Source organism: Nelumbo lutea, chromosome 7 (genome assembly GCF_056320005.1).
Source record: "Nelumbo lutea isolate HS-2025 chromosome 7, American lotus-T2T, whole genome shotgun sequence".
NCBI lineage: Eukaryota > Viridiplantae > Streptophyta > Magnoliopsida > Proteales > Nelumbonaceae > Nelumbo > Nelumbo lutea.
Window position 1 is genome coordinate 18,493,690 of NC_142690.1, and position 72,089 is coordinate 18,565,778.

The 72,089-nt window shown below is 36.9% G+C and overlaps 4 protein-coding genes and 3 long non-coding RNA genes across 8 annotated transcripts in view; 3 read left to right on the plus strand and 4 right to left on the minus strand.

Annotated features, from left to right (window-relative positions):
- Positions 1-5,170: 5,170 nt before the first annotated feature.
- On the minus strand, positions 5,171-6,827 carry LOC148845441 (uncharacterized). Its single transcript, XR_016101670.1, has 2 exons — positions 5,813-6,827; positions 5,171-5,693 (listed from the first exon to the last, which is right to left on the minus strand). It is a non-coding gene; the product is annotated as an uncharacterized LOC148845441 (long non-coding RNA).
- Positions 6,828-11,843: 5,016 nt separating this feature from the next.
- LOC148845442 (uncharacterized) lies at positions 11,844-12,714 on the minus strand. The gene is made up of 2 exons (XR_016102488.1): positions 12,268-12,714; positions 11,844-12,186 (listed from the first exon to the last, which is right to left on the minus strand). It is a non-coding gene; the product is annotated as an uncharacterized LOC148845442 (long non-coding RNA).
- A 5,511-nt stretch (positions 12,715-18,225) lies between these two features.
- On the minus strand, positions 18,226-19,461 carry LOC148845443 (uncharacterized). Its single transcript, XR_016102129.1, has 2 exons — positions 18,690-19,461; positions 18,226-18,604 (listed from the first exon to the last, which is right to left on the minus strand). It is a non-coding gene; the product is annotated as an uncharacterized LOC148845443 (long non-coding RNA).
- Positions 19,462-21,567: 2,106 nt separating this feature from the next.
- Positions 21,568-26,155, minus strand: PPD6 (thylakoid lumenal protein (Mog1/PsbP/DUF1795-like photosystem II reaction center PsbP family protein)). Its single transcript, XM_088953273.1, has 3 exons — positions 25,769-26,155; positions 23,650-23,966; positions 21,568-21,929 (listed from the first exon to the last, which is right to left on the minus strand). The coding sequence occupies exons 1-3, from the start codon at positions 26,097-26,099 to the stop codon at positions 21,759-21,761; spliced, it is 819 nt and encodes a 272-aa protein (XP_088809399.1). The 5' UTR covers positions 26,100-26,155; the 3' UTR covers positions 21,568-21,758.
- An 18,624-nt stretch (positions 26,156-44,779) lies between these two features.
- Positions 44,780-47,440, plus strand: LOC148845445 (Galactose oxidase/kelch repeat superfamily protein). Its single transcript, XM_088956192.1, has one exon. It carries the CDS (start codon positions 45,642-45,644, stop codon positions 46,917-46,919), a length of 1,278 nt encoding a protein of 425 aa, XP_088812318.1. The 5' UTR covers positions 44,780-45,641; the 3' UTR covers positions 46,920-47,440.
- A 42-nt stretch (positions 47,441-47,482) lies between these two features.
- On the plus strand, positions 47,483-53,299 carry SEC15A (exocyst complex component sec15A). 2 transcript variants are annotated; one of them, XM_088956191.1, is made up of 2 exons: positions 47,483-47,670; positions 50,690-53,299. In XM_088956191.1, exon 2 carries the CDS (start codon positions 50,694-50,696, stop codon positions 53,058-53,060), a length of 2,367 nt encoding a protein of 788 aa, XP_088812317.1. In that variant the 5' UTR covers positions 47,483-47,670; positions 50,690-50,693; the 3' UTR covers positions 53,061-53,299. The 2 variants fall into 2 exon arrangements, with proteins under 2 accessions (XP_088812317.1, XP_088812316.1); XM_088956190.1 differs by lacking the exon at positions 47,483-47,670 and adding an exon at positions 48,702-49,102.
- Positions 53,300-69,669: 16,370 nt separating this feature from the next.
- The window catches only part of LOC148845447 (protein NRT1/ PTR FAMILY 3.1-like), a 3,159-nt gene continuing 739 nt past the window's right edge, over positions 69,670-72,089 (plus strand). Inside the window, exons 1-4 of the mRNA XM_088955055.1 lie at positions 69,670-69,860; positions 70,175-70,392; positions 71,106-71,665; positions 71,745-72,089. The exon at positions 71,745-72,089 is cut by the window's right edge and continues 739 nt beyond it. Coding sequence (XP_088811181.1) covers positions 69,770-69,860; positions 70,175-70,392; positions 71,106-71,665; positions 71,745-72,089 — 1,214 coding nt within the window. The 5' untranslated portion in view covers positions 69,670-69,769. The remainder of the gene's footprint in view (positions 69,861-70,174; positions 70,393-71,105; positions 71,666-71,744) is intronic.

Below are 72,089 nucleotides of genomic sequence, written 5' to 3' on the forward strand. Positions count from 1 at the left end.
TATAAATTTAGAGTCAACAATTAACATTTAAATTACATAATTTATTTTATAAATAAAAATTAAGGTTTAACATCACATCCGAATCACTATTATAGACAAAAAAACTAAGGTGACAAACCATAGAGAATTTGCTTTTCTTGGTAGATATTTGAATGCTTGATGCCTTGACATCTAAAAATTGTGTATTTTACAAATTTATCTCTAAAAATTGTTATTTAAATAATAATAATGAAAATGATTAAATTTTATAAGATTATAAAAATATTATAAAATAATAAAAAATTAAGTATTCAGAAATAATCAAATTCAAAAACTAAAAAATAATAAATAAGATTAGTAAGATTAATGAAAAATATTAAAATTATAAAAATAACATTAATTCAACAAATATTTTAATATCTTATAAAATATTATAAAATAATATTAATTAAATAAGAATCTGTCTTTAACTTCTTGCATCACCACCAAACCAAAGTAGAGCCGATAGGTCTTCCCCCCCGCCCCCCTCTCTCTCTCTCTCTCTCTCTCTTAGTTCTCTCCTCTTATCTCTCTTATCTCTCTCACACTTTCTTTCTTTTTTTTCTTCCTTTCCTCCCCTTGTTACAATCTATATCTATATGTTAAAATTGAATGTCTTAAGCTGACGCTTCCCTGCTTTGTTGTTTATTCTCAAAGTCAATTATGTTTTTTCTGGTTTCTTCTGAAAGATGCCTAGATTTTTTTCTGTTTTTTTTTTTATTTTCTAATTTTAAAATTGAACAAAATAACTCAAGTGACCAATCACCTTTAAGACTTTTAACACTCCTCGTTAAAAACGTCATTAGCTCTCACTCACTCACTCTCTTTCCACACACACACACCAAGGAAAAGGAGGTACTTGCACTTTTTCTTTTCAAAACTACAGGGAATGCCTTTTTTAGGGTCAAAACACAAAGTTGGTTTATAGAATTGTTATAATAGGAATTTTTTTTTTATAATTTATCTAAAAATAATAATAACCCAATAAAATTAATAAAAAAATATTTTAAAAAAATTAATAAATCTAGAAGTGAGATATAAAAAACATATAAATTTATCTAGAGATAGGAAATTGGCCACTCTCACTAAAGTGCAACTTAGATTGTGATGGGATAAACTAGACATAACCCAAAAAAATAATACTTGAATTGAATTTAGATGAACACCATTTAATTGGAAATGCTATAGATTTTGGTTATAAATAAAGCTTGTGCGTTGCACACATCCTCACTAGTTGCAACTAAATTAGAAACAGAGCCATCATACCATTTGTCATTCTATTTTCTGTTTTTCCATTCCATTGCTATAAGAACCACCAAAATTGTCATTGAGCCCTTGTCTAGTGTTGACTCTTTAGGTTAATCCAAGGTGCCTTTTACAAATTAACTTGAACCAATATCTCCATTGTCAATTCTCCATCACCGCTGGCAACTCCATCAAACATGTTGCTTCCCGTCATTGAATACCACACCTTTTCTGAATGTTGCAGCCATCATTTTGACTAGAGCATCAAACCAATTGCAACAGGAAGACAATGAATAGTGTTGGGTAGTTTTGGGTTTTTCAACTTAATAAAGGGGCATTGGTGGGAGTGCACTCAGAAGTAACTTGATTGCTAAAACGTTTGGAGGTTTTTAGCTTTCAAAGGTGCAACCAAACAATCACCAATCATTGAAAAAAAATGACATTTTCAAAGTTTATATATTTATCGCAATTCATACACATTTCCTCTATCCTACAATCAATTTGTCTATTAGAACTTTGTTCTTATCCTTCTATTACATCTAGTAGTAAATTCAGTAAGTCAGCATGATCCCCAAGTCCATATTTGTTTTGACATATTGAGTGCAAAAATATCTTGACATGCATTTAAATATTAAATCCTTAACTTTGATAGTATACCTATATAATAAAATTATAGAAATAAATAAATAGAATGATAGAAGTGCAATACTTACTAGTTTTATGAAGGGAGGTGTTAAAGTTATTTTATCCATACATCATTTATGATCTTTTAGTACCCTTGATAAGATCTTAGAGTAACAACTCTACTAGATTCATTCATAAGTTTTATGTCCTTAGACTTTGATCCCATGGTTGGTCATGTATTATCACTAGCTATTCTCAAAACCTTATTGATGGTGCGCAATTCAGTCACTCCTAGTTGGCACTCGCGTGGCTCCTGAGAGGTACCTAAAACGAGGAGGAAGAAGAAGAATTCCCGGGGAGTTTGCCTGGCGGGAATGCTCCAACGATCAAGTCAGTATTCTGTGTGAGAAGCGAAGGGAAGACGAAGGCTAAGAGTGCAGATTGCGCAAGTGGTTCAAAAGATACCTTGTTCCTTGAGAATAAGCCCTTTATAACAGAATTCCGTTGCATCAGGCCCTCTGGCTTTTGACAGGACAGGTATAATCGCCACTGTCAGTTTGTCACAGTCGTTACAAGCAAGGCTGAGGTGGCACGCGCGGGGCCGTCGTTGTAGGGTATGTGTCTATCAGGTTTAAGGCACCTTCTAAAGGTGGCAGGTGCGATGATGTCTGACGAGGGACATGGCTATTGTCCTCAAGTTTGTCGGGTACGGTGGTCAGGCAGGAGATCTTTCGATGGTACACCAAACTACCCTTTTGCGAGTTACCCTATGACGGACTATCCCATAGGCTGTGAGCTGCCTGTGGCAAGCTATGCCAAACTGTCTGGCCCGAAGTCCATTGGGAGGAGCTCGGGTATCGAGAAAGGTCAAGGTACCCCGACCTCGGGACACCCTAAAGTGCCTTAACCCCGGGGAGGAGATGCAAGCAAGACGACTTCTAGCGAGTTTATTCGCCCAGTTGCCAAACTCAACTCGGTGAGACCCTCCCCCTGAGTTGCGGTTATGTCAGTTGCGCTGTCATGCCGAGTCACTGTTTTAGCAAGGTCACGCCCACGTGTACCCATGCTGCGAGGTTGGGCCAAATCACCCTCCATCAATTGCCCCCCACTCCCTGCGCTAGCGGTGATGACCCAACACGGGGAGTTCATGACGCGCCGGGTGGATTTGGTGTCGGTATTTATGCCGCTTTGTCGCGAGCTCCGTCCAGTTGGACTGGTCTAGTGCCCGGTTCGATAAAAAAAATACTTGACTCGCATCCAGATCATGCACAGACTTCACGCGACTTGGACTTCGCGGACGTCAAAAATGCGCTAAAACATTTTCGCCTCGATGAACCCCGTAGCTGTGGCTATAAATAGGGGGACCCTTGGCCATTTTCTTCGCCACAAAGCTTTCGTCGTTAGCGTTTGAGCTCGTGCTAAAGGTCTCTTAGCTCGAGTCTTCCAGTTTGTCCTGTTCTCCCAATCCGGTTGCGTTCCCTTGGTGAGTCCTCTCGAGCTTCATTTTCCCTTCTAGTTTGTTTCTTTCCCTTCGGTCTGCTATGTCATCTAGCGTAGGCAACCTCATCGACGAGCCCGAGGTGGGTACCTCAGCTTGGGGTGTCTCTTCTGCCACCCAGCCATTCGATGTAGTTGTGGCTTCGGGTCATCTGGCATCCACTTCCCACTGAGGTCGGGTGCCAGATCAGTTTGGCCCTTCCACCATGACTGTGGAGAGATTCCAGGACCTCATACAGAAGTTCCATCTTCCTGGGGAGTACTCTTACAGTCTTCCTACCAGTAGTTTCCCATGGGAGCACGGTCCTGATGAGATCGTGGTCTTCAGGGAACAATTAGTAGACGGGCTCCGATTTCCTCTCCACCACTTAATTTCTGAGGTACTGGTGCAGTTCAACATAACCTTGGACCAACTTCACCCGAATTCCATATGGAATATAGTTGGGACCATTTCTCTTTGCTTCGACCGCTCTCTTCCTATTGACCTGGACATCCTTAGCACCATTTTGGCCATAAAGAAGAGTGCTTCGGGCACTCTCCCCGGGCACAGATGGTCTTACTACCTGTTTCCCCACCCGGGGTTCAAGCTTATGCACAGACTCCCGAGTAAAGTCCCGGTCTGGAAGTGGGACTACTTTGTAGTTCAGAGCAGCACGGGGTGGCCATTCCCTACTGACTAGAGGGTGGCTGTTCAAGACCCCGGTGTCATCTTAGATGGGAAGACCAAGAAGGCACTCCAGATGCTGGCTCAACTCGGGTTAAATTATAAAGACTTCACATCCGAAGAGAAGCTCGTCTAGGCCGGCTTGAGCTCAAGTAGGTTTTGCTTTACTTCGGCCTTTTGCACGTATGCTTGCTTTGGATTGCTAATGCCATGTCTTGCTGTAGGTCCCATGGAGGTGCAGAGAATAGATAACCAAAAACACTTCCGCCAGATGAAGAGAAAGAAATGCATAGCTAAGAAGGCGTGCGTTGAGTCCCCGCAAGCCTCAACTGAGGCCTAACCTCCGTAGACTTCAACTCCGGGGCCTGAGGTGGTAGCGGAGCCTGTCATCAACTTGGAAGGAGGGGAGGTGCCTCAGGGGCCCGAGGTGGCAGCGGAGCCTGCCGTTAGGCCCACCGAACCTGCTGCTAAGCCCACTGAACCTGCTACTGAGAGCATTGTCGAGGCTTGTGCTGTAGGGGCTGCTGCCGGGGCTCATCATGCCGAAGCTGCCGCCGAGGCCTCTGAGAGTTCCACTCGTGATGTAGAGATGACGACGTCTAGCTCGAAGGGTTAGGGCAGTCAAACCGTCCTGAACCCCCAGTGCATCCTGAAAAAGAGCATGCTAGCTGCATACCCGGGGGAGGTCAGCGAGTGGGCTGATCTCACTTCTGGTCAGCTTGGTTCCCTGAGCTGCCACCCATACTATGGTGGTGAGTCTCTTTTTTTGACCCGTTAATAGATGGGTTGTTGGACCCGATCTACTTCCTTTATTAGTACCAGACTGACCACTTCGTCGCTCGCTGAGAGGTACAGTTCCAAAACATCGCCCTCCTCGGGCCGGGTTAAGATCGGTACACTAGCAAGGTATTTTTTGAGCTCGTCAAACGTAAGCGGCTATGCGGCCATTCAACCTCTGAACCTCCTTCAACTTCCGGGGTGGTCTCATATCTATGATGGCTTCAATCTTATCCGGGTTGGCCTCGATGCCACGTCGGTTAACGATGTATCCTTGGAACTTGCCCGAGGTCACACCGAATACACACTTGTTTGGGTTCAGTCTCATATTAAACTTACGCAAAATTTCAAAAACAGAATGCAAGTCTTGTATTAATTCATGTGAAAAATGAGTTTTGATGACCATGTCGTCTACATAGCATTCTACTTTTCTGCCAATTAATGGCACAAACAACTTGTTTACAAGTCTTTGAAAGGTTGCCCCTGCGTTTTTCAACCCGAAGGGCATAACCTTGTAACAGTACAGACCGAACTCCGTGATGAAGGCAGTCTTTTCTTCGTCTGCCGGGTCCATCTTGACTTGGTTATAGCCCGAATAGGCATCCAAGAAACTTAGCAGCTCGTGCCCCGAGGTCGCGTCCACCAAGCGGTCAATTCTGGGGAGCAGGAAGCAGTCTTTTGGGCAGGCCCGGTTTAGGTCGGTGTAGTCGATGCATATGCGCCACTTGCCGTTGGCCTTTTTACCAGGACGAGGTTGGCTACCCAGCTCGGGTAATGGACTTCTCTTATGAAGTCAATTGCGAGGAGCTTCTCGACCTCCTCATCGACTGCTTTCCACCGCTCTGGGGCTAGGTTGCGTTTCTTCTGTCTAACGGGCCTATTTATAGGATTAGTAATCACCTTGAGAGTTATAAGGTCGGGGTCTATACCGGACATCTCTACCGCGGACCATGCAAAAATATGCAAATTTTAAAGTAAGAAACTTACCAGTTCGGATCGTAGAGGTTCCTGGACAGAAGCGCCGATCTAAAGCGTCCGAGTTGGGTTTGCTGCCAAGGTCGGGATTGTGACTGTTTCTTCCATGGGCGCAGCTTGTTCTTCGCCTTGCTCCGTAGGCCACTCCAGTTCGAGGTCGTCGGCCACCTTGGTCTTTCTCTTCAGGGCGGCGACATAGCACTTGCGGGACTCGAGCTGGTCGCCCCATGCTACCCCCACATCAAAGTCTATAGGGAACTTCTTTGCCAATTGGTAAGTGGAGACCACTGCCCGCAGGATATGGATGATCGGCCGACCTATTATGCCATTGTATGGGGAGGGGGTCACGACCACCAGGAAGTCATGACTGAGTCTGACTGCGCAGGGCCATGTGCCAATTTCCACATTTACTGTTATTTTTCCATGGGGCCGGACTTCTTCTCCGCTAAAGCCCACCAAAGGAGTGTCTGCAGGTTTCAAGTCACTTTTCTGCAACTGAAACCGGTTGAACGCAGCTTTGAAGAGAATATTTGCCGAGCTGCCCGGGTCAACGAGTACGCGCCTGACCTCGAAGTCATTGATCCTCAACTTTATCACAAGTGCGTCATCGTGGGGGTAGTGGACTCCTCGCACATCATCTTTTGTGAAGAAAATTGGCTCTTCTGTTCTCGGTCGCTTAAGAGGATTCCGTTCTTCCTGTGCGGCTTCACGAACTAACGTCCGAGCTGTTGCTGAAGTGCAATCCGCGATGATCGAACCTCCCACTATAACGTGGATGGTGCCCCGGACTGGCCTCTCTTCTGGAGGCTGCCTCTATGACTGCTTGGCCGGCCTGCTACTAGACTTGGGAGCATCCTTACCGTGCTCCCTTGCCAACATGCTTTATTATTATTATTGTTGTTTTGTACAAAGTTCCTTAAATATCCGCGATGGATGAGTTCTTCAATCTCGTCGCGGAGATTTTTTCAATTTTCGGTACTATGACCATGATCTTTGTGAAAGCTACAATATAGATTCTTATTTCTCTCATTGGGATTTCCCCTCAAACGGGGTGGCCATTTCACATATGGAGCGTCCTTGATTGCCATCAAGATTTCGGCCCGCTTCATGTTCAATGGGGTGTAATCAGTTCGGTCCGCTGCAGGAGCTTGGAACGACTGACCTGTCTTTTCCCCCCAGCTCCATCCTTTTTCTTTCGGCTGTCCCCTTCGCTGAAAGGCTCTCATTCCCTCTTCCTCTTTTCGAGCGTGCTCTTGCCCTTTTGGTTGATCTCCTCTTCGGTGGCTATGAACTTGTCCGCGAGCTTAAGAAATTCAGTTATGGTCACTGGTTGGTTGACGACCATGTGCCATTTGAACTTTTTGTGTGTCACGCCTTTCTTAGCTGCTGCGAGGCGCACAATGGGGTCCAGGCGCGATATCTGCATGCAAGCATCATTGAACCGCTTGACGTCGCCTCGGATGGACTCTCCTTCTCTCTGTACTATGTTGAGGAGGCTTTCTTCAGTTAGTGGGCACCGCTTACTGGTAACAAAGTGGGACGTGAAAGCCCGCGCGAACTGCGCCCAACTTCTTATTGATCTGGGCGCCAGGTTTCGGTACCATGTGCGGGCTACTCCTCTGAAAGTGGTGGAGAAAGCCACACACATGCACGACTCACTTGCTCTTGCTAGGTGCATCTGCGACTGGAAGGCATCTATACGATCATTTGGGTCGAACAACCCGTCATACTTATCAAGAGGGGGGAGCTTGAAATCTTTAGGCATTGGGACTGCCAGGAGCTCGAGAGATAGGGGGATTGAACTGAAAGGATGGGTGCCTTGACCTTGCCCGAGCTTACCTCTTCTTTGCCTCCGAGCTCGGGTAGTTTGTGAGTGGTAGACCGGCGAGGATAGAGGGCTCCTGCTTGGAAGTAGCTCAGGCTGCTGGTGATGGCTATGGATAGAGGGCTCCTGCTTGGAGCCTACGGCCAGGATTTAGAATTGGTTTTCTAGGAATGGGGTACCAGGCCTTGAGGGTTGAGGCAACGTGGTCCTGGCGAGCTGAGGTCCTCCCGACCTGCCCGTGGCGAGGTCGGAGCGGCCGGTCTTTCTTGTCTGCCACGGGAGGAGGCCTGGCTCTTGGAGGGTTATGGGGGGTCTTTCCTTGGCGAGATGGGTGCTCCTCCTAATGGTGAGACCTAGCTCGCTGTGAGACTGGGTGCCGAGGGGGAAGCTGCGATTGCTGAAGCTGAGGTTGAGGTAACTGGGGAAACTGCTACTGCTACTGATACTGGGAGACCTGGTGCAGCACATGTTGTTGATAGAGCTGAAATTGTTGGAACTGTTGCATTTGGGCCTGCATGCATTGCATCAAGTCCTTCTGTTGGTTCGGGCTGGCCGCTGGGGGCACGACCGAAGGTTCGGTGAAGGTCGCTTTGACTGTAACAGGGAGCGGCGCAACGACGGGTGCCACTGCAAGAGGCACATTCAAGCTGGGGATTCCGTCCGCCAAGAGGGGGACGGTGAACTGTTCAATGCAGACAGTAGGAAGCTGGGGTTGTTCCTTGGAGTTATTCATCCCCATGCTTCGTCCGATGTTGCTAGAGGAAGCCATGAGTGTTGAGTTTCTGGAGAGTAAAGAGACTTGAAAGTTTGGAGAAAGGCTTTTCGAAGCATTTCCCACAGACGGCGCCCAATGATGGTGCGCAATCCAGTCACTCCTAGTTGGCACTCACGTGGCTCCTGAGAGGTACCTGAAACAAGGAGGAAGAAGAAGAATTCCTGGGGGGTTTGCCCAGCGGGAACGCTCCGACGATCAAGTTAGTATTCTGTGTGAGAAGCGAAGGGAAGACGAAGGCTAAGAGTGCAGATTGCGCAAGTGGTTCAAAAGATACCTTGTTCCTTGAGAAGAAGCCCCTTATAACAGAATTCCGTTGCATCAGGCCCTCTGGCTTCTGATAGTGAAGGTATAACCGCCACTGTCAGTCTACCATAGCTGTTATAGACAAGGCTGAGGTGGCACGTGCAGGGCCATCATTGCAGGGTACGTGCTTGTTCGGTGTAAGGCACCTTCTAAAGGAGGCAGGTGCGGTGATGTCTAACAAGGGACATGGCTGTTGTCCCCAGGTTTGTCGGGTATGGTGGTCGGGCAGGAGATCTTTTGGCGGTACGCCGAACTATCCTTTCGCGAGTTACCCTGTGTCGGGCTATCCCATAGGCGTCGAGTTGCTTGTGGCAAGCTATGCCGAGCTGTCTGGCCCGAAGTCCATCGGGAGGAGCTCGAGTATCGAGAAAGGTCAGGGTACCCCGACCTCGGGACACCCCGAAGTGCCTTAACCCCGGGGAGGAGATGCAGGCAAGACGGCTTATGGCGAGTAGTTTATCCGCCTAGTTGCCGAGCTCAACTCGGTGAGACCCTCCCCCGAGTTGCGGTTATGTCAGTTGCGTTGTTACATTGAGTCACTATTTGAGCAAGATCATGCCCACGTGTACCCATGCTGCGAGGTCTAGCCAAATCACCCTCCATCACTTATACATACATAGGTTCAAAGATATTAAACATAGTATGTATAGAATCCCCAAATGGGTTACTATAAATTATTTCAACTCTTCTACCTTCAAGTTTTCTATTGACGTTACATTCTTCCATTCTTTAGAGTTAAATAAAACTTTCATACCTTGTCTCTTTTTTTAAATGGTGAAAATCTATGATACTAGAAAGACATGATATTGAAAGAGCTTTGACCAATCAAAGCACCCAGTGAAATTTGATAAATACCACCTGATTTGTCATCTCTTTTATGACACCAATTGATTGGTTGTAAGTTTTTCCGATATCATGTCTTTATGATATCATAGTTGAACCCTTTTAAATGGTCTCAAGAGCCATGAGATTGTAGCAAATAGCATAATCCTTACTTGAACAATGTCTCCTTACATTGTTCTCTCATCATAACAAGAAGCATATTATAGTTGTAGATAAAGTTTATTATCTTTCTTGCATTATTAATGGTGGTTTTCATTATCTTAATCTTTTCAATATCTTTTGTCATTAAGGTGTGTTTGGTTTGAAAGAAAAGGTAGGAAAACTTGTACGAACCTTGCATATGTTTCCCTACCTTTTCCATTCTTTCCCTACATTTCCTTAAAATAAACACAATATGAGTCAATTCAATGTGAAGCACATAAAGTCCAAAATATCTTATACTTATCCATCATTCTTTTTCTTACTTTCAAAATAGTTATTTTCATTATTTGTCAAAATTTTCACCACATTTTTAAGTCTTATCTCATTGGCAACACGTACCATCAATTTAAGAATATATAGTGCACTTTTTTTCTTGATATAACAATATCTGTATGAAACGCCATCTTACCCTTGCAATACACCATAAAGTTGATAATAGACAATTTTATAGGACCTACCCAAACATTGAATATGATTCTTACTCCATATTTAGACCAATTTAGCTTGAGAATTTTTATAAACATTTTTATTTCATTATATTCTATATCTAAATAAAAACCCATTATTTCATAAGGGGTAGGTGGTTCTACACCTAGGCCACATTGTGCTGCCACATCATACATTATTTTTCCCATTTTTCTTAAATATTTGCCATGCCAATAGATATTAATTTCAGCTTTTCCTTACTTGCATCTTCATATTGATAAAGGTGAGTATGGGTACTTTTGCATTTTGTACATTGTGTGAATGATGCATACTTTGTCCTTCCTTACTACTACCGCCAATAACACGAAAACCCTAATTATTTGCATTTGATTTACTTGAATAGATCCTTCCTAATTGATCAATGTTCCATGAGACTTCTTAACAACATTTCTGTATATCATTTTATCATTGTATGTCACAAAATTATCAAGGCATACTATATCATCTTCATTATCATCATCCTTATTGTATTGGATTTATTAGTCATGATCACATGATGGTCTGGAGAGTGCAACATGGGGCTCCTTTAACTTCAATGTCTCTTAACAAAACTTGTGCATCGTACGAGTCTCGATTAGTACTATAGATTTAGGGAGCATTGTACAATGAGAATTGATTTTCTTCTTCTTAGTTTCAAAAGCAAATTAAAACTATCCAGTTTAAAAACAAATTATTTCTTAAAACAAAAATATAGAAACTGTGTTTTTATTTGAAATCATACAATATATCTGATTATCTTTCATAATTGATAAATCATACAAGTTTGTCTTAATGTAAAATAGCTTTAATATATAGGATTATTATCAAAAACTCATTTTCACTTTTCCCCATTTTTCTTAACTTACCGTGGGTTTTCATAATCTCTAGAAACCCTTATAAGAGAATTTCTATTATCTTAAACTTACCTTCTGTTAGGTCAAAGTTAGTAACCATTAACAGAAGTCCAACTAGGCTATTGATTGTTTTTAATTACCAAATTAACCCTGATTGTTGTGTTACATAATTGCTTAAAATATAGCTAAACCAAAAGTCCCAAACCCATTTGGAGAGAGATGAATCCCCAAATCTATGGAGGGGTTATAATAACTTTCATCATTGCACATTTTTTGTTCATAAGGGTCAGTTTGGAAGGAGTACAAAGAATGCAAAACTTATAATTTGTATTATTTTATATGTATTTATACTGTACATATTTGTATTTCTAGTCCTTCCAAATTGGGGTTCTGAACACGTATGCATCCCATATACTGTCTTTCAGCTCATCCGAATCCATAATAACCATAAAAGATATTATAAAATTATTTTTATTTTTTTTTAATTTTTTTCGCAAATTTATTTGAATGAACCGAATGCTTTAACTGGATGGTTGAGCCCTTGGACCCATGACTCGGTCACCGAAATGGTTGTGGTCTAACTGACTAAGTCTGACAACATTGCTTAGAGATGGAAGTAAGACAAATAACTTGGTGAATTGAATTCCCATTCTCCATTGTAAAATGAAAGACGCAGATCCCATTTTGTACCCACACTCTCACTGAGATATTTGAGTTGTTGTTCCAGTATTTGGATGCACAGCTAAAAGTGAAACATTCTACGCCTATATTTCAGAATTAGAAGCACAACTGAAACTCCATTGCTATTCGTATTATATTTCAGAATTACTTACAGAAACACCAACGAAAAAAAGCCAAAGAACATCCTAATTCATCCAAGAAACAGAAGATAATGGACTTTCCTTAGTGAGACGTCAGTGTTTCAAAGCAATGCAACCCATCGAACTCCAGCGCAAATTGAATCTGGCTTGGCTTTGATTTGCTCTCTTTCGTCGATGGGGTCGCATTTTTCTCTTTTTCCTTCCTCCCCATCACTGTTGTGTTCTTCAGCTTGCTTCGTTTTGCTAGCATTCTTGTTGGTCTGATAATCAGTTGCAGAGACTGAGACATCACGCCTTCCCTGCAAATTAATTAGAAATCAGTCAACTCAAACTAACCAACGAACGGAAAATGAATCAACCCAGAATTCAGAAGCTAGTACCTCTTCAGAATAGATTTCCATGGCAGCTAAATCGGTAGAAGTAGTCATTTTTGAGCTATCTTGAGCAGAAACTCTTAACATAAGTTGAGTTCAACAAACTGATGATGCTGAGAAAATGGGTTAACTGGAGGAAGCTTTATAGAGATAGGCCATGGCCATCAGTAGCAGATGGGCCTTGTTTGCTTAGACCAAGCATGCAAGCTTGATTCACGAGCAGAGAGGGTAAATGCAGTCACAGGTGGGACGTAAGCATGCTTTGAGTGGAGCACATGAAAGGGAAAAGACAGAGGTCTCTGTTCCTTTTGGATAAGAACTCAGACGGAGAGAATACTCTGATTGGATGGAAGATGAATCGCCAAGCGGTTTTAATTCGTAAAATCATTTGGCTTCTCATTCCACTTGGGTCTCATAGCCTCATAGGCATAGCAACTGTGGTCTGATTTCATCAGCTTGATCACAAAATTAGACGTAACCTCTTCCTGGCACAGTGGTTGAGATCAGAACCTAAATAACACAGTTTAGTGCCACGTGTCTTCATCATCCACATGTCGAGAACAGGTGGCAAAAACTATGAAATATATTGTCAAAATGTTGGTCGGCAGCAGGTCTTGGCTTATCCGATCAAATTACTATGGACGTAAGGGTGTGTTTGGTAGGAGGAAACAGTTTTCTGTTTCTTGCTTTTTTATTTTTATCACATTAGCAGATTTGTTCAAACTTCAAAAAAAAAGAAAAAAAAAAAAAAGAAAAAACCAAACCATGTATTCGTAAGAAAATGGTAATTCTCCATTTTTGTGCTTAGGAAGATACTGCAAGTTGCAAAATGTATTATAGTTTTCTAAAACAACAAGAGGGTGATTCTCAAAGTGGTTTTTCTTTCCAAATGCTCAAAATTGTTGATTTGCATTAAGCCTCTTGCCAAACGCCCCTTAATTTGATTGTCCTTTATAACAATGTTTTCAACTCACGGTTGAATTGGCTGGTCACTGGTTGATCCACATCACTCGGCCATATATTTGGCTTCATATATAACTTCATTTCACTCGTAAACCATTCATTTGCAAAGGAACTGTTGAGTCAATCAGGGGGTGTTCCACAACATGGTTAATTCAAAAACAATATAATTTTGCTGATGTAGCATTTGTTTATGTTTTCAAAAACAAAACAAAATACTTGTCAAACACCCCCTTAATAATCTGGTATCTGTCTACTAAACCATTTGACCCAATTAGTTGGTTATACGTCATATATATATATATATATATAATTTTCTGTTTTTCTTGTATTTTTAATCTACTTTCATCATTGGTCCAATGGTTCTCATTTATTATGTATTTATTTTTATTTAATAAGATGAATATATAATATTAGAGAAATGCCTTTTTGACAACTTTATGTGCTTTTTTATATTTTATTTATTTTTATATTTTATTATTTAATTTAAGGAAAATTCTTGATTAGTATCCTATACTTTGGGTCTAGTGCCACTTTGGTCCCCAAACTTTAAAATACAATAATTCAATACCTGAACTTTCAAAACATGATAATCCAGACTATCCAGTACATGCCATTAACTAGCTATTGACCAGTCGTTAAGTGGCATTTGAAAAAGACAAAAAATGAGTGTCATCTAAGTTTTTTTTATCAACCATCCAAACATTGACAGTCCCAAATCCTTGCCTATTTTATTCAAGAAAGTTGGGATCAACAAATGCCCACTCAAACGTGACCCCAACTTTCTTGAATGGAAGAGGCAAGGATTTGGGACTGTTAATTTTTTGTTAACATTTAGATGGTTGATAAAGAAAATTAAGTGACACTTGAAGGGCATTTGTATCTTTTTCAAATGCCACTTAACGGCTAGTTAACAGCTAGTTAACAACTAGTCAATTGTAGGTACTGATTGTCATGTTTTGAAAGTTCAAGTATTGAATTATCGCATTTTAAAGTTTGGGGACCGAAGTGGCATTAGGTCCAAAATTACATGCTTACAGGGTACTAATCAGGAATTTTCCCATTAATTTAGGGAAAATTTCTGATCAGTACCCTGTATCTAATGCCACTTTGATCCCCAAACTTTAAAATGTGACAATTCAGTACCCAAACTTTCAAAACATGACAACCTAGTACATGGTGTTAAATAGTTGTTAATAAATCATAAAGTGACATTTTAAAAAGATACAAATGCCCTTCGAGTGTCACCTAATTTTCTTTATCAACTATGCAAACATTAACAAAAAAAATTAACAGTCTCAGATCCTTGCTTCTTCTATTCAAGAAAGTTGGGGTCACCAAAATGCCCGCTCAAAACGTAACCCAACTTTCTTGAATGGGAGAAGCAAGGATTTGGGTTTTTAATTTTTTGTTAATGCTTAGATGATTGATAAAGAAAATTAAATGAGGTAACTCCATCAGGTTAACTCTGTCCTCTATTGAGAGTGCAAAATATTCTTTCTCAATTCCTCAGTCATATCAGATATGATGTGTGTGATGGTAACTCCATCCTCTTTTGGGAGGACATTTGGGTTGGAGATGTTCCCCTGGAAACCCTTTTACCTTCCTTGTTCTTAGTTTCTTGATACAAAAAAGAGGTTGTTTCCAAATTTTGCTCATCCTTGTAAACCCCTTGGGCTCCTACTTGGGATTTTGGGTTCCGTAGAGGCTTAAGGGATGAGGAGATTGGGTGCTTAGTCAGTTTACTTTGCCTTCTTGAGCAAGTTTGTTTGAACCCCTTTGAACTTGACAAAAGAATTCGGACACCTAGATCGGAAGGATCTTTCTCTGTGCTTCTTTTTTCAAATTCCTTTGTTGTTCTAACCCTTAACATGTTTTCCCTGTTAAGGAAGTCTGGTGCAGACATGTTCCCCCTTAGATCTTAGCATTCTATTGGGAAGTGTACTATGGGAAAATAAATACCTTGGATAATTTATAAAAGAGAAGACCTTTTCTTTGTATTTCCCCCAACTGGTGCATTCTATGCAGATCTCAGAGTGATGACTATTATCATTTGTTAATTTTTTGTTCCTTTATTGCAGAGTTATGGGATTGGCTTCTCTCTTTGTTTGGGAGCAGATGGAACTTGCTAGCAGATTTAATAATGCTTTTTGATCCCTCTACTTTTGTTTGACAATAGAAAATGGGTAAAATCACGTGGAGGTGTGCAAGAGCTACATTGATATGGACAATCTGGGAAGAAAGGAATGCTGGAACTTTTTTGAAAAATGAAAGAAACCCTCAAGAGATAAAGGACTGCATCTTGGTTAGGTGATTCATTGGCTGAAATCTTTGGACTTGTTTCACCAATTCTCCTTCAATGACATCTGGAAGAATTGGGTGGCAGTGACAAGCTGTTCCTCTTCCAAGATTAAAGTGAGAATAAGCTGGTCATTACCTCCTGCAAGCTTCTTAAAGTTGAATTTTGATGGAAGCAGTCTAGGAAACCCAAGTCCTTCTGGAGTAGATGGGGTGTTGAGGAATGGAGTCAGAAATGCGACATTTATCTTTTCAGGTCCGTTAGGAGTGGGAGGCTCTACTAGAGCAGAAATATTTATTGCCCTGCAAGGTGCACAGTTTGCAGCTCAATTAGGGTTGAAACAGCTAATAGTTGAAGGTGACTCAAAGGTTGTAATAAACTGGTTGCAAGACCTAAAGTCAGTAAGTTAGTGTTTCAGGAATGAAATTCAAAAGTTTAAGGTGCTGACAAGAAACATGGACCTAAGAATACAATGGGTGGGAAGATCAGCAAATGTTTTGGCATACTGTCAATCCAAGGGACTAATTGGGAATTTTGCCTGCATCATACGTTTGGGAATTTTGCCTTTAATTTGTGATGCATCATACGTTTTCTTGACCCAAATGATTTAATTGCCACTTAGAAAATAAAAAATAAAAAACATTAAAATATTACTATTTTTTATAAACTATCCAATCTAAAAATAAGCTTAAAAGGTAAAAGGTTAAACTGTTAGATAAGGTTCCTAATGGGGTTTTATTCTACAACAGAATCTCCTACCACTATAGTGGTCTCTAGGTACAACCGAATGTGCAAGATATACGACTTTGGCCAAATATTCAATAAATTATCCAACGCTTTTATATCCATTTCATCCACCGTTTAATAGCTCAGTATAACATTTTAATAAAATATTTGGAATTATTTGATTGTGCTTATTTTCCCCGTATATATTGTTTAGTGTAGGACCTACCTGGTGGTGGGTCCCAATTTTCTTTGATTACAGGTAGCAGCTTAAGGGAACATCTCTAGTTGCTGTTATCTGATACTCAAATCCTTAAAAGCTGTGTCATAGAATTCCTTTGGAATTTTCTCCAACTCTTTATTTTTCTTATTTTTTTTATTAAACCAGACACAGCTTAATATTACCAAAGTGTTTAGGTTATTTCTGACAAAATCTCTCTTATTCAGACAAACCTATTGAAAGTCCGTTTTTTAGGCTGTGTTGGGAATTGGTGTAAATTAAAAATGGTGTACAAATTTATATCAGTTCGATCTTCTTTGCTTTTGGAATGAGAGTGTAATCATGATTAGTAAAACTCTATTTTGGTTCAGTTCTATGTATATTTGGACGGAGTGAAGTTTTACATCTATATTCGATGTAAAATCTATTAAATGTAAAGTTTTACATCGATTATTGATTATGGATGTAAAATTTTACACTCTTCATCTTTTGCGTTTTTCAAAAAACAACGGTCACTTTTATTCTTTACAAGAAGTATGCTAGATTAAATACGTCAGCTCAAATAAATGGATGTTTACTATTTTGTGAGTGCATCACTTCCCCCTTCCCATCTCTTCTTTCAGGGCCTGTTTGGGAGGTCTGAGCTGAAGAGTCAGTTAAAATGTTAAATTAATTCAACTGTTTTGAAGCATTGTGGATAAACTATTCAAAGAGTTGAAGTTGACAGCCTTCAAATGACTAACAGTTCATTTAGACTCTGCCATTCTTTCACCAAACATAGCTTACAGGCTATCTGTGTGGGCAGTCATTGCACTTAAGCCCTCTCAAATGAGTACTCAGTACCCTATGCAAGATGCAATATTTAAGCCCCGTTTGATTTGCAGGAATAGGGGTTTGGAATCAAAATCAGAATGGGCTATTTTGATTTCAACTGTTTGGTTGGGCGGAATTAGAATCTCATTCCTATTTTTGCTGGAATGACATTCCCCAATTTGAGGTTCCCCTGTTTGAGAGAATGACCATTCCCTGCCCCTCCCTTAGGAGTGAAATCCCATTTTTGTTGGTTCCAATTTTCATTCTCATTCCTGTCTGAATCAAACAGATTATGGGAATAGACTATTCTGATTCCGATTGTGAATTATAGTTGGAATTGGAATCAAATTAGAATCAAAGTCCTTTAGAATTAGAATCGGAATAATCTATTCCCTTCACTTGTTTGGTTCAGTCTGGAATCGGAATCAGAATCAGATTTGGCTGGAATGGATTTTTATTCCAAAAGAGGGGGAGGGGGAGGGAATGGCCATTCTCTGATATGGGGAATACCATTCCACCAAAAATGGGAATGAGATTCCGATTCCACCCAACCAAACATTCCAGACCCCTATACCCAGATTGAATGGATTAATCATTTTATAATAAGACCATTTTCATTTTCCCTACTCCCCCTACCTCTTTAATTTTCACCCTTTCATACAAACATCGTCTTTGACTAAGTTTCATTTTTTTAGAATAAATAACTAAACAATATTTTTATTATGGTTTGAATCGTCAATAAGAAAATGGTTTGAATGATTCATCAGTTTAAATATCCAGGTTGAACGGGTTTTAAAATTTAAACAAGTCAATGTTAAAAACGCAGCCTTAGATGATTTCAGAGGGGTGTCTAAAGGTTTAACCATTAGACCCCTTCCTATTTTAATCCATTAATACCAATAGTAATCTCTGCCTTTGCATTGAGGATAGAGGCTTCAAAAACAAACTATTTATTTTAAACACCAAGCTCCTCTGTGTATTAAATTTCAATTGGAACCATCTCATTACAGACTGCCACTAGATTTTCAACCAGAAAACCAGTTGAAGCTTTGGCACTTAAGTTAACGAAAACAAAAAGGAAGAAAAAACAAAAAATCAGAATGAAATTCTGTTGCCAGTAGCTAGTAATTGACAACAATTTACAGAAGCAACCATAAGGAAGAACTTCCATACGACCTAACACTAACATCTAACTCACAATGTAGCCCCTCGAATTCCATTGCAGACCTTTGCAGGCTTGTCCTTGAGTTACAATCCTGCACAATCGGGGACATGTTCTTCTGGTTTTCCTTACTGTTCTTTGCAGTCATTGATACACGATGCTTGTTCTGCAAATGAGAAACACAATCAGTTAGCATTAACAGAAAACAAGTTTAACACAGTTACAAAGGAGGAATGGAAAGGAAAGGATACCTCAGTGGCATAGATCGCCAAGGAAGCAAAATAAGTAGACATTTCCATTGTAGGCAATCTGGAGATGAAGAACAGAAACAGAAGAACTCAACAAAGCAGGCTTCAGATGTCCAAAAATGGCTTCTGAGAGCAGATTCAGATAGAGGTAATAATTTCTGGGAGAGAGCAAAATGGGTTCTCTAGAGAGTCGTTTTTCCCTCAGTATCTCTCCCAAGAAGTGCACAGAGGTTGTTGGCCTGCTGCGGAACACAAAAGGCAGTTAATAGAGACATGATTGGGACTATAAATAAGAAATTGTGTGTGAACCTGGTAACATAGAAAAGGTTGGGGTGGCCTCAACATGACAGTTTTGTTAGTTATGGTCTTATGGATGGGAAATGTTCTACCAGATCCCAAATGATAGCCATGTTCTCAGGAATTAAGACCCCAAATCTAATTCAGGAGAAATCCAAACAAAATCATGTAAGAGAGCTCCGAATTCAGGCCTAAGCTTAAGGATCAGAACTCAATTTGAACCATTCAGTATAAGAACCCATTTGCTTCGCAGTCGGGATCGGAATCGAAATCCTTTAGAATTGGAATGGGAATGATCTATTCCCATAGTCTGTTTGGTTCAGACAGGAATGGAAATGAAAATTGGAATTAACAGAAATGAAATTTCATTCCTAAAGCAAGGGCAGAGAATGACCATTCTCTCAAATGGGGGAATGTCAGTCCATCAGGAATGGGAATGAGATTCTGATTCCACCCAACCAAACAATTGGAATGGGAATCCCATTCCCATTCCGATTCTGGAACCTTATTCCTTCGAATCAAAGGAGGCCTAAGCTTTTCTATTGTTTTTTCTTTTTTTTACAACTCTGGCCCAAATTACTTGCCATGTATTCGGTGATCACGCTCAACCAGTCCTACCTCACCTCAAGCATCAAACATACGTTTTTCTCTCGGATCAATGTTGTCAAAATCTTATAATTTATGATACGATTTTATTCATAAATTTTAGGGTTTATACTATTTTTATGCTTCACTGTGGTTCAAATAAAATTCTATAAATATATAGTGCTGACACACACCCAAAAAAATCCAAACATAGAAAGTAATCTCAAGGTTTTTAAAACCAATGCAAACAGCGAACCAGTTAGGGGTTCGGTTCCCGGCTGAACAGTCCAACCGTTCAAATCGAAAAGAAGGCCGGTTCTGACAAATAAAATAAAAAAATTAAGAAAAATAAAAACTGACCAAACCGTTGAAACAGTCCAACCACCCGAATCAGCGGTTTTCTGACCAAATCAACAATTCGAAGTTTTTCCGGTCCAACTGTCCGATCTGATCCAATTTTAAAAACCATGAGTAATCTCGTTCCAAAGGGGAAAGGAAAATGAGGTGGATAAAATCACATTTGTTTGTGGGGGAGCATAAATTTTTTTAAGCTTGTTTTGTGTGGCAGTGTCGAATCATTCTATAAATTTAACCATTCCATCTAATCAATGTTCCATTTTATTTTTGACCTTGTTTTGACATTGGATTCTACTAGATCGTGAACTGGTGGATAAGCAACTTATCCACCCTCAGAGAAGAGTATTTGGTTGGGTAACTATACTCCCCCAAAAAAATTTCCGTGGACCCCATTGTAGTGGTACTCGAATGAGCCAAAATTTGAGCTTGGTCCCAATAACCAGGCATGATACACTATTGACTTTTATATCCTCACAGCACTCAAGTTGCCGTATGATACACTATTGACTTCTATATCCTCACAGCACTCAAGTTGCCGTATATTGAAGACCCACAGATATACTTATAGGAACACCAGGGTTTTTAAAATCGACCTGGAGAATAAATCGGTCAGGGGTCTGGTTCTCAGGTCGAATGGTTTGACCGTTCGAATCAAACGGTTGATTCATTTTGACAAAAAATGGTCAAAACCATTCAAACGGTTAATTGCCTGAGTCAACGGTTTGCTGACCAAAATCAACATTTTTTTGGGAAAAATCCGATTTTAGAGGAAAAAAATAAAATCAATCACCTGATCGGTTCCCTGTTTTTCCAATCCAACCATTCGATCTGGTCCAGTTTTGAAAACCATGGGGAGGACCATACCTAGTTTGATGGTCACCCTGTTCACTGGTGGAGAGAAAGAGAGATCTTAGAAATCATTCACGACCGGAACTGATTATAATGTGTTCCCCCAACTGTAGGTCTTGTTAAAAGAAGGGAGACTAGATTCAGGAATTTGGTGGAATTTAAGTATGACAATTTGCTCCAAAAAAGTTGATTTTTTGTCCCATTTACTGTTTTTACAAATTATTTTTAAACATACCTGATTTTGTCAATCCATCAAACTTCATTAATTATTTTATTAAAATCCCTTTATTATATTTATTTTCTTTATTTTTTGCATTAAAGCATTAAAAAAACAAAAAACAAATCAGAGTTTTTTTTTTTTTTTTATACCTAACACAATACACTAACTTTTCAACATAGGTGATAATATCGGTATTCAAATCCACATCTCTGCTTGGACTACCCAGCTAACATGCCAACCGAGCCACCACTCAGTTGGTATCAAATCAGCATTTAAACCAAGGATATTTGATGATTTTCTTTGATTTTAGAAACAGTTGGGATTGTATTAATCTAATAATTTGGATTAGATTAATTTGGGCAATTAAGAGCCAACAAATAGAAAGAACACGAGTCCAAAAGGGAACTAAGAATTTTGGCTCAGCTAATTTGGTGTGAATTAATCTAATAATTTGGATTAATGACTGATAAGAACATGTACAATGAGCTACCCAGGCTAGTAGGTGAAAACCATACAACCTGTAGACCTTTATCCGGAGACTTCAATATACTTGAATCAATCAGAGCAACATAGTTTCTGAATATCCCTCATATGTCTTAACTCAAAGCTGTATATTACCTTACATTTGTCAGCAAACCTTCCAAAAATTTGGTGATTGGTTGAGAATCATCCAGTTGGTTTCGTGCTGCCATATACATGTAAGTTGAATATTCATCAATAAATAATGGAACATTTAATTTTTCATTTTCTTTCCTCTTACAAAATTACACTTGGAAGGAATCAAGTATGGCCTTGAGTGTTTGCTGAGATGTCTGCCACTGTTTTTCACTTGCACTTGCTACAAATAAGACGACTGTGTTTCCTTTGGCAGTGGCCTTAGCAAGGTTGTGTGAACCTGTTAATGCATATGGAGTCTCCAGCACGTAAGTGTAATACTGCATGCAACAGAGAAGACTATGTCACTAGTCACTACCATGAGAAAAAAGGGTTTTCTTTTTGTTATGTAAAAAGAGAGGCAATTATTTGTTATAAGCTCCCCTACAGATTGATTGAAATAAATCAGTTCAGTGATACAACAATGACAATTCAAACTACACAGCTTTTGCTTATTAGAAATGGAATGTTGTCAGTGACCGTATTTTTTTTTTTTTTTTGGTAGACAATGCAAATTTGCTCATAGGTGAGAGGTGCTATATGCTAGATCTGTAGTTGTCGGGTTGGTGGGATTAGTATAGCAGGGATGCATGTGGAGCCTAATGGCATACAAAACATGGAAACCCTGATTTTTCTGCAGTTTTGAACCCACACAGCCACACTTTCTCAATGGAACGGATGCCAACTGAGCATTCAGACTACATGGTCAGTGATGAATGTTGTTGATGACAAAGACTACTTTTAGAAGAGTGCTTTATATGATTGATCTAAAACGAAGTTTGAAGTTAAGGCCCACTAATTTCTAGCCACCATGGGAGGTTCTTTATCGAGAAAATATATGCTGACACACCATATGTTATCAAGAAAATTTTCAGATGGTAGTCCTCACCTTTAAAAAGGAAAAAAAAAAGTATTATTTTTACTGAAATACAAGTTAATATAATATAAACTTTGATGGTTCATTAAAAAAGCCATTATCCAATGTTTGTCCTAGCTATCTGGGGTCTTGGGAGGGGTGGATGGGATATTGTCCTAACCTTTGGCATTTTTTGATGGTTCATTAATCATAAAAAAGTTAGGTTGCTAATGGTATCGTTATTATTTCAAATTAGGATATATCTGAGTTGTAACTAAATAAAAAAAACCATTAAAGGATAATTCTAGTATGAATTTTGTGCAATTGACTTTTTTTCTGCATTTTCTGATCTTTTACTTCAGGATCTTATAAAATAAAAAGAAAATTTAATTATTTACCTCTTGAAAAACAACTTAAAATTCATATGATTTTTATGATGTCCACAAAGAGATAAACATTTTCTGTTATGCTTGGTTTGAAGGACCCTACCTTTCTCTTCCTTTCCCTACCTTTTCCTTCAAACCAAACACAACATTTATTTTCCTATTCTGATGGATACTTATGTCAGAAGTTCAACATATCTCAAACCCATCCATGCAGTGTGCAATTCATCCTAACAAAGGATCATTACGCACTTCACTGTCCCAAGTAGGAGATCATCTAGGCTTTCAATCATCAAACATCTTACACGGCTACACAGAAATTTACCTTTTATAGTTTTATACTATGGTGGTAACTGTTAAGCTTGGTGGTTAAGAACTTAAGATCATTTGGGAAGCTAAATTAGGAGATTGTTATGACTCAGGAGAACAGTAACAATTTCAGTTGATAAGTATGAGAATGTAGGTTCAAGTCTGTGAGCAGCTACTTTGTGCAAAAATTGCCAAAAGGTTAGGTCTGTATTTAGTCCACCTCTCTCATGACCCCACATAAGGGAGCCAACACTGGGTAACAGCATTTTAGATTTATAGCTCTGGAGAACCATATGGAATACACATATGCAATATTAACTACTTCTCAAATTTTCTTGCCCTTAGTAAAGAAATAAATATTCAGAAAAACCTCAAAATGGTGTTTTCTAAGGTAAGAAAGGAAAGAAAAGGAGAATAATATGGAAGGATGAATATGAGAAAGAGGCACACTACCGTCTGATCGCCATGCTTTTCAACTGAAGTTTCAATGAGCTCATCAGGATCATATGTGTTCCCAGTGACAAAGGGGCCCAGTGAAGCAATCACCTTCTCAGGGCTCCCAATATCTTCAATTGTAGCATTTGGTTTATTGGTCAAGCGTACCAATGGAGAGGCGACAACCTGAACTTTTCCCTGCTTTTCATCTTCAAATTTCACCTCCACCCAAGGCTCTGCACATTTGGGTTGACAGTAATTTCCAGATAGTATGTTGGCAACACGTGTCTGTTTCCAAGTGGGTGGGAGGATGAACTCATAAGGCTGCACATTTCCTGCAATATATGGAGTATATGGTCATTCAAACATGACTGCTTAGACAAAAGTTGGAGAATTAGATATAGTATAAATGTTAAATTTAACCATATAATAAACTTCACTATATACTGCACATGCATATTTAGGAGAGAATACACAGAATATATTCTTATCATATTTTCTTTCCTACTTTCTAAGAAGTATCAAGGTGAAAAGTAATGACCACACTTCATCAGTTTGAAAGTTCGCTGCTCCACTACATGCTAAAGAGTAAGGACCAATGAATGCAAAGGAAATCCAGTTCAACCTCAAGGGATTTGTTGAGGTCCTATCGTGTTAATTGCAATGAATTTGTACAAATTCCAAATGGAAATAAAAACAGGACTTCTCTACATAGTCATTCCTTCAATTGTTATTGGCCTTTTGTCAATTTCAAAACTTATTTTCCTTGTGCAGAGGGCATACCAAGTTCTAAAAGTATGGAAGATAAGATTATCCCTTCAATAATTGATAACTTTAAGTATCACCTATTTCAATTTTTTTAGATAGTTCTAAGTTCTAAAACCATTATATTCAGTAAGGTGTCCCCTTACAGGTCTTGTGAAAACCATGATAAACACTGCCCTGTTCACAGATAATATGTGCAGATAAAAAATACAAAAATAAAAAGAAAGAAAGAAAAAGTGAGTAAGCACCTACAGCTCACCTGATTGAAGGTGCTTTATCTCAGGCATGGTCTGCTGTCAGTGCCATAGGTGCCAGTGACAACAGTGAATTCCTTTAAGGATCAAATTCGTGCTCCTATTTGACTGTATGCTTATTATTTTTCAGTAAAATGGATACGGATCTTAACCAAATCCTTTGTAAATTGACGAGTTATCCAAAAAGAATGATGAATCAAGGACCCTTGCAATCCCTACAAGGAAAGAGAGATTTTAGAAGGGTAGCTCAAATGTGATTCCTGTTGGTCCTATCGGATTTGATTTCCATGTGAGAGGAATTTGCCATTTTCCTTTCTTAGGATCAGAAATTTCTATTATTTTCTTCTTTCATGTCCGTTTATTTATTCTTTTGTTTTCTCAGATACACTATTCTTCATGATCCTCATTATTTTCTTTTCCAACTCTGTGCTTCTATCCTGTTTTGTTATAATGCACTCTGTTGCTATTCCAACTCTTCCTGGACTCCCTAGCATTGAACACAACCAGGGTGAAGCTCAATGGGAGAAAAGATGTGATCCTTAAATAATAACTTCACGAGACACCTTGGCGCATGCCATGTTTATTGCCTTTTGCATTGTACTCCTACCCCCCCCCCCCCCCCCCCCCCCTTCAATTTTCAATTTGGATGCAGAGAACCAGATTCATTATTGACATTATATTCCCTGACCATCACATTTTTTTTATAATATACAAGTTCACTTCTCCATTGGCACAGCCATTCTTTTCTTTACCATTCATTTCTTTTTGTTCCTGTTGTCTCAGCAAGGAAGGTTGGAGCTACCTGCAATCTCATGATTCTGGTATTAGCACCATCTAATTGTCCCACAAGCTCTATCATCTTACTCAATTCAAATTAGACTCCACATTCAAAGTTTTAATCCTTCTGATAATCGTCAGAACACAGGAACGTAATTCACATAAACAACGCGAATAATCCACCACCATTGTTCAATTTAGACTCTTAATTCTTCATTAAAAAAACATAAACCACAGTTCTTGGATCCAGTTAAAATATAGGAAAAACCCATGAAATCCACAATGAAAACTAGGTCAAAACAGCTACAGATGCTAGTCTTCAAGACAGAAAAGACCCATACCTGCACGAAGAGCGGGAGTATCCTTCGACGTTGCCTTGAAGACAACGAAGGAAGGATCAGACGAAGATGGAGGGAGAAAGGAACCAACTTCGACCTCACGAGCTTCGGAAATGGGAGGCTCCTTCCAAATAAATGGAACTAAAGCGATTCCTTTGAGGAATTCTCTTCTGCGGGCTATCTGTTTTCGACCTTGATTAAATTCTCCAGAAATTTTAGTTGAGCTCGTCGAGACGGAATGAAATTCTGAAGAAAATGAAAGAATTGGTAGAGATTTTGAACTGTTTGAGGCCGAGAAGACCGGGGAGAGTGGAGTTAAAGAAGCAGTTGCCATGAGAGAGATGGAGAGAGAATGACTGAATGAGTGAGAAGGAGAAGAGAGAGAGAGATTTGAAGATGGATAGTGGAAGGTTCTCTTTATCCGTTACGGATTGGAAGTTAGGTGTAGCCGAAGGCTACATCTATCAATGAAAACAAGCCACTTCACCTTGTTCTGATACGAGAAGGTGGGTCCAACTACAGGCAATATTAAACACTCACGTGCCACGTGTCGTGACATAAACGGAATACGCGATGAACAAAATCCTGGGCTTGGATGGGTATGGGCCTAAGGGTCTGGTACTCTTTGCAATAGTTCATCTAAATTTTTTTACAGCCAAGGCCTGACCCAGGCCAAATTGCCGTTTGATAACAGCTGAAATGTTGAATTGAAAAGCTTATCTCTTTTATCTTTTGGTGAATAAAATTGTAAGGAGCTTGTGGGTTTTTTAATGGCTGAAGTTGGATAGATCATTATATCTTTGAAAATTTATTATTTAATTATTTTAATAACTAAAAGACAAAGTAATATGGTGGCAATGCGGCATACTTTCTCTTATCTTTAATGTTTTGTTTGGGTTGTAGGAAGATTTTGATGGGATGAGAAAGAAAAACTAGGTTCAAAGATTTCATGTATTATTTAATTGCACAAGGGAAAATAGTAGGAACCAGGAACATTTTATCTTATCATGGCTAGGTTTGGGAGTGCTTAAAAATAAGCATTTATTTTGGGTTAGAACAATATAAATAAGTGATTATTTACATTTGGGAAATAAGCTCAAATAAGTGCTTATTCGAGAAGTCTAAAATTTGGATTTATTTTTATTTTTATTCAGGGGATGTTTGGAACTGTGGCTGTTTTTGAGAAAAAACGGTGCCACGTCGGATCCACATAGGTGTTTCAATAAATTCCCATGTATCTCATTGTTTGGTTCAGCCGATTATTAAAAAATTGGGACCTCACTGATGCATGAAACATCAAATTTGGTATTTCATGCATCGGTGAACCGTTTCCCCCAACGGTTGACTGATGTATCCTATGTGGTGCTTACCTGTCAGCATATACATGAAAAATAGTGATGAGAATCACCTTACCAAACAGCATAGTGTTGCTCACTGCCTACGTGGTAGAAACGTTTTTTTTTTTTTTTTTTTTTTGTAAAAAACGGGTCTTAGAAACTTGGGCATTTTTTCTTAAAAATCGGTCCCAAAAAGCTCCCATGCTTCCAAACACCATGTCAATAAGTGTTTATATTTCTTTCTGACCTGTCTTGACCCACCATGTCCTTTCGAAATACCTCTACTGCCCCTGTTTGAAATAAGTGCGTTTTCATCAAATGCCTATGGACACTTATTAGAATAAATACTTATTTTTCAAATAAGAACTCCCTAACTCTGCCTAAGGAAAAAGTTTTATTTTTTATTTTATTTTTCTATGGAGATAGTTTGTATTATAATCTTTTTGTGAGTTTTGATTTGTTAATCACACCATTCTGCATTTGTTGGGATGTAGCGATAATTAGGAACTTGGGAATTTCAATGGATTTAGTTAAATGGTAAATCACCTTGATCAGATTCATCCTCTACTGATTCAGTGATATCGGAAGAGAATTTGGGCGGTAATACCAAAAAAAATATTATATCGGAAGGAATTTTAACAAATACCGTCTTTAAGTTAAATGAGTTGGCACGATATCATTGGGCCAGTAGAGGATTCGGTGCCCTTTAATTGGGTGTAGGATCATGTTCAAGTTAATTAAATGAGCCTAACATGGCATTAGGCCCATGTTGGGGTTGGTCATTGAGATGTAGTCTTGTAATCTTTTTGTGAGTTCTGATTGGTTATGCCGTGTGAACCTTTATTTTAGGTTTCATGAATGTAATATATGAGTAGAAATAATAAAAAATGATTTAAGATGTAGCCGACCCTATATAACTAGGACAAAGCTTTGATGATGATGATGATCAACATAACCTGATTTTCTTCTTTCACTCGCTCTCTTGTAGAAGAATACTTGAAAATATGTTTTTCTCTATATGAAACTTGAGATTTATGTTGATGAAATTTAATGAAATATATCCTTCACTGTGAACAGGGGTTAGTGTGGCTTCAGTAATTCTATTTCATTAAATTGGGGCAGGGTGAGTTTGGTAGTAGGAAATAAGCAAAAAATAGAAGGTTAAAGGAATCTCAGAATAGCTTTTGTGGGAATGAGTATCTTGGTCTGAAAAGCCTATGAGCTTAGATTTGGATCAGAGATGAGTTTAGGTTAATTGAACCCAATAGAAGTTTAGTGGGCTGTGGAACCAATGATAATGCCCCACACTAGTTATAAAATACATGAGACCAACAATCATCGAACCCCACACTACCACCTCTAACTGTAGGTGGTAATAGCGGAAATTGATTCCACATATCCGTTGGGACTACCTAGCTAATGTACCAACTGAGCCACCACTCGGTTGGTTTGAGACAGTGTTTTCAACCCATCATTGATGTGGATTGTCATACTAGTGATTCATTCACAGTACTGGTTCAGATCAACCCCTAACATGTTATTTTACAAATATTTGTTGATTTGGCTAATGACACATCGAGCCGGATAATTGGTTCCTACCATGGTTGGATGAAAGCATCCCACCATCACGTATTTTTAAATTTAAACCCTAAATCCTAAAACTAACCTCAAATCCTAAAGCCTTAAACTTAGGCTGTGTTTGGTTTGAAGGAAAAATGTAGGAAAACCTATACAAATCAAACACAGCCTTAAATCCTAATGCCCTAAACCCCTAATTCTTGAAATTAACTTATAAAATGCCTTTTGTTGGATGCATGTTCTCTAACCAAGTAGGAGCCAAATATTTTCCCGTAAGAGTCACCATTTTTTTCCTTTTATTTTTTAAACTTTGCTTTTAAATTACTCTTTGGCCCAATATCACAATAGGGTTGTCAATGGACTGGATATTGGTCCAATCGGTCTGGTCCCATATGAGTCCATTACATATGGGCCAGTCCTATCCAATCCGTTTAATACTTTGGACCATTCTGAACTGATTCAATTCAGTCTGGACAGTCCAAACAGTTCATATTGATTTCAATTTAGATTAGGCCCAACCCAAATTTGGTTCAATGACATCTATGCACTTATCTTATGCCAATGGATTGGATATTGGTTCAATCTGACTAAGTCCAATATAAATCTATTACAAATGGGCCAGGTCCAATTCAATCTAATAAATATTTTAGAGTTTAGACTATTACTTCTGAATTGGTACAATTCAACATGTCTTATTAGTCCATCCAATCCATTCAAATTGATTTTGATTCAAACGGGGTCTAATCAAAATCCAATCCGTTGACATCCCTGATATGCCTTGGTAGAGTCTGCTCATACTAATTTGTAAAGCCTGAGGCTGATCTACAATGGACCGGGCTTAGATACCATCAGGTCAGCCCAACCTGTTCACCCAGCATATACACCTTATTAAGCAGTCGATCTACTCAAGTTAAAACTAAAATTTGAAGAGAATTACATTTATTTTTTATTTTTGGAATTATGTAGTACATGTAAAGGGGAATCAGGGTGAGGACAGAGGCCTGGCCATATCACAAAAAGCCTGAAATTCTAGAATTTGGATTCAGTCTTTACGAAACCGTCTTCACACCATTCTCACAGCTCACTGCATTGAGAACATCTCTGTACTTTATGTTTTTATTCATGGGGAGATATTCCTAATGCACAACATCAAGGGGCTCTGATAACTAGGGGTGTAAACGGATCGCTTCAATATCCGACAGATATTGAAAATGAATATTTGAATTTGAATTCGATTAAATATTCAAATGTTCAATTCAATTTAAATTCGACTAATTAATTATTTTAGATAATTAAATAAATATTTTATTTATATAAAGTATATAAAGATATAAATTGTTTATATAATTTAATTATGTATATAAATTATATACAACATTTAAATATTTTATATATTATATATATGAATTAAATATTCAGTTGAATTTGGATATTTATCAAATCGAATAAGATCATATAGAAATTCAAATCCGATTTAACTAACTGATATGAATAGGATATGCGAATTTAACGGGTTATAATATTCAAATTATTTGAATTTGATTTGATTATGTCAAATCTTGAATTCAAAATTGGACTTTCAAATATCATTAACATCTCTAGTGATGACGGCATGAGAATGGTTTTGTGGGGAATAAATCCGATTTCGAAATTGTAGAAACACATTACAAAAAATTAAAATTCTTAGTTTTAGAACAAAGTAAGATTCATATAACAAGGGTAGCATCCTAATCTCATATTTTAGAGAAATGCCGATCGACCATCTTAACTATTAGTCAAGAAAATAACATTTGAGTAAGATTCATCATTCATATAACAAGGTTAGCATGCAAATTTTAAATTGTAGAAGCACATTACAAGAATTAATGAAATATTAGTTTTAGCACAAAGATTCATTTTTGGATGAATAATGTGGTTCTGCCGGTTGCAAATCAGGATGCTTGATTTAAAGAAATCGTATTGCTACAAAGTCCAGATTTGCATTAAAGCCCATTCAAAATTTAAGAAATGCTCAATTCAATTTGGCTCAAGTTGCACTCCTAATTTTAAGTAGGGGTGTCTATAAAAAACTAAATCGTAAAATGCGGTTAACTGAATCAATCGGTTTGGGATTTTTGAAAAACCGAAGGACCGATTCAGTTTTTGGTTGGCCTACAAAAAAACTGATGGTTAACCGAATCGACAGGTATATATTTTTATGTATATTTTATATATATTTTTAATATATGTCACATATTTTCTATGTATTATATGTAAATATATACTTATATTATATTTATAATGATCTATTTATAAATATATTATATCTATCATATATTTTTCAAATATTTATAATATATTATATATCATTTATTATTTATTATATAACATTATACATATATTTGTATAATATATATTATAAATATAAAAAACCAAAGAACCAAAGAACTGAACCGGTCAAAAACTGAAACCAGTAGACCAGTTAACCGGTGGTACTGGTTCAGTTTCGGTTTGGACAATTGGAAAAACTGGTACCACTGGTTCGATTTACAAAAAAGTGTCATGATTCAGTTAACCGAACCGTGGACACCCTTAATTCTAAGTGTACAACAAAAGTGCCAAATTGCTAGTTGGTAATGTTTCCAGGTAGACAAGTAGCAGAGACTTGAGATCGAATCCTACCTGTACCAGGTGGGGTCAAACAAAATTCTAGATGTTTAATTTGTGTTGCCCGAGTTAAAGTATTTCAACTATATTGGGCACATATTTGGACCCATTCAAAGTTTAACAAATGTTCAAAAGAAAAGTTATTAAGATTCAATTCGAAAGGAATACAAATATAAATATATCAATATGTAAAGTATAAATACATACAAAATGTAACTCTACATTTTTGTATTGGAACATAACTTTGTTCATATGGGGAACCAGCAAAGAAAAATGGGAATGCTTTTGTAGGTACAAATCAACAATTGGGGATCACCTGTAGTCAACAAACAATTGGGCAAACCAGGGTTCAATGACTAGGCTCCTCCCTTCTTGGAAGCACTCGTCTCTGGATCTGCTGGCTACCTATGAGCGGGGCCCATAGCTGAATCCGTAATATAAAGTAGAAACACACCTTCAAGCATGTAACTACAAACTGCCATGTGAGGTCCGTATTTACACGGTGAAGGCGCAGTGCTATTGGAAGGATCCATTGTTGGATCCCATTGATAGGTGACTGTTAGGGCTGTAAATCTGAATCCGGTCTAATTATTGAAACTGGTATCTGAATTCAATCTGAAATTCAATTGAATTTGAATTTGAATCATAATAAGTTCGGATTGAATTTAGATTTAATTTAATATTAAATTTATTATATATATATATATATATATATATATAGATTTATATATACAAATATATTTTTTATAATTTTAAATATAATTATGTAACTTTTGTATATTAAAATCAATAAATAATACAGTTACAATCAAATTCGAATTTTAATCGGATGGGAAGTCAAATCAAAACCTGATCTAATTATTCATCAGATGTATTTGGTTTTTTAAGGTGTTGTTGATAGGCCTAGTGACTGTTTGGGAGGAACACAGAAGCACAGCAGTTTTGGTTTTTTAAGGTGGGCCCCATATAAACAAGTTTACCTTGGCTCCTTAAATTTATTTATGACACAAGTGTCCTTAAAGCTTCCAACCGTTGGACATGTAATAAGTTTGAGCGTTAGATGGAGAAAAAAAATGAAGCATTCAATACAGTGTTGGTTTCATATTCAATGATAGCATATTTGAAAGGACACTTGTGTCAAAAATGCAAAGAGCTAAATGTTTTCACACATGAAGCCGGGATTGTAATTTGTTTGGTGAAGAATTAGGCTGTTCAAATTTGCTATAGGTAATCAACTGATGGTGCTTCTTCCTGCTTCGGTGGGAACCGTGGGATCTCCGGATATTTGTAGCTGAGGATCAAATCCCACCATCATTTAGGGTTAGAGGATGATCTCCTACCCACAAAAACCCTATTCACTTTTATCCACACATTAGTACAGAGAACATCTTACGTGTTTACATATTATTATATTCATGAAAAGATGTTTCCAATGTAAAGATGTAGTAGCTTGTGAGTAGGTGTGGTAAGATTTTTGTGGGCAGGAGATCTAGATTGAACAGACGGATCCTTAGTGATGTGCTTGAAATAAGAATAACTGATGAGGTGTAAATGAATCCATGAGATAAACCTGAACCTGATCGAACTCAACCTATGCTTTAAGTATGGCGATGACTATTGCCAGCCTACCTTTATAGAGTTTGGGTTCAATCAGGGCAAAGCCAGTTCAAGCAGTCTTTACTGTCTTGTATTGAGAATATCTTTGTACTTGTATACATTATTTTATGGAGAGATATTCCAGTGTAAGGTTAAGAAAGGTTATTAGAACAGTGTGGGCACAGGTTTGCCCTGATGGAAGCCGATTTCAACTTTTATAGCTTGGGTGGGACCTGGTTTGAGGCTTTTACAGAGACCAGTATACTTGAGTTTGACAATACTCAATGCATATATAAATAAATACAGCCTGACGTTAAGCTTAGCTTGTCTTTACTTCTTTTATCTTTATCTTTTTCAATTTCCCAACTTAAGGGATGCTTGGAACCATGACCATTTTTCAAAAAAACGGTGTCACATAGGATCCACATAGGCGTTTCAACAAATGCCCATATATATGAATGTTTGATTCAGGCGTTTATTGAAAAATTGGACATGCCTTGTAAATCGGGACCCCACCGATGCAAGAAATGCCAAATTGCATCAATGAACTGTTTCCCCCAATGGTTAACTGATGTGTATCCTATGTGGTGCTTACCTGTCAGCACACATATGAAAAAGGGTGATAAAAATCACCTTACCAAACAGCATAGTGTTACTCACTGCCTATATGACAGAAGCATTTTTTTGTAAAAAATAAGTCTTGAAAACATGAACGTTTTTATTTTTTTTAAATCTATCCCAAAAATCGCCCACGCTTCCAAACACCATCTTAGTTGTTAATGAGTATTAAATTTTATTTGAATGGCCAAGTAACAAATCTTATCACTCAAGACCACATATGTGGTCATAACACCAAAGACGGTCTACCCAACCCAATCCGCTCAGATAAAGCCCAAGAGAGCTTTCTCTCTTTTATTGCCTTGTAAAGACCACCTCACTGTTCTAGCAGAGCCTCTTTGCGACCATGCCCAGTCCAGTTTCATCTCGTCTGGCTGGTGGGCTGTAGTGGACCCATGCAAGACAACAGATCCATACTTCTCTACCAGTTGCACATGCACCCTCATGTCCCACAGCAGTGCAACTTGGGTCGGGTTGGGTTGAACAATAGTTAAATTTTGAATGGATGCAAAACCCTAATGTAGTTAAAATTTTCAATTAATACAACCTGACTTGCACCCGTAATGTCCAATCAAGGATAAGGGTGCAATTTGTGTGGATTTGGATTGGCCAACTGTTAAATTTTCATTGGACCCGAAATCCTAAGCATGATGCAGTGTGAAGTCTTCAAATCAGGTACCCGACTTGTATCCCTAATCAAGGAGTCATGTGTCTTTTATAGTTATGGTGCATCAGTCCATAGTCCATACATTTTCCCAAAAACCCATCCGGCCATTACCCTTAAAGGGTCGATTGTCCACACAAGAAGTGTCAATCTCACCAACTGGGTCCATGAGAATCAAGGCCCACCTTTGCCTCGGCCATCTGATTTTTGGAGTTATCTATTTGGAAATATTTGGTTCAGATGAGCCCCCAAGGCCAGTCCCATTCAGTGCATGTTCCAAATCTCTTACATTTTGGCAAATCTAAATGGTCCAGGTCTTTGACATCTTTGGGGGAAGCTGAGCTAAAACTGTGGCAATCTCTTTTTCCCAAAGGCAAAACTTCGACCATGAGTTTGGTAGAACTTTCGACAATAGCCTTTGAGACCTCTACCTCATAGCTTAGGCTATTAGTTGATGGGTAGCTATCACGATGTTACCCACGTCTAGTTTATTGCTAAACAAAGAGTTCACATGTGGGGCCCGTCCAGTCTTGGACCGGTCCCCATCTAATCCGTTTTAAGTTGATCTTGATCAACTCCTCCACTTCAAAGTTTCCATACTATCTATCTACCATAAGTAAAAGCAAAAGCGATTCTCTCTTTATTCTCCAAAGTCAAGCATCATTATTATTCTTGGTAAAACCTTTCAAATTTTGTAGCCCATTACTGCCTTACACAGGCAAAGGGGTCCCACTCATGCCTCATTCTTTACACCTGGCAGCTGAGTTGGCTGTTCAAAAATGGATACATGCATGTGTTTAAAGCCAGTTGGGTCAATATGGAGGGTTCCTTTATTCTCTTGGGGCATCATTAAGGAATCTCTTTTCATTGTTGGTGAAGCTTTTCATCATTTTCCACCCAACAGTTGTGATGTTTTAGACCAAACGGGGTGTCTTTTATGCATCTTCTATGCAAATATATCCATGGCTTATGCCTTGTTTTCTTAGTCAGTTTCAGTCAACACCCCTCTACCAAGGCAAGAAGAGGGATGCACGGGTATATAATTTCAACATACAGTGAAGTTATTCTGACAAAATATAAAAACTAGCGAGAAATGCCACCAATCAGTGTATTCCACTCCTCATTGATCTAATCAGAGAGATCCTTGTAACACATTAATCTTTAAACTGTTGATCCTTGTAACACATTAACAGTTTTTTTTTTTTTACTATTTTATATTATTATTGACCTCATGGCTGGAATATACAGTGGCGTTTCATAGAACTGAAATCTGATATTTGAAAGGAATAAGGGTCCATTTGGTTCGTGGGAATAGGGGTCTGGAATTGGAACTGGAATAGGCTATTCCGATTTCAACTATTTGGTTGGGTGGAATCTGAATCTCATTCCCATTTCTGGTGGAATGGTATTCCTCCTCCCCCCAACCCTATTTGAGGTTATGGTCATTCTGTCCCCCTCCCTTGGGAATGAAATCCCATTCTTGTTGATTTTATTTTTCATTTCAATTCCTGTCTGAACCAAACAAATTATGGGAATAGATTATTCCGATTCCGATTTTGACCGTAAATCAAATGGGCCCTAAAAGTTTTTTTTATAGATTTATATCTAAAAACTAAATCTTTTTTTTTTCTTAGATTATCTATTATATTAAAGAAAGAAGGGTATTTTAATTATTATGAGACATTTGAATCATGTCTGGATCACCTCTTACAAAATCAAACCTATCATTTCTTCTTTGAGGTAATGATTTAGACATTAACACAAAGGAAATCCAACCTCCAGAAATCAAGTTTTTTATATCTCATATTTACATAGATGATATGAAATTATCACAATGTCAGCATGTTAGACAGTTTTGTATGTCCTTAGCTTCAATCTGATTTGATTTACTTTTGACATTTAGTGTAAATAAATAAAGTGCATGTTTGATTCATGTTGTATGGTATGATTCTGTGTAAGACCCTAAAACTGGGGAGATTTATCCTACCAAGGCTGATATTGGTGTGCCACCAAGTGTTGGGATGGCCTGTCTCGGCCACCAGGGTAAGACCCAAGGCACGTGCAATATGAGATTACTCGAATCCTTGAACCGGACCAGATTTTCAGTATTGCCCTAGACCTTAGAGATAGATGGGCAAAAATAAAAAGTTACACCTGACCCCTAGACTCGATTATGATACTTCACTAGATGTTGGATTGGCCTGTCTTTGATATGCCAATCAGTGAGATCCTTTGCGGGGGTTAAAACCTGGGCATGTTGGGACAGTCTGAGAATTCATCTGAGTGAGTGATCGTAGTGACATGATCAGCCCCTTTGTCGGACAAAGGTAATGATCGGGAATGCACTCTTGTCGGGATCCATGTGAGTAGAGAGTGCAGCACTGTTCCTTGTAGCCGAGGGATATGTCCTCTCTTGTTGGGTAGTGTTTGATCATTATGGGCTGAGAGGTTAAGTGTAAAGCCATTTAGGATAATACCTGATGGGCTAATCTTGCATCTGCCCACAGTCCCTATGTTTTTATAAGATGGCTTGGCCCAAGGACCACTTAGTGTAAGTGTTGGGCCCATAGGGTCCATGTGATGGGCTCAGGGATTCACTGGGCTTCTTAGTGAATTTAGCTAGGCCTTGTAATAAAGGTTGGGCCGAACCCATGTGTCTGGTGTATAGATCAATTCTTGGGTCCCATGCCATACAAAGAAACCCAACTAGGCAACAGATTGAAAACCAATTGAGCATTGATTACTAAATGGGCCAAAAGCACATTTTGGATTGGGCTGATATGATCACCCACTTAAGGGGCAGATCTAAGATTAAGGTTAGTAAAGGGATTGGGCATTTAACTTAATCCACTCCAAGAGACCAAATTCGAATAAGATTTGAATATGGTAATCTCATGATAAGATTAGGAGTAAGCTAACCTAATCTGTAGATAGGATTAAGATCATCCCCTATCCAGATACTGATTTGGATTGGAATAACTCTTAATGGGATTAGGAGATTTCTTAATCAAGAAGTAAGAAGAGAAATCCTAAGTGGATTAACAGAATTCAAACCTAGGATTTTGAGCAAGAAAACTTACTGCGAATTGAGATAGGACCTCATACACTCCAAAGAGAAGAGAAACAATCTTTGCCATCTTCATCTCAGGAGTTCTCCTCCAGCCGCCGCCATTCTCTAAAAAGATTCGATCTTTGAAGAAAAGAAATCAAGAAATCAGTTCTTGATATCAGCAGAAAGAACTGAAAAGATTCGATGCTCAGTGTTTCTAAAGGCTTCTTGTGAAGGATCCAGTGTGTAGGACACACTCTACTGGTTTCGTTCCACACATTGCTGTGTCATCTTCAGCAGGAGCGGATCTTAGTGTCCTCTTTGGGCGTGAACACCAACTTTGGGAGATATTGTTTCTTTGGATCAGGTATAATTCCTCCCTTGTTTTTTTGGTTCAGATCTGGTTCGATTATGGTTCAAATAAGATCCTTAAATATTGTATTCTAAATTTAGGGAATATGATTCCCAGTTGAAAGAAGATAGGAAAATTTTTGAAATTCGTCCTCACATTCTGCAACATTTTTTTGTGTCTATACAATAAATCCTACCATTCTTTCATAGCCCTCATGTTACAAAACCTAATTAACTTCAGGGCTAGAATTCCATGGTAATGGAGGCAAAAGAGTAACATTTGTTTGTAATTCCAACCATAAAATTGGATATAACAAAGTTGGGTTCATTTCTCTGAAGTTGACCTTTCATTAGGTGTACATTGCTTTCTTACAGGTCCATTAGTAATATGTATATTACCCTCCCTTACATGTAAAAGGAGACAGCCCATTAGAGGCCATCATTTTATCAACTCCTTGTCTCATACTTTATTTATTTAGTTTCATTACCTCTGAACACTCATATTACCAAATGAATCATTATCGGTTACTATTAATGTGTTTACTTGATTTTCTATATACCTTTTTCTTGGATTCCTATTTATGTATAATGACAAAGTGTGACTATTCCTAACTCTTCAGTTGTTTATAATTTTAATAGATCCTATACTGTTGGTTTTGGTTAGATGACTCTTTTATAATTGAAAACTGTGCAAATTATCATCATCATCATCAATTTATCATCATCTATGCCTTCTCCCAAACCCTAACTCATGTGAGGTAAGTTACATGAGTCTTGTTTCACCATTCGATTCTGTTTAACACGAAAAGACCATTAAGATTTCATGATCATAAGAGTTTGACAAAAATTTTAGATGTTGGCTGCCAACTTGATACTTCCCTCCTCTTTTATGTGGGCTTATTGAAAGCTAGTAGTATGAGGTTAAAAACCTTAAAGACGCACTTATGGGTTAGTTGAAGTCCTAAATGTGAAACAACAATGTTACCAAAATATGGGCATGGAACTGTAATGAATTAATATTGGTTGGATGGTTAATGCTAGTAACACCTCTTAATACACTCATCAATTAGATAAATGTAATCCATTCAAGACCTAGCCCATCACTCTAATGAATCAATTGGTTAAATGAATCACTTTTACATCATATCTACTTTCAAATGCTATTGGGCTATTACTTGATTACTTTCTTTAACGTATATGTTTTAAATGCTTTTCATGCTTAAATTTAGAGAAGTATACACAATGTGTAGATCGAAATGTTTCCTTCCATGCATGCTGATATGAAGAGCTTTATAATCATTCACAATCAACGGACATCGTGAAAATCTTTACTTGAGTATATAATTTTATTTACCTCTTTAAATTTGCTTAAAATATATCCCATATCATCTAAATATAAATATATCAGAGAAAATCCCTCAGACAAGAAGGTTTCTCTTTCAATCATGTGGCTAACCTCGCTCTTGGGGAAAAAAAGGTGTAAATGATTAAAAAAAAACATAAATGTAGAGTTGTTTGGGTCCCACTCTAACTCTAAAATCATGTTATCATTGTTCCCTAACTCAAGTTGGAAAGTTAGTTCATATCTTTTAGGCTCAGTTTGGAATAAAGAGTATAAATATAAATATGTACAATACAAATATATACAAAATAATGCAAAATATAAGGTTTTGAACTCTACATATTTGTGTTTGTACTCCTTCCAAACTAAGTCTTAGACTGTGTTTGGTTGCGATGCAATTTTATTTGAACTAGTACAAATGCATGGGAGTGCAAATGAAAAGAATGTAAATTTTAGCTTAATTTTATTTTGGGTTTTACTTTATTCTGTTTCAAGTCTTATTTTACTTCATTTTTATTGCAATCAAACCAAATAAGATAAATTTTAAAATAAAAATAAATCATAATTTGCACTACCATAATTTTGCATCAATACAAATAAATTTGTATTACAACCAAACACAGGCTTAATAACAAATGAAATCTAATTTTGGTTTCTAAATCTAAATTAACTCAGCCTGCAGGATGTTGCAAGGATTATATGTGACGTATAGTGAGGCTCAAACAAAAATACCTATATTAGCACGGGGTCTGTATAGTGGTGAAGATTTTATGGAATTAACTAAAAACAATACTCCAACATCTATTGCCCAATTCCTAGATGTAATTATAGCCCATTAGTAGTTGAAAACAATGTTTCACGATAGATAGTGATTCTAGCCTTAGTGAAGATTTTATGGAAAATATGGTACTCAAAGTGATGAATTATTATTCATGTCAAGTCTTTTCTCTTTCATTTTCCTAGTCTTACCTTACACAACAAGATTCTCTCTCTCTCGTGGATGGTGATGAGTGACTGACAAATTGAAATGGAAGAAGAACGCAATTTCTGTCTTTTATGTCCAAATTTGCTTCTTAATTTTATAGAGCATTCATATATTTAGGCTAATATTTTGTCTATATTTCTCATGGTTTTCAAAATCAGACCAAACCAGACAATCGAAGCAGAAAAAACCGAAAATCGGTTAGATGACTAGTTCCATTTTTCCCCAAAACCATTTGCAAAAAAACGTTGAATTGGTCAGCGAACTGCTGACCCAGGCGGTTGAACCGTTTAACGGTTTTAACCATTTTTTGTTTTTTTAATTATTTTTATTTTTTTGTTAGAATGGGCTGATCATTCAGTTCGAACGGTCAGACCATTCGACCCAGGAACCGGACCCCTGACCAGTTCATTCTCTGAATCAGTTTTAAAAACGTTAATATTTCTACTGTCTTAAAACTAACATAAGGAGGTGTTTGGTACAGTGGTGTTGCATTGCTGTTATGTTTTAAGTTGATCAATATAAATTTTTGAGAGAAATTTTTTAATCATACAAATATCTATTTTTACCCAAAATATCAAATTTGATGTTTCTCACATGCATGCATTCTTCTAGTTGAAATGACACTTACATATATATGAAAAACATATTTCTCACAAGTTTGTATTTTTTTTTTGGCAACATATATGTTGAAATGACACATATTTGTACTTCTTATAAATTTGTATTTGATCGATCCAAAACGCAATGACAACACAATACCACTGTACCAAACATCCCCTTAGAAAGAGATAGATTCTAAGATTGCATTTTAAACTTAGTTTTTGAATTATAGTTGATTTGTTCAAGGCATTTTCTTGACCAAGCGTTATTATTCTATTTACTTGAGTTGAATGGTAAAGCATAAAACACCCAAATATCAAAAAATTCAAAATTTTTTAGCTAATGGTCCCACACTGGAAATCTACTAGGTTGACAATCAGCCTGAAATATGAAAGCCACCCAATGACTGGTGGGGGGGAGGTTTTATTTCATTTTTTTTTCACCTCAAGCACCTGCAAGATGATTCAAACACAAACCACTGATGCTTAGGATATGTGAGAGACAGCAACAAGTGCCTCCTTACATGAATGACAATCTTTCCTGTGCATTCCCTGTGCATGTCTCCCTAATCTTCCTCCCTCCTCTCTCTTTGAGTTCTTTCTACAAACAAGTGTAAGCTTTACTCTGTACACCTTTACAGGAAAAGAAAAATAAAGAAAGAAACAAAGTTTCTATACTCCTTCCTTCTTAGACCCATGAAAGGTATTGTCCTTGTTGTTTCTTGTAAAGTTTTTTCTTTATTTTTTTTTTATTTTTTACAGTTGGCAAGGTTAACCAAGGCAGAATATTTCTATACTGTTTAAACCTACATGTTAAATCCGGCATTTGAATTCAATACAGCAAGTTTGCAGATTTGTTCTGGTTGAGCTGTAGGGCCTCCATGTTCAGACAAAGTACACAATAGGGGTTGGAAATGGCCCAACCTGGTATTCAGAATTCCAGAGCACACTTTTTGGCCCATTGCTAATAACTTATAAGAAGTTGAGATTCTTGAAAAGAGATAACTAGATAGAGGGGCAGGCATGGCCCACCAAAAGTTCTGAAAAACCAAACATAGGCCTTATCATGTGTAAGGTTGGCCCATCAAAGTTTTTGGGATTTCTGTGTAGTGGGCCCCCAAGGAAAATTTCCTGGGTCCAATTTGACTAATTATAATTCCTTTTTTTTTTTCTGGTAATTTGTTTAGCAACAAAAACATGTTCAATTTAATACATTAACTAGTGGAGACCCATGCGATGCACATGATTTGTTAAGTGAAAGTTAAATAATAGAAATGATCATTTTTTAAAATACCTCTTATAGTTTCATGGATTTACTAAAATCTACCATATAGTTAGCATTTTACTAAAACATCACTTATAATTTGCAATGGATTTAATCAATCTTTCATTAGATGACAGTGGAAAATGACAGTGTTGACCCTAATGTTCATTTAAATAAATTTAATCAAAAGAAAATAAAAATAAAATATCATTTTGCCCTTAATAAAACACGACAACCACTCTATTGGCTATATTTGGTCAATTTTGTTTTCTATACAAAAAAAGTGTTAAGGGTATTTTTGAAATAAAAAATCATGGGTCTAATGGCAAAACAACCACTCCTTAATGAAAGGTTGGTTAAGTAAATAAGTTGTAAAATATATGGGATGTTTTAGTAAAGTGAAAACTTTAAGGTAGGTTTGAGTAAATATGTAAAACTATAAGGTGTGTAGGAATGGCAACGGGGTGGGGATCATATTCCCTGTCCCCGATCTTGATTATGAAATTAATCCCCATCCCTGATCCTCGACAGGGATGAGTTCCCCATGGGGACCCGAATCCCCAAAATGTTTTCAGATAATAGTATTTTTTAAATAAATTTATTTAAAATAAATAAAAATTTTAACTTATAGGTAATGTTTTAAATATGTTTATATATATATATATATATATATATATAATCGGGGTTGGGGTGACACAGGGACCTCAATCCCCATCCCTGACCCCAACTGGGGATTCCTATTATGTATAACAATAAATAATTACTAAAATGCAATAAATATTAATTTTAATATATAATTATATAATCAATACAGATTAAGAGTTTAAAAATGTCATAAATAAAAATATTTTTTTGAAAGTTATTTTCTTGTAATTTTACTTGATATAATTGAAATTAGTTATTTACAATATTGTGTAAAAATATTAAATTATTATTAATTCCAGTATTATATTATAATTATTTTCTAATTTTCAGGATTTTATTTTAAATTTATTACATAATTACTTTATTTTAAGTATTTAAAATCTAGTTGTGTTAAATATTTTATTATTTAAAATATTTATTTATTTAAATACTTAAATAATATGTAAAATATTTAAATTTTAAAGTATTAATTATTTATTGAATTTAATTATCCATAAAATCATAATTTATACTATTATTACATAATTTCATTATTAATTTTGTAATATATTAAATTATTATTAATTTCAATATTATGTTATAATTAATTTTCTACTTTGATTTTTTTTTAAATTTATTATATAATTTCGTTATTTTAACTATTTAAAATCTAGTTATGATAAATATTTAAATAATCTATAAAATATTTAATTTTTTTCTTATTTTAATTTTATTTATTTAAAGCTATTACATATTATTAAATATTTGAAGAACATTTAAATTGATAATCCAGAAAAAAACATAATTTAAATTGTTAATACATAATTTCGTGATATATTTTTTAAAAATATAAAATTATTTTTTATGTTTTTAACAAATATTTTAAAGTTATTATATAATTTTGTTACAATATTTAAATAATTCTTAAAATTTTTAATCCAAACTTTCTTTAGATAGATATAGATAAATGTAGGGGAGAGGATAAATAGGAATTAGAGATCATTTAGGGGAGAAATACTCTACTAAATTAGAGATAATTTTGGAGATAAATAGGAATTAGAAATAATTTTAGATAAAGTGGGGGAGGTAGTTTAGGAGAAATTTTAGGAAAGAGATTATTTAGTCTATTTGGAAAGTACATCTCATTGGTTGTTTAAAAAATGACATGGAATAAAAAAATAAAAAAATAAAAAAAAATAAAGAAAAAATCTTGACCGTTTTGTTTTTTATATATATATAGATTAACCAAGTGATGATCTACTATTAAATGATGCTCAATGGTAGCTAGAAGCTAAATGATAATGACCCAATGGACAGTACCTTTTTACTACTAAGATGAGGCTTCAACTACAGTGAGATTCCATGTGGGGACAAGTAAGAGAAGGTAGGCTCGAATGTGGTCCATGTAAATTACCTTATATGGATATTGGTGTATCTAATTATCTGAACTCAAGGGGAAATGCTATGTAAGGGCTTTGTAGCCATTAAAACACCTCAACAACCAATGTAGAATGACAGAAACGGTCATACTGTTATATAATATATAAAGCATCCCGTATCTTTCTCATGTTTGGATTAGCATCTCTCCACCTAGAATATTGATCAAAATCCAATGCTTTATGAGACAGAAGGTTAAAGGATAGATACATGCTCTCTTGCTCAGAATGTTCAAAGGTTGGGGGAGGAATCCTCTTTAAAAAGGTGAAAACCCTCAACAATGGTTTGTCCATTTTCAGAAACCTCTATGATGGAGAAGGTTTTGGGAAATGGAAAGGCTTGGATATGGGCCAAGGGCCAACTAAATGATCTGGAACCCATAAATTGCCACATGTTCCACAGTTAGCTATTCAATGGGCCCCCAAAAGATTCACATTACAAAATACAATAATTGTACTACTACTAGATAAAAAGATGTCCCACCAATTTTTAGCAATGTTCTTAGACTTGGGTCAGACCGGACGGTTGGACCATCAGAACGGGTAACTATTAGCCCAAAACGGTTTTTTGCTGTCCGGTTCTTAAAAATGTTGGACCATTCGACTCATGATCCAAGTCAGACAAATTTGATTTCTAGTGTAGGGAGCAAGGATGCAATGGGAGTGGGCCCCATTTTGAAAGTGGTCCATTCTGTCTGATCATCCATTATCCAACACGTGGCAAATGGTGAGGCCCTAGACGACAATTAGGCCTAATGTGGCCCTAGACTGCTAGAGCTAGACCTAAAGATACTATCCTCGAAGTCCAAGCAATTTACCCGAACAATAAATAATAGCGAGATCGAGAGGTGTATGTGCGCCGAATCATATCAGCGAGGAAAAATGAGAGAAAAGAGGGAGACACAGTTGGCTTTTGTAGTTTCTCCATAGAACGGTCACATGGAAACAGCGTGAGAGTATTATTATTTGCTGGCCTGGGCCCTTTCCCTTGTCTCCTACTGGGTCACATGCATGAGTTCCTCATGGTCACGTGACTTTTCGGTACACTCAGCCTGACAATGACATGGGCCTTGGAATCATGGACCCCCATATCTCTCACTCTCGGCTTATAGCCTTTCTACCTCTAAGCTAGACAAATTACATGATTAATCGAGCTCTGATCCATTATTGGTCCCTCCCTGTACGGACATTCGGATGATATTACCCGGACCCGATTCCCAAGTTACTGACTTCTCACATTCTCAGTTTTCAGTTTTCACTCTGAAGACTTAACTACGCTAAGAGCCCATCTTTCTTACCGGATTGATCCGACCCGCTCCATTGTTGAGATGAGATTCCTTCCTGAACCTAAACTGTCCAATCATCTTCCGTAAACAATGGCAGTTTCCTGGAGGTTTATTGTCCCGTTCTGGAGAGCAGTGATAACATATTTCTACGCACGTAATAAGAGTAGATCATGTAATCCCAAGCGTTAGTTTTGTTGAGATGACAGAATAACCAACATCCTCTGATTTTCCTCTATGTATCGTTCAACCGAAGAAAAGCATGTAGATAAATAAACCTTTGAGAAGAGAAGTACGTTCTCCTTAAATCTTCGCCGTTGGATGCTCCTCGTAACTTACTCTAATTCAGAAAGTCCATTCAAAGTGGGGACCATCGGGAGTACGAACCTACGTACATCTTGGAGGACATGAACGTTTTCTCCTTTATAAATCCCCAGTAAAATCGGAAAAATTACAGTCTTTTCTCTCGCTCGCTGTCTCGCTTTCTTGCTCGTTCCTCAAGCCATGGCCGAGAGCTGCAATTCTCGTGGCTTCTCATGGCTTGTGAAGTCCTGCTTCCCCAATCCCCAGCACGAAACTCGACGGGGGCCGACCCTTCTTACCCGAATATCTGATAAGAATCCTCAGGAGAGTCGCCCGGAGAACCGACACCACAAGCACGAAACCACCTTCCCTTTCCTCCCCGATGACATCCTACTCGAATGCCTATCTAGGGTTTCCCCATCTTCCCTCCCCTCTGTCTCTCTCGTCTGTAGAAAATGGTCTCAACTTCTCGACTCTCCCGGATTCTACGATCTACGCCGCAATCTCGGCCATCTCCGTCAGACGGTTTTCGCCGTTGCCTTCACTGATTACGGCGTGTACGCCGCAATGCACCGTATCGGAGACGAAACTTCATGGAGGACCACTTCCTTTCCAGCCGTCGAGATGGTCGCACCAGAAATCTTCGACGGATCGTTCTCCCACGCACGTTTGACGTCGATAGGCCGACACATCTACATCATCGGCCGAAATGCTACGATCCGATACGATACGTGGACTGGAGTAATCACCTCGAGGGCCCCAATGATTTTCCCGCGAAAGAAGTTCGCCGCGGCCGTAGTTGCTGGCAAAATCTACGTCACCGGCGGAGGCGGCGCTTCTCGCACTTCGGCAGTAGAGGAGTACGACCCGGAGACGGATACGTGGCGTGTCGCTGCGGAATCTCCAAGGCGACGGTATGGCTGTATCGGCGCGGCTGTCGACGGGGTGTTCTACTCGATCGGAGGGCTGAAGATAGGCGGAGTCGCGGAAGCTACACGTGGGGTTGGCTCAGAAGCCCACGTATATGCCAGCTCCATGGATTTGTACGATGTGGAGGCGCGTGCATGGTTGAGGAGCCGTGCAGTGCCCGGCGGGGGGTGCGTGGTGGCAGCGTGCGCCGCGGCGGGATACATCTATGTACTCGCGAGCCATGCCGTGGAGCTCTCATTCTGGAGGTACGATGGGCGTAGGAAGAGCGGTGGGTTCGGAGAATGGTGCCGGATGAAGAGCCCGCCGCTGCCGGCGCAGGTGAGACTCGACAGTACAGTTAGGTTCTGCTGCGTGGGAGTTGGTGAGAAGGTGGTTCTGGTGCAGGCGGTAGGGTGCATTGATGATTTACTGAGGCGAAGTGGGAGAAGCTGTAGAGGGTTGAAGGAGGGATTGGTCTTGGTTTTCGATTACGCTGCGGGCGAGTGGAGTAGAGGCGCCGATTTGCCGGCCATTATCCGACGCGCCGCTTGCGTTTGCGTCGAGTGCTAGTGTTTCGTTTAGTCGTGTCTCACTCTCTCGAACTCGAAGCGGCATTGCGTTCCGTGGTCGTTCTAGCGCAAGTTAGTATATCCACAGATAATTTTACTAACCTGCGCGTATAATTTTATTATTTAACGATATGGAAATGGGGTGAACCTTGAACGGCGAAGTGAAGCTTTGGAGAGCGGAGACCGGAAAGGCAGCAGATACGAGAGTCGAGAGACCGGTTTGTCACGTTGTGTTCACTTCACTCAAGCAAGGTGTAGGTTAGAAAATCTTGGGGGAGTATGCTAACTTGTTCGATGGTGTTTGTCGCTAAATGCATGTTTTCTGCTAAGATGTACTTCTCTGCGTGGTGTACTTTGGGTATGGCGCACGTTAGAAAAGGGGATCCGAGAAATGCGATCCAGAGTCAGCTTGACAGATGGAGTGAATTAGAAGAAAATAATGCAGGATTCGAGTCAAACTTCCGCGATGTAATGTAATTGAGATTATTATTTATTAATCATATTTATAAATAATCCAATGTATATACGTGAGTTGCGGCGCATTTTTAAAATGGTGATTTGGTAGCTTCTATGTTGCGCGAGGAGGAAACAGGGGAGCTTCGTCGCTTTTTTTGAAACTTTTGCCACGTGGACAAAGCGTAATGTGTACGGACGGTGGCGACGGGCGGGGATGACTAACGGCTAGGTAGCTCGAAAATCGGAACGTGATACGAAGAGTCAGGAGGCCTACAAATTTTTGTAATATCGGAGAGGTATGGTACCGAAAAACTTGAACCAATCTGAAAGTGGAGACTGGCGAGTGGAGGCCAGTTGGGTGATACATGTTGATTGCTTATCAATATATTCGGTACCGTTAATCCGTAGTCAAGACCTTTTGTCTAGAAGACTCGAACCAATCCAATGGAAACAATGCCTGAACTGCATGCATAATGTTCATGTTCACGGTGGGGCCCACCGGATCCAAAAGGTGGGACCCACATGTGGACATGAAACCACGGGGTAGGGGCCAAAAGTGGGACCAACAGCACATGTGGAACAAAAAGTAGGGCCCACATATGGTTTGGAGCCACACACGGACCGATTATATTTCCAATTGCATTTCCCTAATGTGGAACAATTAGTACGGCCCACGTGTAAAAAAATGGATGAGAACTGAATCAGAAGGGATAAATTAAACTTTACTCAAAACAAAACAAAAGAAGCTTTAGAAAAATTATATAAAAGAAAGCATTAGGGAGTGTTTAGTCAGTGTGCATGATTTTGTTTATCTCTTTGTTTTTTTTTTTTTTTTTTTCCCTAACAAGAGAGACACTTGTTAGAAAAGGTTTATTTGGATGCACTCTTATCTTTTCACACCAAATAAACCTTTTTTTCCCTAACAAGCCAAGCCCAAATTGATCTACCTTGCAATTTATTGAGGTTGGGTTTAGGTTTTTGATTCTCAGGCAAAGCGTGGTCCAAATAATACTTTGCATTTGCTTACCTAAGGTAACTCCAATCCTAACCCAACTATACACATACATAATGCATATATTGTACATACACACATGTATATCAAATGTTAGTACTGGTTAGGCTTGGATTGAACAACTCAGGGCTTGATCTAGATTCCAGCCTTGGGCCCAATTCTTAGATTTGGGTTTGGGTGGATTCATACTTAGCCCAGCCCACCAAACTTACGCCACACCAGGAAGAGCACATCTGCAGCCTTGGTCATAGAATTCCTTTGCGATCCACCAATAAAACACAGACATAAATAAGAAATCAGTTCATGTTATGTTCTGAATTTTATTTCAATGGTTGTATGTCAGTATTTCATTCATTGGAGGAGGGGATGTCAGAAGAGAGTGATGCTAGAAGATGTAACCAAATATTGCCTTAATTCTTGGCATTATTTGAGGTATCATTGAATTGGGTTCTCCCTCTTGGGCTGAACGCTGAAGCAGTCCAACTTAGGTGGACAACAAGGAAATACTAAAACCCGATATCCTGGCTTTATAAATTAACAAAATATTAATGAAATAACAAAATAGAAGAAAGAAAGGTCGAAAAAGAGAAGAGATCGACTCCTCTCTTTGTAGATTTACGTATAGTATTTGAAGAAGACAGAAAAAACTTATTATTTCCATGGGTTTCTCGACGTTCTAGCTTAGAAGATACAGAGCCTTTCTCTTGTTTTCACCTGTAAGTTCCAACTCTTAGAACCCGATAAAGGAAATCCTTTTGAGCTAATTTATTGCAGTTTGGTTTATCTATATCCCTCTTGGATTCTTCTTGTCATTGATGTTGTTTTTTTATTTGATCTTGTATCTCTTTTTTTCATTGTTTTTGTTAATAATTTATGGATCCCAACACATTAATAAGAAGTTGGTTTTTTTTTTCATTATTCTTTGATGATTGATTATAGGTAATTGTACCTAAGTTCTTTTCTGATCTGATTGTTGTTCTTGATGGTTGATTCGGATGAGAACAAGCCATTTGAATTTGGGTCTGATTCAAACCTCCATGAAATTCCATAAACCAAACTAAATTTGAGTTACCAAAAAATAAAATAAAATAAAATACAAAATGAACAAACCAAACAAAATAAGAAAAAAAATTGTCCTATTTCCAACTGAACCAACAAATTACCATCCTTCTGCTTTTCATACAAAAGAGGAGATAGTTTAGAAACTTAGGTCAGTGCAACCCCATAATTTCTAAAAAGAGATCTTAAAATAGTGAAGGATATCGACTTACACTCTTAAATTTGTGGTGCTTCCAATCTTTTGTTTCAAATTAAATCCGCCCAATATACCTCAAAAAAAAAAAAAATCCTCCCAATCAAATGGTATTTTTAACGTTTAAATCAAATCACTTGTCTAGCATTTGGGAGTGAAAAATGAGAACACAACACCTCATTAGGACTTTTTTGCGACCCACCGATTAATACATGGACAAAAATAAGTAATTAGTTGATATAATTTTCTGAATTTATTTAAACTAGAAAAACACTAATGCAATGCAGGGAAATAGGTTTGAAGATCTGAATTTGAAAGAAATATGAATAAGAATTTGTTTTTTTTCCTGATTCTTGATAACTGATGGGTAATCGTACTTGAGTCATATAGGCTGGGTTTAGTCTGATGGACATGGGTCAGAAGTTATTGGTTTAAATCAAGGATATTTGTTACTAAAAGTTTCAAATTGTAGATTGCACATCACATGCAAAGTAAATCAAGTAATTATCTGTTCTAAAAAGTTACAAATTGTAGATTGCACATCAGATCAGAAGTAATTGGGTCAGAAGTTACAATTTGTAACTTTTAGAACAAATATCCTTGATTTACTTCTATTCAATATTTGTTTTTCTCCTTCTCTCAGAGCAGTTTTAGCTATTGTTTAGCTCTTAAAATTGTATCTTCTTTTTCTTTTTTCCTTTTTTTTTGCAGTAAAGGTGAGGCAGGTTCAATTCCGATTTTCTTTTTTCCCCCTCTTTCTTTTGGTTTGATTTGGCTCTTTCTTAGAAAAGATACATCTATGTTTTACAAATAAAATTATTTAGAAACATTTATTTCTTTCAACAATCTTTGATGAGGACAAGGAAAACTTCCTAAGTCTCTTTTAATTTGTAGACATCTCTAATCTCATCTGCATGTAGTTGTATTTGTCATTATCATCTAGCTACTTGAAGATGTCCCACTGAACTTGAAGAGGGATTTTTCAAGAACCTAATTTGATTGGTTTGTTCTAAATTTACTAATAATTGTTTCATTTCTTCCCTAATATCAGTTCCATGGAAGTGAAAACCAAGAGAAGAGCTGTTGCTGAGAGTGCAGATACTGGAGAAGGCTTGGTTCTTCTCACTTCAATTGGGAATGGAGAGGATTTGGGTCCTATTGTCAGGCATGCTTTTGAAATGGGGAAGCCAGAGTCTCTCTTGCATCAACTCAAGAGTGTTGTAAAGAAAAAGGAAGTTGAAATTGAGGAGCTATGCAGGCTCCACTATGAGGAATTCATTCTTGCTGTTGATGAGCTCCGGGGTGTCTTGGTTGATGCCGAAGAGCTGAAGGGTGAACTCTCAAGTGACAACTTTCGGCTACAGGAGATTGGGAGCTCTTTGCTTTTGAAACTTGAGGAGCTCCTTGAGTCATACTCAATCAAGAAGAATGTCACTGAAGCTATAATGATGTCAAAGAACTGTGTTGAAATCCTATACCTCTGTGTGAAGTGCAATGAGCATGTAAGTGAAGGTCGGTTCTATCCTGCTATTAAGACTCTTGACAAAATAGAGAAAGATTTCATGCAAGATGTTCATGCAAAGACCTTGAGAAGGGTGATTGAGAAGAGAATACCAGCAATAAAATCACATATTCAGAAGAAGGTATGTACTGAGTTCAATGAGTGGTTGGTTCATATAAGGAGCAAAGCTAGGGAAATTGGACAAACAGCCATAGGACAGACTGCATCAGCTCGTCAAAGGGAAGAAGAGATGAGGACTCGTCAGAGGGAAGCTGAGGAGCAAAGCCGTGCAGGGTTAGGTGACTGTGTATATATGCTAGATGTTGAGGAGATAGATGAAGAGTTAATTCTCAAGTTTGATCTTACTCCTGTCTATAAGGCATTCCACATTCATCGTTGTCTTGGGATCCAAGACCAATTTCGAGACTATTACTATAACAATCGGATGATGCAACTCAATCTGGACTTACAGATATCATCAGCACAACCATTTCTTGAATCCCATCAAACATTCCTAGCTCAAATTGCAGGGCACTTCATAGTGGAGGACCGTGTCCTACGTACTGCTGTAGGGCTATTGTCCTCTAATCAGGTAGAGACCATATGGGAAACGGCTATTTCTAAGATCACATCACTACTGCAGGAACAATTTTCTCGTATAGATACAGCAAGCCATCTGCTTCTGATCAAGCACTATGTGACTCTTGTAGGAGTGACTCTGAAACACTATGGCTACCAAGTGAGTCCTTTACTAGAGGTTCTTGACAACAGCAGGGACAAATATCATGAGCTTCTGTTAGAGGAGTGTGAGCGCCAAATGGTTGATGTTCTTGCAAATGATACTTATGAGCAGATGGTAATGAAGAAAGAATATGAGTACAACAAGAATGTTCTGGCATTTCATCTCCAAACCTCAGATATAATGCCAGCTTTCCCTTACATTGCACCCTTCTCATCCACTGTTCCTGATGCTTGTCGCATTGTTCGATCATTCATTGAGGATTCTGTGAGTTATTTATCTTATGGGGGCCGCATGAATTTCTATGATGTTGTGAAGAAATACCTTGACAAGCTGTTAATAGATGTGTTGAATGAAGCTCTGTTGAGAACCATCTACAGTGGTACAACTGGTGTTTCCCAAGCAATGCAGATTGCTGCCAACATAGCTGTTCTTGAGAGGGCTTGTGATCTCTTTGTGCAGCAGGCAGCTCAACATTGTGGGGTCCCTGTTCGAACAATTGAGAGGCACCATTCTAGTTTAAATGCCAAGGTGGTTCTGAAGACATCAAGAGATGCAGCTTATCATGCTCTGTTGAACCTTGTTAACTCTAAATTAGATGAGTTCATGGCACTAGAGAGTATCAATTGGACGACAGAGGAGGTTCCACAGAACCCAAATGACTATGTAAATGAAGTGGTGATATACCTCGACACTGTCTTGTCCACAGCTCAGCAAATCTTGCCTTTGGATGCCTTATTCAAGGTTGGCACTGGGGCACTTGAGCATATCTCCAACTCAATCGTCACAGCTTTTCTATGTGACAGTGTGAAGAGGTTCAATGCAAATGCCGTCATGGGCATTGATATTGACCTGAAGGTGTTTGAGAATTTTGTAGATGACAGGTTCTATACCACTGGACTGATTGAGATGACCAAGGAAACTAGGTTAAGAGATTTCTTGATAGAATCTCGACAACTGGTTAACCTTTTATTAAGCAACCAACCAGAGAATTTCATGAATCCAGTGATAAGGGAGAAATACTACAATGCACTAGACTATAAAAAGGTTGCTACCATTTGTGAGAAGTTTAAGGATTCTCCTGATAGGTTGTTTGGAAGCCTTTCAAATCGAAACCCAAAGCAAAATGCTCGAAGGAAGTCTATGGACATGCTAAAGAAAAGATTGAAGGATTTCAATTGATAAGGCTATAAGTGTGTTTTTTAATTTTCCATAAGGATTTACTTTTAGACTTTTTTTGTTTGTTTAGAATTAAAAGATTCTTTTTCTTTTCATTACATTTCTCTTTTCTTTCTTGCTTTACTGTAATTTCCATGTTTAAGTTAGGTACTATACAAATGGAGATTATTTGCACATATGAGATGAGAATGATATAGACGAAGTGTTGATATGTATGTATTGATAAAGGCAGATGTTGTTCAGTTTTTGTTATTTGCAAGTTAAAACATAAAATCAATTTGTAGGTCTGATCTGTTGCAAATTGGATCAAACACGTCATTCAGTTGTAAGGAGGCTTCATCAGAGCACCAACAAGCTGTCCTGAAGCTCCATGATTGGCTCAATTTCTCTGTAGATACAGATGTTTTCACCAATGAAATGTCCCCAGGGATGCCCAATTTCTTGGATTGGATGGGAATTTCTAAGGTTACAATTTGGACCGGGTTGGCCCGAACCCAACCCGAAAAAGTTGGATTAGATTGAATCAGGTTGATACTTGGGTAGGGTTAGGGTTGAAATTTATGAATTCGACTTTACTTCGAGTTGGATTAAAATTGACCCCGATCTAACCTGAACCAGACTCTATAGTATATATTATATATAAATATATGTTATATGTGATATCATATATTGATTTATTTATATGCATGATATTTGTATGGCCCCTACTACATATTATTATTTATTTCTTCTAAAATAATCACTTCACAAAATTCTAATTGAAAATACCAAAACCTTAAACATTTTTTATGTTTTTTGAATATCTCCTCTTTGTTATTTGCCACCCATAATTTAGTGCCATAATTAAACTTTGTACTTAAATAACCAATAAAAACATTAATAAATAAGTACTAATAAAACATATGATTAATATATATAATGAAAATTGAGTTAAAATATGAGATTTAGAAATTGTAAGAGATTTTAAGGGATGGAAAGATATTTATTTCTTCTAACCTGAACCAGACTATAGTTGGGTTAAAATTGACCCCGATCTAACCTGAACCAGACTCTATAGTATATATTATATATAAATATATGTTATATGTGATATCATATATTGATTTATTTATATGCATGATATTTGTATGGCCCCTACTACATATTATTATTTATTTCTTCTAAAATAATCACTTCACAAAATTCTAATTGAAAATACCAAAACCTTAAACATTTTTTATGTTTTTTGAATATCTCCTCTTTGTTATTTGCCACCCATAATTTAGTGCCATAATTAAACTTTGTACTTAAATAACCAATAAAAACATTAATAAATAAGTACTAATAAAACATATGATTAATATATATAATGAAAATTGAGTTAAAATATGAGATTTAGAAATTGTAAGAGATTTTAAGGGATGGAAAGATATTTATTTCTTCTAACCTGAACCAGACTATAGTTGGGTTAAAATTGACCCCGATCTAACCTGAACCAGACTCTATAGTATATATTATATATAAATATATGTTATATGTGATATCATATATTGATTTATTTATATGCATGATATTTGTATGGCCCCTACTACATATTATTATTTATTTCTTCTAAAATAATCACTTCACAAAATTCTAATTGAAAATACCAAAACCTTAAACATTTTTTATGTTTTTTGAATATCTCCTCTTTATTATTTGCCACCCATAATTTAGTGCCATAATTAAATTTTGTACTTAAATAACCAATAAAAACATTAATAAATAAGTACTAATAAAACATATGATTAATATATATAATGAAAATTGAGTTAAAATATGAGATTTAGAAATTGTAAGAGATTTTAAGGGATGGAAAGAAGGTTGGATTGGACCCAACCCGAAGTCAACTTGGGGGTTGAATTGGGTTAGGATTGAGGGAATTTAGTTAGGATTAAGATTAGAGTTGGATAAGTTGGGTTGAAAATCGGATTGGGTTAGGGTTAGAGTTGGGGTTTAGAACTTAGGGTGGATTGGCCTCAACCCGAGCTAACCCGGCCTAACTTGCAGAGGAATTTCCTTTACCCCATTTCTTGGCTGGCAAGCCTTACAGCTTATAATACCATTGTTGTTGCCAAACTGTGTGAGCTATTAAAGAATTGCTTCTCTGTCTGTTTGGAATATCATTTATTGTTGCCAAACTATGGGCGACTTGGGAAGGTCTTCGCGTCAAGCAAACTCTTTGATGAGTTGGGTTTAACCTTGCTTCGCAATTTGCATGTGTTTTCACTTTTCATAATTATTTGGTAGATGATGGGCTTGCCAAGTACTGTATTATCTTTTCTGTTTTCTGGGTGCCTCTCTAATCAAATCCATTGAAGTGCAAACAGAAAATTACTTGATTTGAAGCAAAATTGTCTCCGGTTCAACCAAAAAGAATATGAAATACATAGATCGTAAAGAAAAATTGCATTTCATCACAAGTCACAACTGGTTTGGTCACAATAGAGTTCTTTCCCTTCCCAGAATAGATGGTAACTCTGTTGGGAAGACTACTGACTGTGGCTGATGCAGTGGGTAGGGGCTCAGAACGGTCCGGCGCCGGCCGATTGACCTCCTCCTACTCTTGGGCTTCAAATTCCGGTGCCCAACAGAGGAAAGACGCACCACGCGACTGCATCAACATCAGCTCATAGAGCCTTCTTCAGGACTTCAACAAGGCATGAATCGGTCCATGAGCATACGAACTGTGGCTTCTGAGAGGACAGTCCCTTGGAAAGCTGGCTCAGATCGAACAGGTCTAGAAAGCGACCCGAAGAACGACGACGAAGAAGAAGCAGAAGAATTAGGCTTGGCCTCTTGTTCTACGACTAGAGAGCGTGGTCCCTTCTGTGGCCGGACCTTCTCCCCCACCTTGGAGACGAGCTTGGTCATCCACACTCCTACAAACTCTGGCATTTTTTCTTGATCGAGTTATCTCTGAATCTTGGCTTAGAAGAGTAAGAAAACAAGGCCAAACTATATATAGAAGTAGAAGCATGAGGCATGAGGGGACTGAGGATAAAAGTAAAAAACCAGGTTCTTTTCCTCAATTCTAGATCAGCTGTAGCTCTGTGGGTGATGAATTATTTTGTCGAAAAAAACCAGTGTTCGGATTGAAATCAGTGTGTTCACGCCCCCAGATACGGTGGGTGTATCGAGATGAGCGGGGCATATGGCGTGCTTTTTGTAGTTTTGTTGGTTGAATGCGGAAGCCATTCTATGGGTGCAAAAGCGACAGTCGGTGGCTCCCAGTATCAGAAATGACCAAAAGAGAAAAAGCTCAACAGTCAAAAAAAAAATAATAATAATAATAAGAGATAAAGGGAGGGTAAAATGGGATGGATCTTGGGCCGATCCAATTGTCACTCGTTCTCATCCGAAAAGGGTCTCGTTATTGAGATCCATTTCCAGTATATTTCGGTCGGATGTATGATACCGCTATAGCTATCAAAGAGTCGGGTCGGGTCGTTGTATGCATGATCCACAACCAATAAATAAATTTGGAGAATTAAACCCAGACCCGACCCATAAGTCACCTTATTACCTCACCCGTTGCTCCATAGAAAGGTGGAGCTTTCATAAAAAATAGGTGGGAGAGTAACTACAACTTCAATGATTTTAGAATTTTTGATGACATATGGTTAAGAAAAATTTCATGTTATTGGATTCAATTTTTTAAACTTTTTGATATTTTTATGATACTCCTATTACAATTATGTTTTTGAAGAGCTAGAGTTTAAGAGGATCTGTACTATAAAGTACCTCTAATAATTAATATTTTATAAATAAATATCTCTAACAAATCAATAAAATCTAGGGCCACAAACGGGTCCAGTCAAATTGGATAAAGGTAGATTCAAGTTTGATGTGTTTATATTTGAATTCAAATCAGATCATATCCATCAGAGGTATATCGAATTTGAATCGAATTCAGATTGTAATAAAATATTGAATGGTATAAATTAATTAAACTAAAAATTATGAAAATATTATATGTTATTAATAAAATGAACTAAAAATGATTTAAATATATATTGTATTTCATGTACAAAATCAATTGAAAATTATTTGATAAAACTTGAATATATGACAATTTAGTAAAAATGCAAAGTTTAAACCATCTTTAGTAATATACTAGCAGGTACTCATGCGATGCACGGGCTTTGTTAAAATAATTTGAGGCAAAAGGTTGGGTGGACCTAATCCAAGCCCAACCCTACTCAACCAAAACTTTTGCATAAGTTGGACTTGAGTTTTTGAACTTCATGTTGGGCTTGGGCTAAAAAGTTTAGGCCTAACAAAACTCAAAGTAGGCTTAAGTTGAGGCCTTGGGTACTAATCGGATGCAATCTAAGCCTGCCCAACATTTTATGTTATGCATATCTATATATTATCAATCTATTTTACAAGGAAATTAAGCTACAAAGATTGATATGCCCAAGCCCAAGCCCAAGCCTAGCCCAAGTAGGGATGGCAACAGGGTGGGTTCAAGAAGGGTTATGTAAATTCTAGACTCTACTTGCCTCCCTAAACCTCCCAACTCGTACCCACCCCAAAACCCAAATTGTGTTGGATTTTGATAATCCAAACCCTTTCTGCAAATGAAAATGCAAAACCCTCCTCGACCCTACATTCAAGGGTAGGGGTGAATCGGGTTTAGAACTCACATCTAATTTTCTATTATTTCTTGTTATATATAACTAATAAATTAGTGAAATAACATAAATAAACAACAAAGTTTTCAAATATTTGATTAAGACATAAAACCACATAAACTATCAATTATCCTTCACATCAAAATCTCAAAATATTATTAAATTCAACACCTAGTGTACAAAAGTTTATGTGCTTTCCAACAATATCTGGGTTGGGGACTAGAGGGTCAAGTTTATCCTAGTACCCATCCTTGCTCCAAAACCTAACTTGCCCCAAAACCCATCCTTTAAGAAAAAAACCGCCCCATTGGGTTGGGTACCCATCGGGTAGGGTAGAAATTGCTATCCCTAAGCCTGAGATGTTGAGCTAAGTTTGAGTTAGGGCTAGATTGATAAGCTCGACTTAACCTTGAGTTGGGCCAAGCCTAATGCTCTAGGTTTGAGACTTAGGATTGTGTTGACCCTCAATCCGATTCAATCCACCCAAGTTGCACCCCAAAAAAGAGGATTGTGACATTCCTAATTGTATTAGTTTTTATTTTTTATTACATTGTTTTAACTTTGACTAAATTTCTATTTAGTATTAGTTTTTTTTTTTTTTTAAATGGATTAAAGGATTTTAAATTAATAATAATTGAATGTAAAACTACTAATTTTATTACTTTTTTTTAATTTTATAAATAAATTTTAGTATCATTATCAAATTATAAGATTTAATATTGAAACTAAAATTTTCTTACTTTTTTTATTAATAAACATGTATTAATTTGTATTTACTTTCTTTTTAAATAAAAATCTTCTATTAATAAAAATTATTAAAATATTTTATTAATTAATTTTATATGGAAGAAACTTAATTAATAATTTCCTGCTTTAACCAATAAAAGTAAATTTTTACATAACCTAGGTTAGGCGTACACAAAGTTAACTAACTACTAATTAATTAGTTTTAATTAATTAACTTAATTTAATTAAGCTAATGAATTAAATTAGTTAAGGTACTCAAGTTAATTTAATTTAATAGAGAGAATAGACCCTAGAGTTTCAAATGTGGAAAGGTTTCCTCCAATATTGGGATAGAGGAAATATTTTGAAAAGTGGGAAGATTGCCTACTCTATAGGGATTGGTTTCCTATTATATTGGGTTGGATTCCTAAAATCATGATATATATTATACTTCTAATTACTTGGGGCCAAAAAGAAGATTGTTACTTAATTAAATAATTAAATAAATACCGTTAATTAATTAATTATTACTGTTAATTAAATAAATATGGTATTGATTTTATTTTAAAAATTCAGTAATTAATTAATTAATTACTGTTAATTAGTTAATTAAATAAATACTATAACAAATAAATATGGTATTTATTTTAAAATTTCAGAAATTATTTTAAAATAATTATTTTCAGTATTTAATTTAATTTTCAATAATAATTTCAAAATAAATTTTAAGTAATTATTTAAATTTCAGTAATTTTGAGTGATTTTTAGAATTTTTGTAATTTTTAGCAATTTTCAGAAAATATATTCAACATTCTCTATTAATAAATATGGTAAAATTTATCAAAAGTTTAAAACTACTGAAAATATTAGTGAATGGAAAACATAATTTCAACATAGTAAAACTTTTAATTAAATAAATTGATATTTTTTTAATTAAATAATTTACTGTAATTATGGTAAACAAAACTAGCTTAACAAGTTTGTTTGGGACTAAAGTAATTAAACAAAAATTATTTTATAAATTATTGAAGAACACAATAACAAAAATAACAAATACACAATAAATAACAGAAAATGGGTCGGATCTGAGACGAATAAAGCAAAGATCCGACCCATTTGAATAATCTCTAGTATCCACTTTGCATCTACAGCGATCGCTCGAATGGGCAATCACAGTGGATGCATCCCAACTAATACAGGTATTCTGAATGTAATAGCATACCTCTAGCAGCAAAACGCCAAAACTGGTGCAACGAACACAACACAACCCTTGAATGATCACCCAAATCAACTGAATGTAACAACAACGTTGGAGGTTTGTTGGAGAAGAACTAAGTGGGTGTTCTTTTTCTGGATTTTGAAAAGGGGGAAAGTTGGTCATTGGGATTTTAATTTTTATTGACTAAAAATCTTGTGTTCTTTTTTCAGATTTATGTAGGGATCAGGGAAAGTTTATTTTCCTACATATCCCATTTTTTAGGTGAATAAATAACTTTTCCACCTTGGGGGAAAGATGCCAATACTTGAATGGGATAAAAATGCCCCTTGTAATAAAATATTTTTATAACTAAAATAGCCATTATCTAGTTTACATGAGAAACAAAAGAGCATGGGTAAATGCACTTGTCCGGATAAGTGTATTTACTTGGATAAATAACTTACAAAAAAATGAATAGGGCCTAAATGATTTACGATAGCGGTAAAATGTAACAATAACTAAATGATTAACAAAATGACTCACCTATGGGGGAGGATGCAGTGTTTTCCAATTGAACTTCATGAGAATCAAAGGACGATTGAACTACAGCTGGAGAAGATGGTGGTTTAGAAACACGATGGGGTGGAGCCCTTGTTTCGTTGCCTAGAAGAAGAAAGGTGATTCCTCTGTTTTGGCGATAAGTTTTGCTTACCTGTAAATAACAATGGGATGGAATTTGTAGTGTTGCTGGTTAATTCAATTATGGTTGAATTGCAATAAGAGTAAACTATAGGTTAGAAACACAATTGGGGCAGAGACCTTGTTTCGTGACTTGGAGAGAAAGGAAGAAACAACTCTTGCCTTACCTACGGGATGGGTTCTCTTGATTGAATAGTTGGCCGAACTAGAGAAAAGAGAAGATATCTGTGTTTCACTTGGAAGAGAAAGACTGTTTGATGCATTAGGGGTCTAATTTTGGGTTGAATGAAAATCACAACTTGGAATTGATTTTAATTCTATAAAATCACGAAGCCTTAATTGAAAATTTCCATTATTGATTTGCCACATGGCGTAATGAAGATTTGTGAGTGGATTAATTAGAAGAAGGGTAGAAAACTACGAGACGTATTGGCCCTGTTTTCCTACCCTATCACATCTCCTCTCACCATTTGGAGTTAGGAAATGTAAAGTGGTGGGTCAGGCATGATGATGTAGTTTTGTGAAGGAGAAGACATTGATGACATGGCTTCATGAGGGAGCAAGTAAGACTAAAAGGAGAAAGGCTGAGAGTTCTCCATTAAGATAATGAAGAAAGTAACATCATTCTACTTTATATATATATATATATATATATATATATATAATATAAATTTTAAGTATACGTGAATAAACATAATTTGAATTCAGACAATTAGATACCATTTGAAGCCTTACTATAATCTGCAAACTAATAAATTTTATGGAATTTATTGTATATTAATATTATATATGAGAAATTTATATAATATATATTAGTGTGGTGTTATCTTTGTTCAATTCAAGACAAGTTAATTTCTAAAATATACATACATAAGCTCAAGCTCCTTAAGAAACATCTTTTTTTTTTTTTTCTTATAATGCCATATTAGCCTTTATTTCCTGGAAATTGACATCATAAAGTAGAAGAAATTTAAGGGATATCCTATTTATTCTATATACTTATTATATATCCCCATTCAAAATCATAAATGAAGAGAAGCAAAAATATTTCTTACATTGTAACCTACCAATTGGACCATTACCTTGTATTTCCATCCCTACTCTTTGTTGAGAGGAAATCTGCTGCTTCATTGTCGCATTCGGACCCCAATGGATAGTGGATATACCAGCTTGTGAAATATATTCAAGGCATCACATAAACTGATTTTCTAATTAATTATTTCAAATGCTGGTGTATTCGTCACTCATCGGGTCTGTTACTCTGCGGCGAAGGTCGCAGCAGACTTTTCGCCCATTGCTGTTATTAAATTATCAATTTGAAACCCAAGTTAACATTTTTTTGTTATTATTTTTTGACTTCATTTTTTATTTTGAAATTGATTTTTGGAAAAATTTTCAATTAGTATATTGTACTTTGGGCCTGGTGTTATTTTGGTATTCAAATTTTAAAATGTGATAATTCAGTATCCGAATTTTCAAAATGTGTCAACCCAGTATCTGTTGTTAACCAGCTGTTAAGTGGTATGTGAAAAGACACAAATGTCCTTCGGACGTCATCTAATTTTCTTTATCAACTACACAAGAACTGAACATGGATATGTTCAACCTAGACTAGAGATGTTTTAAGTCATCCGATAAATGATTGATAAATGAAAAACAAAAGAAATGCATACCCAACACTTAACAGATATATAACAAAACAAATGAGTGAACAAAACAAAAAGTGAATGAACAAGAGACGAAGGACATGAAATGATACTGACCTGGTTTTAGAACTCCTAAAATACCATATGGAAACATAGCAAGAGAGTGCCGAAAAGATCATTGTGTTTGAGGTCGAACGTTTCTGTCATATCTATTGGATTCCCGATGGTCTGGGGTTGTTCACCATTGTTTTGGTTCAATCTTAATTATTGAGGAAGATGATGAACAGTATTTCAAAGGACAATTTTGACATATTCAAAATTTTTAAATCACACACATCATCATATGACACACATAAGTGACAACCGATTAATATCAAGTACTAAATTGACACATTTTGAAAATTTAGATACTAAATTTTTGCATCTTAAAATTTGAAAACCAAAGCGACACTAGCCCTGAAATACATGTTACTAAGCTGGAATTTTCCCCTGATTTTAATGTTTTGAATAAAAAATACTGGTTTTCTTTCAATTATCAACAGAAATGTATCCAAAAAAAAACATACCTAATTTTTTTAAAAAATTTTTATATATCATCTTCATCATCATCATGGGTTTGGTTACACTAATCCATTTACTCTAGACAATATATCATATACTTCGTTAAATTAAATAGGCCCTAGTAGATTGTCCTTTCAACCATGATTATATTTATTCAAAGAGCCGACTATAGACATTAAATGTGTTATTATGAAAAGCATCAGCTACTGTTAGTTGAACACATCAAATACATAAAAATTGCTTTCCCATTAAGTGAAGAGGCTTCACTTAATTGAACGAAGTGGTTTCACTTCAATTAATTAAAGTCCACCTTAATTCCATAACGGGAGGATGGTTATATAAACCTAGGCCTCGTTCCTTCTCTTCACCAGCAATTACCATAAAAAAGGGTTTCACAATCGATGAAAAGGAGAAGACCAAATCTTGTTTGGACAAGAAGACTGAAAATAGTGTTTGGTTTCAATCTTTCTTGTCATGGCAGGTATTTGTCTTCAATTCAACAAAATTTTCATGCAATAAACTTGGTTGTATAAGATTAATATAAATCTCCTAGTTATCTGGGCCATATTTGGAATTAATATCATTTTTTTAGAAAATTTTAAGACAGGCAGTGGAGGAGCCAGGAATTTTCTTTTGGGGGAATAAGTTAAACAAGAACATGTGATAGAGAATAGAAGAAGTAGGATTTGAGGAAAAATGGATTGAAAAGATTTGGATCTATTAAGTATTTACCAAAAAGTTTTTTTTTTTTTTTAAGGAACCTAAGCTCTTGAGGGGTTGTTCTTCCCCAAGAATCGAAATAACAAATTAGCCGAAGCTCTTGAGGGATGCAATCTGCATTAACTGGTCTATCAAAAGGAGCATTCTGAGCAAGCCGATCCCCCATTTTTTGAGACTGTTGCTGCTATATTTAGACATTTTCAATGCTATATCAACATTCTCATACCACAGCTTTTCCAAATTTCCAACGTATGGTTTAGGAAAACGTTTTTTTGACAAAAAAAAAAAGATAAAAAAAACACGTTTAACCAAACATCAGTCATGGTCTGAAAAAACAGATTCCAGACGTGGTGCCGTTTTTCAAGAAACCGACATCAGTTCCAAGAGGTTTCATGATATTGTGCACACCAGAAAATGAAAAATCGTTTGGGAATTTAGGCCTGCAACTTGGGTTGGAAATATAAGCCCAGGCTCGACCACGTTGGGCTTGTAGATCTCTAACTTTAAATATATTATATTAGAAGATATATAATATATAATATATAATATTTTATATCTTTTATACATATATGTATATAATATATATGATATATACATAGACCTGGCAAAAAAGTTGACCCAACCTGCAATTCCAACTCAATCCAACCCGGAAAAGAAGGGTTAGCGTCTCATATTTAACTATATGAAATTGAGAATGGCCCAACCTGACCCAACCTAGAAAAACTGGGTTGGGTTGGGTCATGGGTCAATCCACCGACTCTATTATTAGGTTTAATTAATTAGAACTGTTTATGTATTGTTAGAAGTCTTCACTCTTAAATCTTTACTAATTAGTTTTTATTCTTTATTATTTACTCTTTGAATTGTTGAATATTCAAGTTTTTATTTTATGTTTGGAATTTTAAGGTTAATTCCTTTAATTTTAATGTTTTTCATGTATTTTTAAAGTTTCAGTTATTTTTAGGGATGACCCAAATTGATCCGTGGATTAACCTTAACCCGAACATTTAGAGTTAAAGTCTAACATTTGCCAACCTGACCCAAAATCAACCTGAAGTGTCTTGAGTCTCTTAACCCAACCTGAACCCAGCCCATCCAATCCACTTGAGCCATCCTAAATTTTGTAAGGTTTAACTTACGTGGGGTTTTAGTTGACAAAATTGGACTTTTACCTTGTCTTTGGCTGGGTCTAATGGGCTTTGATTGGTCCTTAAATCCACCAACCCATCAAATTTATACCTCTACTTTATTAGGGAAACTTAAGAGGAGAGAAAGAGGGATATAATAAGAGAGGGGAGAGGTTTACAAACATTGATATTGGAGAGAGAGAGAAGAAATATTTTATTAATATAGATATGGTCCAAATGGAATTGAGATCTAATCCTCACAAAGTGTGCTTCACTCGAACCTCATAGCCACATCCCACTCTGAATATAGAACATCTTTTCATAGGGAAAATTTCCAAATCGTATCCTATACTTTGGGCCTAGTGCCACTTTTTGGTCCCCAAACTTTAAAATGCGACAATTCAGTGTTCGGACTTTCAAAACGTGACAATCCAGTACCTATCATTAATCAAATGTTAACCTACCGTTAAGTTATATTTGAAAAAAACACAAATGCTCTTCAAGTGTCATTAAATTTTCTTTATCAACCATCTATACACGTTGACAAAAAATTAACAATCCCAAAACATTGACAAAAAAAACACAAATGCCCTTCAAGGGGTCACATTTGTGTGGACATTCTGGTGACCCCAACTTTCTTGAATAGAAGAGACAAGGATTTGAGACTATTAATTTTTTGTCAATGTTTGGATGGTTGATAAAGAAAATTAGATGACACTGAAAGGTATTTTTGTCTTTTTCAAATGCCACCTAACAACTGATTAACAATTTCATGTTTTGAAAGTTTGGGTATTGAATTGTCGCATTTTAAAATTTGGACACTAAATCCAAAGTACAAGGTACAAATCGGGAATTTTCCAAACAAATACAAGTTGAGAAATGTTCATAACGAGTGATGTGCGGCTAGGACATAGGTGTGCTCTGTGAGGAACAGATCCGGACTCATCCATATGGATGTGGCTTTGGCCCATTTAGACAGGTCAGGCGCTATACATAAATGTGGTTAGTGGGGTTAGTGGCTTTTCTTCATGTTTGATCCTATGCCTCCTCGATATATTGGAGGGTTGCAATTGACCACGTATACCACAGTAATTAGCCGATTTGCAAAGCTTGTACTTTCTACTAGTGAAATTGCCAACTCCCAATAGAATTCAAGTCAATCTTGATGACTTTTATTTATAGAGAAGTATGGATACACCCGATGCAGAATTCTGAATTTCAGCCCCCTACTATTAGCCCTCTATCCCTATAAACCACATCTTGCCCATGAATTTGGCATCAATTCATGGTCAGGATGCAATCCCCCTATACTATAGGACTATAAAATTCTGATCTGGGCTGATTCGTCATTCTCCCTATTTATTTATCACATTATCACAGTGGCACTCTATCTTGCAGAAAGTAGAATTAATTCCTCATTAGCCTTTTTTTTCAATGATTCCACATAAGAAAAGTTGAAAGTTTTATAGAAAACGACATTTTTCTTTATTTGTGGTTTTATGGTAGAAAACCAAATTTCAGAACCTGGTTTTTATGAGAACATGTTTCTTGCCTTGGATAGTTGGATATGCAGGAATTAGAATTCCTTTGAAAAATTCATTTCATAACTTCCCTCTCTTTCTTGGAAAATGATTTTATTTTTTAATTTTTTTCAATTCATAAGATATTTCAAATTAAGTTTTCAAGGGAAAAAGTATTGTGTTCTTACCTCTAGGGCTGTAATGCAGGGTGTTTGGTTCCATTTACGTTTGTTCAGTGAACGTTCAATGATGGTGTCACATAGGTGCCATCTCAGCATTTTCTCTCTCTTGCTTTTCTGTATGCATCTAAAATGTAAAAAGTGAACTTTGGTTTATGTGCATACCAGCTGTTTGCAAAAGTTATTTTTTTAAGCTTCCACAAACGGCCATGCGTTTATTCACTGTTATGCTGAAATAGTGCCTAGTTGTCATAAACAGTTGCAATTGTTGCATTTCTTGATTTTACTAGCAAATAAAATACAAATATTTATTCAATAAACATAAACATAAATAGAACCAAATACATACATGATCCTGTGTCTGACATAGGTATTCCCCACTCTGCAAAACCCAACTTTAGTATTTTTCTTGTCACTTCTGTCCCCCTTGCGACACCATCAATTCTTTGCATTCATTGATGTTTTGTTTTTTTCCTGGTAGTGCCAACTATAAAGAATGGAAATGATTTTCTTTAAACCATAAAAAAACGCAAAGAACCAATATCATGAAAATTTCTTTCCTTTCCACCCAACCAATCAAAGTTATTCTGGATGTTCTTTTCCTACAAAAAATTCTCTGCTTAATTTGATTCTTAGTTTGGATTGAACAAAATCTGTTTCAAACTTCATCTTCTTCTGCATTTTCTTACCATCAATAGCATAAAACAGAAGTTCACTGTTTTAGAATCTACCATGGACATACATGAAAAAGAGTTGCCCAAACAGAGTAAACATGATCAGCTCTGTGGATCATTCATCGAATAATTGTAGGTTTCATTGGTGTATTTATTCCTGATTGGGTTTTGTAGCCTGTCATACATGTTTGTAGCAGATCTGGACTCTTTTAAGCATGAGAGCACTCTACCCAGATGACCTAAGAATCCAGCAAATTTGATTCAGACACAATGAACTCCACATATATATTTGCATGTCATGCCAAAATACCATAATGAATCTTAAACAATACACAATGCAGTAGAGAATATTTGGTGGTAAATTCCTATCCAACGACAGAAATAACTGATCCCTAAAATGAAGGTAAGAGTTCCCCTCTTTGAATCAAAATCTCTTTCTTAGCTGAAACCACAGAATATTGAATCACATTAAGAAGGTAGAGTGCAAAAGAGGAGGCGGTTCAACCATGATAGATAACTGTACAAATTTATTCTCTTTTGTTGTTTGTATTGATACCCAGTAACCCAGTTCTATTGTCCATACAAAGTGCCACCAAAGAGAGCACTGTCTCTTAATTTATTTTTCGTAAGCACAGACGTCATCTTTCCATTAACATGCAGAATACTTTCAAACATACTTTCAAGCACAGACGTCATCTTCTCTTTTTTTTTTTTTTTTTTTTTTCATTTCCATTGTGGATTCAAAAGCCATGAAAATTTGTTTCTCCGAGAGAGGTCGTTTTACAAGCGCAAGAAAGGAATCCACTTGATGACATTGTGGGTTGGGATATATAGCGCACCGCTAATTAAATTGAAACTATTTCATTCTAGTCGGCACACAAAAACGCTATACCAGTGAATTTGTAACATGTAATTTGTAGAAGAATATTGAACAAGGATAAATCTTATAGTTCTGTTCTTTTAGATTATGTTTGGTTTATAGGAAAAGGTAGGGAAATGAAGAGAAATCTGTACAAACCTTGTATAGGTTTATATAGCTACCTTTCCCCACTTTCCCTACCGCAGCACTAAGTATAAGTGATCTATTGCAAGTTGAAGGAGTTAGAAGGACCAGCCAAATAGTAAAAAAATGATTTAAGTGCTCATAATTTAACAATGGATATGGCATTTAGTGATTCATGTAACCGATCAATCGACAGGCTTGTATAATGATGATGATGATGTTTCCTTAAAAACATTATTTACATTCTTGCACTAGTCAGTAGGTATTGCAAGAAACATAAACATGATTACTACTTCATTGCTCTTCTAACAAGAACCAGTTATATATAGAAGTATTAGACAATGCTTTTTCTTTCAAGGAAAAACTGTTGAGTTGTATTGTTTTGCAAGGGGATTGAGTGAATATATTGATCATCAACATTCAGAACCATTGATGAATCATTGAAGCATATTGGTTAATGACCTTTTTCTAAGGTTCGGTTTGAAAAGAGTTTAAATATAAATATGTAGAGTAGGGGTGGCCACAAGCTGAGTCTTTCATGAGCTAATCAAACTTGGTTCAACTCGGTTTAAACTGAGTTTCGAGCCGAATTCAAGCCTGATATATAAGCTTGTTTTCTAATCGAACTAAGTTCAAGCCCAGTGAAACTTAGCTTATGAGTCTAGTATTAAATATATAATTTTTATCTATATACATACATACATACATACATACATATATACATACATACATTCGTACATACATACATACGTATATATAATAAATAATTTTATTATAGATAAAAAAATATTTTTATTTTTTATGTATAATAGTAAATATTTTTTATAATTCTTAATTTTTTGTCTGAAAAATAAAACAAAAATAATTTTATACATATAGTTTTTATTTTTCAAAAAAATAAAATAAAACTTGACTTATAGTCGAGATTGATCTGAGCCAAGCTCAAACTTACAAGCTATGAAGCTAAGTATTCGATTAAGCTCGGCTCGAATCCACCCCTAATGTAGAGTACAAAGTCTTATATTTTGTACATGTGTTGCTAAACCTCTATTTTCACTTTTGCACTCCTTCCAAACTGAGACTAAATTGGATATTAATTCTTTTGATTAGTTGTTGTGGTCCTCATCAAAATTAAAATCATTTTACACGAAACGTATTGCACTCATCAGTTGGGTGGAATTTAGTATCACGCGTGTTGCAGATCCGTTCATCATCATGTAAGTGCAAACCATATATATAGGCATTTTGATTAGCAAACCAAAATCCCTTTTGTTGGATTAGCTGATTCAAGTACAAATGTTTGTACTGCTTTTTACCTCGGCTCATATTCAAGTCAATTGTAAAGAAATAGCATTTAAACATTTCTTGCTCAGGGTGCATTTTGTATCATGTGGCACGACCTGACGCATTAAACGAGAGGATACCATTTTTCTTGATTTTCAATGCTCAAATTAAATACAAGCACGACACCTCTACAGGACCACAACACCAAACACCTTGTTAGGATCCATACATATTCCAAGAGGTCCTTAACTGTATCCTTTTCTGAGAGTTTCAGGAGAACAAACAGATGCCTATCTTCACCTATGAGCTGTGCCCCGGTAGGTTCTCAAAAGTTGAATATAAAATGCACATATTTAAAGGGAAAATACATTATTAGAAAGGCCTTTTTATCAAAGACCCTTGTCCTATTCTTTCACAAGTATCCTAAGATTCCAATGGATGTTTATCTAATACAGTCCTTAATTAGATATTCCAAGATGATAACAAGACAAAGTTCTCAAGAAATTGAAGGCACAAATCATCACAATTCCCTAGGATGGAATATATCAATTCAATTAATAGAGTAAAGACAAAGCAAATTATGTTGCAAAAGATATGGAATGCAGCTTCACATGCATGGAAGTCAATTATTTATGGTTATACAGACCCCTCTTCACTTACAGTCATCCATAAATATATGGAGGGGCTTAGAGCGAACACATAAGGCGCAGTAGAAAGAACATGGCTGATGATGGGAAGAAGGAAAGAGAGGAGGAGAAGGCAGAGGCAGAGAAGAAGCTTGGAGGGCTCAAGACTATCCCATTTATTCTAGGTGAGTTTTCTCTTGTATATGTTTCCTTTCTATATATATGTTCTGCTATACTTAGCTTAGCTGCTGCTGCTATAAGTAATAAAATGCTTTTTCTAGTGTTCTGCTAGTTCCCCATTCGGGGGTAATGGCTATCATTCTCAGATTATTATTGGACAGACTAGAAATTTGATGGCTTCGATACCTTGGTTTTCTTCCCCATAATCAGAGACACATTAAGCAGAGATGAGATATCATAAATTTGTTCTTGTTTGTTGGGTAAAGGAATGATGAATTAATTGATAACTGAAGCGTTTGGTACTGTTTTGCTTTTGCAGGAAATGAGATAGGTGATAGATTTGCTTCAACGGGGTTTCATGCTAATATGATCACCTATCTTACGCAACAGCTTAATATGCCGCTGGTTCAAGCCTCCAATACCCTCACCAACTTTGCTGGAACTGCAAGCTTAACGGCACTATTGGGTGGCTTAATTGCTGACTCGTTTGCAGGCCGATTTTGGACAATTATAGTTGGTTCCGCTATTTATGAGCTGGTATCTTCTCCCTAGCATTGTTAATCCTTATTCCACAGTGCTCTCTTTCTTTCTGTCGACTCTAGAATTAGCAAAAAGGAAGAGAATTCAGGATTGAAGGAGAAGAAAGATGAATTTTTATATAAGTGTGGATGGAAGAAATTAAGAAATGGGAAGATCTGTAAACCAACCTCTTTCATGTCAAAAATAAAATAAAATAAAAATCATATCTCTACTCAAATACTCAGATGAATAACCATAACCCAACCTAATCCAACCCTTTTTTGGGGACCCAGTGGGTTGCTTAATCCATATATGTATTCCTCCCATGTCTTATTTGAGTGGTTTGTAAATGGATGGGTTGGGTGGATAGTGTGGGTTAGGTCAGAAATTATTGTCACCCCTAAACAATTAAAAACTCAACATATGATCCCTATTTTACTATTTAAAAAAGAAAAGATTATCCCTTGAAAAGCTTAGAAAATCAATCATAAATCATATTATGCAGTTATAAATGGTGTAGGACTGCAATTATTCTCTCAAATTTGTGAAATATGTTTTGATGTTAATTAGGATAATCCCATAAAAAGAAAGGTAAATGTTTATGCAATTCAAGGCCTTCAGGCAGAGTGGACCATAGACCATGACAATATTCTCTCTCTCTCTCTCTCTAGACTTTTCTATTTTCTGAAAGATGTATTTCCTAGCTAATATAATAACGACCGTGACCACAGGGACTGATGAGCCTCACCACATCAGCTCTTGTTCCTAGGCTTCGGCCTCCGCCATGCCGAGCTCAAGAAAACTGCCAGCAGGCCTCACCATGGCAGCTCTGTGTCCTCTACATCTCACTTCTCCTCACCACCCTTGGAACAGGAGGAATTAGGCCTTGTGTAGTAACATTTGGAGCCGACCAATTCGACATGTCTAAATCTAAACAAAAAGCCCGAAGCTGTAATTTCTTCAACTGGTACTACTTCAGCATGGGAATGGCCACACTCGCAGCCTTAACCGCTGTTGTTTATATCCAAGACAACGTGGGCTGGGGCTGGGGCCTAGGATTGCCAACCATAGTCATGGCACTGTCTGTCGTGGCCTTTGTTGTAGGCTCACCTCTCTATAAGAAGCTGAAACCCTCTGGCAGCCCACTGATCAGGCTGGCCCAAGTTGTTGTCTCTGCTGTTAGGAAGAGAAAGGCAGTAATGCCAGCTGACCCTGATCTCCTGTATGAGAATAGAGAGCTTGATGCTTCCATTTCTTGTCATGGGAGACTTCTCCACACCAATCAACTCAAGTAAGCTACAGAATGGTTCAATGGCTTATCCTTTACAATATTGTTCAAATGCATAATGTTCTTCTCCCAATTTCTGAAGGTTCTTTGACAGAGCAGCCATTGTCACTCAAGCTGACAAGAAGGATATCAACACCCCAAATCTGTGGAGGCTCTCCACCGTTCACCGAGTTGAAGAGATTAAATCAATCATCAGAATGCTCCCCATCTGGGCTTCTGCAATTTTGCTCGTCACTGCATCTTCCCATCAACACTCCTTTGCCATCCAACAAGCCCGGACAATGGACCGCCACCTCTCTCCCTCGTTCCAAATCCCTCCTGCAACCATGTCCATCTTCAACATCCTCCCTATGATGGTCGGTCTCGTTATCTATGAACGCCTCTTTGTTCCTGCTGCTCGTCGCTTCACCGGAAACCCTTCTGGCAT

Excerpts from the sequence above, each read along its gene's own strand:
- PPD6 (XM_088953273.1), bottom strand. The coding sequence starts at position 26,099 with ATGGCAACTGCTTCTTTAACTCCACTCTCCCCGGTCTTCTCGGCCTCA. Across the intron at positions 23,967-25,768 it reads TACTCCCGCTCTTCGTGCAG|GAAATGTGCAGCCTTATGAG; the intron begins GTATGGGTCTTT and ends CATATATTGCAG. Across the intron at positions 21,930-23,649 it reads AAAAGCATGGCGATCAGACG|TATTACACTTACGTGCTGGA; the intron begins GTAGTGTGCCTC and ends TGTTGCATGCAG.
- SEC15A (XM_088956191.1), top strand. The coding sequence starts at position 50,694 with ATGGAAGTGAAAACCAAGAGAAGAGCTGTTGCTGAGAGTGCAGATACT.
- LOC148845445 (XM_088956192.1), top strand. The coding sequence starts at position 45,642 with ATGGCCGAGAGCTGCAATTCTCGTGGCTTCTCATGGCTTGTGAAGTCC.